General features: G+C 50.1%; 2 protein-coding genes across 5 annotated transcripts in view; both read left to right on the top strand.

The window, feature by feature from the left end:
- The window catches only part of LOC119975687 (zinc-binding protein A33-like), a 19,368-nt gene extending 5,718 nt beyond the window's left edge, over positions 1–13,650 (top strand). For all 4 annotated transcript variants that reach the window (XM_038815472.1, XM_038815469.1, XM_038815470.1 and 1 more), the window contains exons 2-7: positions 1–349; positions 2,392–2,487; positions 6,521–6,754; positions 10,940–10,962; positions 12,036–12,151; positions 12,984–13,650. The exon at positions 1–349 is cut by the window's left edge and continues 113 nt beyond it. In XM_038815472.1, coding sequence (XP_038671400.1) covers positions 1–349; positions 2,392–2,487; positions 6,521–6,754; positions 10,940–10,962; positions 12,036–12,151; positions 12,984–13,534 — 1,369 coding nt within the window. In that variant the 3' untranslated portion in view covers positions 13,535–13,650. The remainder of the gene's footprint in view (positions 350–2,391; positions 2,488–6,520; positions 6,755–10,939; positions 10,963–12,035; positions 12,152–12,983) is intronic.
- A 21,178-nt stretch (positions 13,651–34,828) lies between these two features.
- LOC119976512 (zinc-binding protein A33-like) lies at positions 34,829–53,870 on the top strand. Its single transcript, XM_038817057.1, has 7 exons — positions 34,829–35,280; positions 36,210–36,305; positions 36,432–36,665; positions 37,721–37,743; positions 37,841–37,956; positions 48,545–48,883; positions 53,113–53,870. The coding sequence occupies exons 1-7, from the start codon at positions 34,870–34,872 to the stop codon at positions 53,643–53,645; spliced, it is 1,752 nt and encodes a 583-aa protein (XP_038672985.1). The 5' UTR covers positions 34,829–34,869; the 3' UTR covers positions 53,646–53,870.
- The last annotated feature ends 16,958 nt before the right edge of the window (positions 53,871–70,828 follow it).

Genomic DNA, 70,828 nt, shown 5'->3' with positions numbered 1-70,828 from the left:
CTTCCAGGAGCCGGTGACACTGGAATGTGAACACAATTTCTGTCGGCTCTGTATCTCCAGGAGCTGGGAACAGGGCAACGCTTTCTACTCCTGCCCCGAGTGCAGGGAGGGGTTCCGGGAAAAGAAGATGAAGCCAAACCGCATGCTGGCCAACATCGTGGAGGGGGTGAGGGAGCTGAAGCTGCAGCCTCACCAGGACAACCCTGCCTTCTACTGCCAGCAGCACGAGGAGCGGCGGAAGCTCTTCTGCCAGGACTGCCAGGGGGCCATCTGTGTGGTGTGCTCCTGTGCCAAAGAACACCAGGGTCACATTTTCATCCCTATCGAGGAGGCTGCTGTCGTCTATAAGGTGAGAGGCTGTGGATATGTAGGGATGCTGGGTGAACGGGGTTCAGAGAGGATTGTAGGATATGCAGACTGCAGGAACATACAAGGGGCAGGAAGTATACTCTGAGTACACTCCCTGGGATCCGTTAAGCCCACACCTCTCCCGTATCGGCCGCACCCCCCTGCCCGTGTCCCATATCTGCGCCACACCCCTCCCCGCGTCCTGTATCGGCCGCACCTCCCCTGCCCGTGTCCTGTATCGCCCACACCCTTCTGCCCATGTCCTGTATCGCCCGCACCCCCGCTGCCCACATCCCATATCGGCCGCACCCCCCTGCCCACATCCTGTACCGCGCACCCCCACCCGCGCCCCGTATCGGCCGCACCCCCCTGCCCGCATCCCCCTGCCCGCATCCCGTATCGGCCGCACCCCCCCTCCCGTATCGGTCGCGCCCGCGTCCTGTATCGGCCGCATCCACCCTGCCCGCGTCCTGTATCGGCCGCATCCCCCTGCCAGCGTACCGTATCGGCCGCATCCCCCTGCCCGCGTCCCGTATCGGCCGCACCCTCCTGTCCGCGTCCCGTATCGGCCGCACCCTCCTGTCCGCGTCCCGTATCGGGTTGGGTTTCTTTGTTTTATAAATTTAGAGTAGCCAATTCATTTTTTCCCCAATTAAGGGGCAATAAGGCGTGACCAATCTTCCCACCCTGCACATCTTCGGGTGTGGGACTGAGACCCACACAGACATGGGGAGAATGTGAAAACTCCACCCGGACACTGACTCGGGGCCGGGATCGAACCTGGGTCCTCGGCGCCATGAGGCAGCAGTGCTAACCAGTGCGCCATCGTGCCGCCTGTACTCTAGTTTGTTTGAGAAAACAGCTGGGAGGTTAGGTAAAACGCAGCCAATAGATGTAATATTGAACATCCAAAAAATATTCGCGAAGTTGCCAAGTGAAAAGATGAATATTCGAGGATAAAGGCGTATGGGATTGCGGGTAATATATTAACCTGGACGGAGGATTGAGTGATAGGCAGGAAGCAGAGAGCGGAGCTACATGGAGCATTTTCAGTCTTGCGTAGCGGGTCAACACTCAAATATTTGCAACCGATATTAATGACTTGAATGAATGTGGCAATACAGCTAGGTGGGAATGTTAGCTGTGAGGAGGACACAGAGACGGCAAAGAAATATAGAAATGGGTTAAGTGAGTGGATAACAAGGTAGCGGATGGAGTACCCGTGTGGGGAAACTGAGGTTATTCACTTTGGTCATAATAATAGAAAAGCAGACTATTTTATAATAGGTTTGGAACATCTAAATGTTGATCTTCAGAGAAACTTGGCTGTTGTGCAAAGAGCACAGAAGGCTTACGTTTGGATATATCAAGGTGTTCGGAAGGCTAGTGGCGTGTTGGTCTATATCGCAAGGAGATTGGAGTAAAAGAATTAGGAAGTCTTGCTGCAATTGTATACGTTGTTGGTGAGACCACACTTGAAGTACTGTATACAGTTTAATCTTCATTTTAAAGAATGTAATTCTTGGTGGTATGACGAAGGTTGTCAGAATGTGAGAGGCTGAGTAAAGTGGGCATACACATTGTGGCATTTAAAAGAGGTGATCAGTTAGAAACATTCAAGCCTGACGGGACAGACACTGAGAAGGTGTTTCCCTTGGCTGAGGAAGCTCGAACATGTGGCCCAATCTCCAATTAAAATGATGATTTAGGGCTGAGATGATGAGAAATAACTTAACTCAAAGGGTTATAAATCTTTGGAATTGTCTACCTTACAGCACTGTGAGAGCTCCATCCTGAATTAAATCTGAAGCTGAAATAGACAGTAGTTTGGTTTCTTGGACTCAACAGATATGGGAAGCAGGCAAGAAAATGGAGTTGAAGCTAAAGATCAGGATAAGAAGCCAGGATCAGATTGAATGCTGGAGCGAGCTATAGAGCTGGAGCAAGCTATAGAGGATGGTCGCCCACTCCTATTTCTTTTGTTAATTGGTTTGATAGTCTACGCAAGCCTAACCTTTACAAATCTCACTATTTCTCCTGCAGGGAAAATTGGAACAAGCCATCAATTTTCTTGAGTCCCAGAAGGAGCAGGTCTGCCAAAGCCAAAGTCAAGAAGAGGCAAAGATTTGTCAAATAAAGGTGAGAGTCATGCCCTTGCTTGTGGTTGGGTCTCTTCCTTCAGCTTTCTAGGTGGAGGATGCTTTGAGCCGCTTCTGAGCAAACACGAATGTGCCAGTACTGTAATGTCTTTAAGTATTGTACTGAATGGGAAAAGTCCCAACAGCTATTTTGTAGTTTGACTAGCTTAAAAATGCATATGGAAGCATGGTGGCACAGTGGCTAGCACTGCTGACTCACGGCGCCGAGGTCCTGGGTTCGATCCCGGTCACTGTCCGTGTGGAGTTTGCACATTCTCCCCATGTCTGCGTGGGTCTCACCCCCACACACCAATAAGATGTGCAGGGCAAGTGAATTGGCCACACTAAATTGTCCCTTAATTGGAAAAAAAGAATTGGATACTCTAGATTTATAAAAATAGATATGGAATCCTTGGCGTTATAAGTAGTGGGCCGCAGCTTTAGACCACGCCTGAGAATTACTGAAATGCTGAAAAGCAAGGAACAAAGGAGGCCAAAAGTGATCTGGGGACCTCTGCACAGAAGATTAAAATATAGTGGCCGAGTACGACAGGAAAAGAAATAGAGTGCAGTTTTAGCCTTTATATCTGGAGAGCTGGGATATAAGAGGGAGGACATTGTACTCCAGCTTTGCAAAGCCCTGGTTAGACATCTGGAGTACAGTGCCCAATTATGGACAGCATGTCCTCAAAATGATCGATTAACTTAGTAACATTCTGGTGAATCTTTCAGAGACTCCATAGGTCAAATTATGGGGAGCGATTGCATAAATTCGGCTCCCTGGGATGTAAATGGTTGAGATCTGATTATTGAAGTATTTTGGAGTTTGAAGAAATTGTTTCCACTTGTGGGGGTGGTCAGGGCAAATGGATATAAACTTAAAATCAGAGACAGACCATCAAGCATAAAACAGCAACAATATATGTTTATATTGTGTCTTTTATGAAAGAGTGCTTCACAATTGCATTTTTAAGCAAGATTTGACACTGAGCCACATGAGATAATAGAGAAGGTGACCTAAAGCTTGCTCAAACATAAATGTTTTTTAAATAATAGAGCACCCAATTATTTTTTTTCCAATTAAGGGGCAATTTAGGGTGGCCAATCCACCTACCCTGCACATCTTTGTGTTGTGGGGGTGAGACCCACGCAGACACGGGGAGAATGTGCCAACTGCACACGGACAGTGACCCAAGGTGAGATTCAAACTGGAGTCCTCAACGCCATGAGGCACCAGTGGCAACCACCGTGCTGCCCAAACGCAACGGTTTTAAGGAGAGTCTTAGAAGGAAGAGAGGCAGGGAATTGGAAAGGTGGGAATTCCAGAGCTAGAATTTGAGGAGCCCAGATAGCTTGAGATGTGGGGCTGGAGGAGATGATAGAGACGGTGAGGGGCGAGGTCATTGAAGGATTTGAAACCGTGACGATGAATTTAGAATTGAGACATTGCTTAACCTGAAGCCTGTGTGGGTCAGTGAACACAGGGTAGATGGGTGAGTGGGACTTGGTACAGGTAAGCCTGCTGCCAATACCATCTGTATCGATAAGAACATCTGAAAGCGTGGGAACACCATCACCTGTAAATTCCCCTCCATGCCGCTCACCATCCTGACTTGTAATTGTATCCTTGTTCCTTCACTGTTGATGGGTCAAAATCCTGGAACCTCCTCTCTAACAGCATTGTGGATGTACCTACACCACAGGAATGCAGCGGTTCATGAAGGCAGCTCACCACCGTGTCCTTAAGGGCAATTAGGGATGGATAATAAATGCTGGGCCGAACCAGGGACAACCCATAAACAAATATATTTGAGAAAAGGGGAAAGAAAAGAGTTTCGGATTACCTCTATTTTGCACAGGGTACAATAATAATTGTCACAAATAGGCTTGCATTAACACTGCATTGAAGTTATTGTGAAAGGCCCCGAGTTGCCACATTCCGTCGCCTGTTCGGGTACGCTGAGGGAGAATTCACAATATCCAAATGACCTAACAGCAAGTTCTTTCAGGACTTGTGGGAGGAAACCGGAGCACCGGAAGAAATCCGTGCAAACACAGAGAGAATGTGCAGACTCCACACACACAGTAAACCAAGCTGGGAATCGAACCTCGGACCCTGGCGCTGTGAAGCAACAGTGCTAAGCACTGTGCTACCGTGCGGTAGAATGTGGGACGCCAGCAAGGAGCATGTTTGGATAGTCTCGAGGTAACAAAGGCAGGGACAAGGGTTTCAGCACGAGATGAGGTGAGGCAGGGATGGTTTTACTCGGGTGGAAATGGCTGGTCTTAGTGCTACTGTGTATTGGTAGATGGCAACTCATCTTGGGATCAGATACGATGCCAAGGCTGCAAGGCACGGGCAAATGCCAGGGAGATAGTCAGTAGCCAGGGAATGGAGTTTGAGAGGGGAGGCTAAACTCAAATGGGTTTGATCTTCCCAATATTTAACTGGGGAAACTTTCTGCTCATCGAGTCTGGTAACTTGGGGACAGTGGAAGGGTCAAGAAAAGTGATGGTGAGGTAGAGCTGGGTGTTCACCGTGTCTGTAAAAACTGGCACTGTGTTTTCAGATCATGCCAAAGGGCAGCATGTAGATGAGATTTAGAATGGGGTGTGGGGGCACCAGACATAATGGTTCAAGAGCAGGAAGGGAAGCCATTCCAAGTGGTATCCTTACCCTATGGTTAGACAAGAATGGAATCAGGTGAGTACCATCTCACCCAGCTGTACAGTATGAAAGAGTCAACTGTGTCAAAGGCTGCAGACAAGTTGAAAAGGACAAGGAAGGATTGTTTTCCTTGTTAGGGTCACAGAGGATGCCATTTGTGACTTTGAGAGATGTTTCAGTACTGTGACAGGAGCGGAAACCTGATTGGGAGACTTCAAACTTGGAGTTCTGGGAACGACGGGCACTATTTTGGGACACTGACATACTGAAATTGGGTGAGGAAAAGGCAGCTGAAGATGAGATGGTAGCTTACCCAAATGAATAGGTTATTTTTTTTAGAGTGAGGGTGGGGGGGTGCTTGCAGCAGATTTGGAGTTTGGGACAGTCCCTGTGGAGAGTTGGTCGAACAAAGCAGCAGCTGCCGAAATGTTGTGGGGAGATTTGGAAAATGCAGTCGGAAGTAAATTGGGCCGTTTCCTCTTCCCTGTTGCGAAGATTGAGGAAGCAGGAATGGAGCAGGGTAGAGGGATGCGAGTGGAGAGTGATGCGAAGAAGTGATCCGAAATGACCTTGTTTATGCGATTGACACAATGGGCGATTGAAGAGGTTAACATGGAGGGTGCACGGAGGGTGAATTGCTGTTTGTAGTGAGGCAATGCCGAGAGTCTCGGTGGGTCCTTCGGGGATGTTTTTTAAAATTGCATGGATTTCATAAAAATGTCATGTCTGACCAGGAAGAACATGGGTAGCACAGTGGTAGGTAGGATGCTTTTTCAGTATGTCAATGCAGGCACGATGGGCTGAATGGCCTCCTGTTCTGTAGGAATTCTATGTTTCTGTGGATGTGTGCGTCAATGGCCTGGCCAGCATTTGTTGTCCTTCCCTGATTGCCGCTGAGAAGCTGGTGAGGCATCTTTAACCGCTGTAGTCCATCTGATGCTTGTACCCTCAGTGTTTTTAGAAAGTGGAATGTCAGGTTTTAGATGTGGAGATTGTGAAGGAATGACTATTCAATTCCAGGTCAGCATGGCGTGTGTGGGGGAGGAATTTGCAGGTGGTGATGTCCCAACGTGTCTGCTGTGCTTGTCTTGTCTATCTAGGTGGTAGATGTAAAGGTTTGTAGGATACTGTTGAACAAAGCTTAGCAGTTGCCACAGTGCATCTTGTGCACTACACATTGGTGACTCTGGGGGTCCAATATTGACTGCCTTGGGTTACCTCTGCAGACTATCATAGGATAGTCAGCACTCTTAGAACCGTAATTCAGGTCGTGTCGTGCAGTGGTGGGGAGTTTCAGGGTGGGAGAGAAGGGAAGGTAGGACTAAACACAACTGCAATGTGACTGTGCCGAGTCATTTTCACCCAGGAACAAGGCACAATGCTGAAGGAACGGGTTGAGGCCGATATGGTCACCATCTATCAATTTCTAGATGCGAAAAAGCAGGAACTGGAGTGGCAGATTGACGAGGAGGTGTGCCGGACCATTGAGCCTTTGCAGGAAAACCTGGCAAAGATACACCAAGAAACCTCCACGATCGAGCAGGCCATCCTGGATGTGCGGCTGCAGCTGAGCCTTACGGAGCCTCTGGAGCTGCTTCAGGTAAGAGGCTGGCCGGCCATGCAGCCTGTGGGAAAACGTGGAGTAAGCTGCACCCTTCCACTCCTGCTCCACACTCCTCCTCTTTCACCTTTGTTGCTCTTTGCTCAGTGTCTTGTAGGCTTTGAAGAAAAGTTTACTGGGTGAGAAAAGAAGTTACTAGTTTGCATTTATGTAGCAGCTTTCCTTACACGGCTTCCAAAGTATTTTACAGTGGGGCATGAACCCACGGCCTTATGATTCAGAGATGAGAATGCTACTCACTAATCCAAGACTGACATAAGAACCAGGAGCAGGAGAGCACTAGAGAGCCTGCTCGGCCTGCTGCACTATTCAATATATTCACTTCACCTTTGTGCCTCTTTGACAAATCTCTGAGAAGCAAAAAGAAAATCGGGATACCTTAGTCCTAAATATATTCACTGTGCATCACAACTCTCTGCAATAAAGTATTTTAACAGTTCACAACTCTTTGAAGAAATTCCTTCTCATCTGAGTCCTAAATTGCCCAGTCAGTGTCGACCTTCCCAAGCCACTTCATAATAATGTTTCAATAGAATAACCTCTCATTTTTCTAATTGTATGAGAACGTGGACCCAATTTACTCAGTCTCCCATCTCATTACAGGCCAGCCCTCTCAACTCAGCATAGGTCAACCTCGTCATCCCTGGGACCAATCTAGTGAACCTTCGCTGTACTGTCTCCAATGCAATTATATTCTTAAATATGGAGATCAAAACTACACATCGTATTTCAAGTGTTGACTCACCAAAGCACTGGATACTGGAGCAATACCCTCTTATTCCTTTACTGCACGCCCTTTGCAATAAAGCCCAAAATGCCATTTGCTCTTCTAAGTGAGTTGGTAAGACTGCCTTAAAAATAAATTCCACAAAAATGATTTCACAACTTTCCCAGTGACTGATGTCGGGTAACTGGCCTGTAGATTCCCTGTTTTCTCTCTCCATCCTTGAATAACGGTGTTACTTTTGCTAACTTGCAATCTGCTGAGACTGTTTCAGGATCTAGGGAAATTCTGGAAAATAATAGCTAGCTCATTCACCTTGTCTCTGTCGCTATCTCTTTAAAACCATGGGATGTAGGCTTTCCGGTCCTGAGGGTCTGCAGTATTCCAGTTCCTCAAATTCTTCCAGTACCTTTTCTCTACTGATATTGATGACTTTAAGTTCTTCACTCAGTTTAAAACTTGGCTTACCCGCAAATATCTGGTATGTAACTTGTGTTTTCACTTTGAAGGCAGGCGCAAACTGTTTGTTCAATGTTTCTGCCATTTCCTCCTGAAAACTTGCATTGTCTCTTGAAGGGGCGAATATTTACTTCAGCTACTCTCTTCCTTTTTTATCTGCTTGTTAAAGCTCTTCGTCTGATTTTATATCTAGTTTGCACTTGTGACAGTTTTCCTTTGTCAAATGTTTTGGTGACCTTTTGCTGGTTTCTAAAACACTCCTAATCCTCAGACATGCTAATGTTCTTTGCAACATTATAAGTCTCTTAATTTAATACCATCTTTAACCTGCTATGGGTGGATATTTCTCTTTTGAGGTATTTTTTCAATAGAGTGCATTTTTGTTGCGCATTGAAACTGTTTTTTAAATATTTCCCACTCTTTATTTATTGCCACATCTTTAAGTCTATTTTCCCTATTAACCATGGCCAGCACTTCCCTCGTATTTATGGCATTGGCTTTGTTTGAGATTCTTGTTTGTGCTTGGAGTATGTCAATTTCAAACAATGTGGATTTAAAAAAATTTATGATCACTATTTCCCAGTGGATATTTTGCAATGGCTGGAATTTTATGGCGCTCCACTGAGAGGCTAAATGCACATAAAATTCTGTCCCTTTCTCCAACTTTGTTCGTTTTTACTCCCCGACTTGAATGGTGTCCTGCACCAGAGTGGCATGAATTGTGTGCGCATCCATCCTCCAGTCTCCTGTTCTCGTCCATGTAAGCTGCTAGAACATCGAACCCTGCTGGATAGTGGTATGTTTGAAGATACTCAGTTGCCACCTTTTGTTCCCTACATCTGCCTGGTTCAGCCACAACCTTCTGTCCCTCACCACAGACCAAATCAAATAAAGTGTCGAGGTAGCAGGCCCTCTCTGAGCATCAGTGTCTGAAGCTCGGACTGAAGTTCAAGTCGGAGCTAAAGTTCCTTAAGCAGCAGATACTGCAGATATGGTCATTGTGGGTCACACTAGTGTCTGCCAGCTGCCACCTGCTACAGCTGCAATATATCACTTGCCCTGTGTTTGTTTTATTTGGCGAATTAGATATCAATTTTAGGACTATCATTTAACTTATCAGTAGTGATTGTTGACAGGATTTGTTCAGTGTTTGAGGTCTGGAGGCTTGTGTGATTGAACAATAAGCATTTATTGGTAGCGTGTAACTTTATACATCCCCAAGGTAAAGTACTGACTCTGGTACCATCTCCATTCTGGCTTCTGTTAGATTATTACTGTACTCCATCCTGTGTCTCTGCATCACTGAGCGATTCTGTCCTCCAGTCCAACATTATCTCTTATACTACAGTTATAATTGACTAAGCTAGAAATTTAACACGCTAATGTCCCCGGTAATGCCCCATTTATAGAGATGAATTCTAAAAACTCACCAATCAATCACCCGCCTACTCACCTCCAACTTCCGGTTTAAATATAAAGGTCACCTTTAAGCACTCTGTACCTTGAAGCAATCTGTCCTCAGCCATCTGTGCAGTCCCATTCTCAATGGTGAATATATTCCTACAAGGCACGCGGGATGTGCCACTGTGCCTGTGGTGAGTACCGGCCAGCTGCATTATGAGTCTCTCTTCCTTTCTTTCTTTCCCCTGCCTCAGTAACCTGCCTCAGCCTTGACGCTCCAGCACAATGCCGAGGGAGTGTTGCAGTGAAGAAGTGCTGCAGTGTCAGAGGTACCCTTTTTCGGATGACATATTAAACTAAAAATACCTCTGCTGTCTCAGGTGGCCGTAAAGATTCTGCAACATTATTTTAAAAAAGAGCAGGGGACTTATTGCCCGTGTCCTGTCGATATTTATCACTCAAATCGATATCCCCCAAAAACTGATTAACTGGTCATTATGACCATGTGTGAGAGATTGCTGTGCACACCTTGGCGGCTGCGTTTCTTATGTTACGACAGTGGCTAAACATAAAAGTACTTTGTTAGACTGGCAATTGTTATCAAAGCTGCTGTATAAACATGTAACTTTATAACTTTTACGCACACATTGTGAGGTCTGTGTGCGCTAGGGGGTTCTGTGCGGGCTGGTGAACTCGTGCGTGTCAGTGTGCGTGTGCGGGTCTGTGGGTGTGGGGGAAAAGGGTCTGCCTGTGTGTGGGGGGGGGTCTCTCTCGCTCTCTCTCTTCTTCTCTCCCCCCCCCCCCCCCCCCCCCCCCCCCCGGCCCTTCTCTCTGCCCCCTTCTCTCTGTCTGAAAAATTAAATAAAAATCGCTTATTGTCACAAGTAGGCTTCAATGAAGTTACTATGAAAAGCCCCTAGTCGCCACATTCCAGCACCTGTTCGGGGAGGCTGGTATGGGAATTGAACCCGCGCTGCTGGCCTCCTTGATCTGCTTTAAAAGCCAGCTATTTAGCCCAGGGTGCTAAACCAGCCCCAGTCTGCCCCCCATCTCCCTGTCTGCCCCCCCTTCTCTCTGTCTGCCCGCCCTTCTCTCTGTCTGCCTGCCCTTCTATCTGTCTGCCCTCCCTTCTCTCTGTCTGCACTCCCTTCTCTCTGTCTCCCCCCCCTTCTCTCTGTCTGCCCCCCCTTCTCTCTGTCTGCCCCCCTCTCTGTCTGCCCCCCTCTCTGTCTGCCCCCCTCTCTGTCTGCCCCCCTCTCTGTCTGCCCCCCTCTCTGTCTGCCCCCCCCTTCTCTCTGTCTGCCCCCCCCTTCTCTCTGTCTGCCCCCCCCTTCTCTCTGTCTGCCCTCCCTTCTCTCTGTCTCCCCCCCTCTCTCTGTCTGACTCTCTGTCTCTTTCTCGCTGGTGTATTGGGTCAATAACACCTCATTCTGAGTTGTAAATATCTATTGGGTACGATTTATTGAGTTTCCACTGCATATCCCCTGTTGCTGTCCACTGATATAAAATCGGCAGGCAATGTGTTTGATTCCTGATCATATTGTGAAATTATAACCTGATTCTTTTTCATTTTTCTTCAGGATATCAAACTGCTCCTGGAAAGGTGCGTGTCTCAAATTCTTTCTAAATGTATCCTCCTGACTTCCACTGCTAGCCCCACAGGGTATATTTACAAGTCTGAGCCACACAGACCGTGACGTCCCCAGGTTCAATCCTGAATTTGTGCTGGGTCAAGGTGCCCCAGTGCTGAGGTTGACCTCAGGACCTTGGGTTTGGAAAAGGATTCACAAGGCTGGTCATTGGCCCTGGGTGGGAAGCACGCTCGGTGCCAATGATGGCTCCACTGATACTCTGGCTTCTCTGTCGGAAGGTCACCGGCTCAAATCCATCTCCAGGGACTTGAGTACAAAATCCAAATGCAATACTAAGGGCGCGCTGCACTGTGGAGATGCCGTCCTTCGGATGAACTGCTAAACTGAGGCATGGTCTTTTCGGGTGTGTGTCAAAGATCCCATAGCAGTATTCTGAAGGGGAACTTTAGTACATGTCCCTGAATTGACAGTAAAAGCAGATCGAAAGCAAAATATTGTGGATGCTGCAAATTGGAAACAAAAAAAAGTGCTGGGAAAACTGAAGGAAGAGAAACAAAGTTAACAGTTTGAGTTGAATATGACTTATCTGAAGACTCATATTGGACTCAAACCATCAACTCTGTTTATCTACAGATGCTGCCAGATCACCTCCTTTTTCCAGCAGTTCCTGCTTTCATACCATTATGTCATTATCACTTTGCTGATTGTGGGACGTTGTTGTACAAAATAGGTTGCTGTGTCTCCTGATGTTCTGGAGTGACGCTACTTCAAAACTAACTGTTCTTAATTGGCCGTAGAGCGTCTTTGAACATGACTCGTGACCATAAAAGCATTTTTTAGATGGGAACAGTCTCGGTCTTGGACTGATGCTCTTGGCCAAATACTTTGCCAATGTTTCACTGTCACAACCTTGCTTGGAAAGGATGGCTAATTGGACATGGCGCTCGATGGCTGCCCGTCTCTGGGGAATCGTATCTTAGAAAGAGTCCCTAGCTTCTGGAGAGGGAAAATTGTGGAAGGGATGGGGGGGGCAGCAGTGGGGTTTTAATAAAGAGCTAAGTTGTCATTCTTTCCTCCATTGCAGGTGTAAACAGGAGCGTGTCAAACCAGCGGATGTTCCCACTGCTCTGCACACTGACTCTATCATTACACCTTTTCGCTTCATTAAAATCTGGGATGAGCTTAAAGCCTTGGTACCAGGTACGTAATCCTTCGGAGTGGAGGGGCTGAGTTCTCACTGAATTTGTTACACAGTGGTTATTGCAGGTAGTGGCTCAGTCAATGGCAATGCCGCCTCTGAGTCAGAAGGTAGTAGGTCCAAGTCCCACTCCCGAGACTTCACTGTAAAGTCTGGCATGGCACTGATCTGCATTACTGAGGGACTGTTGCATTATTTGTGGTACTGTCCTCTGGATGAAGCTCTATATGGAAGTCTCTCTCCTGCCCTCTTCGGAAGATATAAAGGATCACATAGCATTACTTGGAAGAGGATGGGGGTTTTTGGGGGGGGCGTGGAATTCTCCATGTGCTATCCAATGCTATCAGCTCATGAAACTGTCAAAATAAACAAACATGCATGTTTTACTTGAGCTCCTAAGAGGATTAAGGGTTTTTCATAAAGTAGTCAATGAAACGCAACCATTCACACTACCTTGATCATATTTAAGTGGTCATAATAAGTCTGTTAAAGTAAAAGAAAAACATCCAAACAAACCTCGGAAAAACATAATCCAATTAAGTGGTCATGAAATTGACAATCAGACAAAGCTCCGAGTCCCCAGGGCAGCTGTATCAATAACCTATCCTGAACCCAGTGCATTAGTGGTTTTGGAACTCAGCTCAACATTCATAATGAGATTGCATTAGACAACTGTGTTCCTCCCTGACCTCCATTTGCAACTTTTCCCTGCAAAATCAGGCCCAGTGCCTCCTGTAATTGAGGACGTATGTCCGGATGCTACATCCGCTCAGTGTTAGCTGTGTATCGATGGGCAGTCAGTGTCTCTGTTAACTGAGGATTTATGTCTTCCAGCCAGAGAATTTCTGACACTGGATCCCAAGACGGCACATCCGCGACTCATCCTGTCCGAGGACCTCATCAGTGTGATTGATGGCGAAAAGCGTCGGGATTGCTCCCTCATGACCCATCGTTTCAACCACTGGCTCTGCGTCCTGGCCAGTAGCGGCTTCCTGTCAGGCCAACACTACTGGGACGTGGAGTTGGGAAACAATTCCTCTTGTGTGCTCGGGGTGGCCAGTGGATCCGCCGACCGGCTGATAACCAAACAGCTGACGCCGCAGGACGGTTACTGGGTGATCGAGATGCTCAATGGGAGCCTGGTTAACCTCAGTGTGCCAGGTGCCAGGACCCTCCCTCTCCGTCGCAAGCCTCGCACCATCCGCATCTACCTGAACTATGAGGAGGGACAGCTGTCCTTCTATGATGCCCATGATCTGTGCCCCATCTACACCATTCGGGATAAGTTCACGACGAAGCTGTATCCCCTCTTCAACCCTCATAACAAGAAAGAAGGGAATTCAGAGCCACTTTGTCTACTTAATTCAGAGGGCTGTTTAGATTAATTTGCTGCAGGCTGTGGGGTGAAGGTTAGAAATTGTGATGCTCCTTCTTAAAGGGGCGGTCTGTTAAATTCTATATAACACTGCCCTACGACAAATAAATGAATCCCTATCCAGTATTTTTCATCTGTGTTGTGTTACCAGGCATTGAGTATTAAAGGTGCTGGTTAGAATGAGTTGGATCCTGAATTGTCACTGGTTCCCATGAGGAGCTCACATTAGTCAAAGCTACGTTGTCCACCTGTTAACTTCCGAGCATTAAACTTAAAGCTTGTGGGCCAGGAGGAGGGGGGTACTGATTTCTCAATTTGTATCAGGAGCGCAGAGGGGTTGGAAATCCCAGCCACGAGGGTTTTGCAAAATTGGTCCCTTTGACTGGGGGTCTTGTCGATCCACAAATCAAAACACAATATCTGAAATGGTCTGTGAATTTGCAGCCCAGTGTTAGTGCTCCCCATGCTCGTGAGGTCTTTTGTGAGATTGTGGGGGGTGGTGGGCTAGATTAGTTTTCGGAGGTCACATGTTACTGGTTTGGTGGGGAGGGGAGGGGGGGGGTTGGGGTGAGGGGGGTCGGTGGCTGGAGCTTTGGAAGTAAACTGATTTTTCACCCACTGGTTGCTTTTCTGAGGTTTGCAGTAAGAGGCATTGGCAAAGTAGAGTCATGGGAGTTTTCCCCTGTATGTGATTATGTTGGGCATGATTTGACCTGGGGCCGGCTTAGCTCAGTTGGCTGGACAGTTGAACAAGGACGGCTGAACAAGGCCAACAGCATGGGTTCAATTCCCGTACCAGCTGTGGTTATTCCTGTCTTCTCAGCCTTGCCATGAGGTGTGGCAATCCTCAGCTTAAATCTCCAGCAGTCAGCTCTCTGCTCTCCCCCTGATGGGGGAAAGCAGCCCATGATCATCTGGGACTGTAGTGTCTTTACCTTAACATGACCCGAGTATGTAATGTGGGCAGAGGGTTCCGTGCACTAAAGATTGTGTCTGCAAACAGGTGGGGGAGAGGAGAAAGAAAATGGTATTTTGGGCATCTTTGTGGATGCCCATTACCGACTCTAGGGTCAGAAACTCAACAAAATTAGCACACACAGGTTTTAATAGTTGATTAATACTGGTTGGTTTTAAACACTCTGGGATTTAGTGAGGAGTATGGGGCGAGTGTCAATTCTAAGTAAGAAATTTGAAATTATTGTTGAATTAATGTCGAAATGTGTCTCCAGTTAGCTGCTTGTGTGTTTAATCCCTCTAGTAGTGCTGGTTCTCAAATAGTAATGCTGTTTACACAACGTGCAGCAGAAGGTGAAACGTTTACTGATGTTTGTTGTGCTTTTGAGGATTTTGCAGTATTTTGAGCGATCGTGTCAGAGAAAAGGGACTTGCATTTTGAAGTGTTTCTTGTCAAGTTTCAAGGCATCCCAAAATACGTTACACTCAGACTGCGGTCCACAAATACTTCATCTCGGATGGGGCTCTGTCCTTACACTCCCATTAACCCTGGCACTCTCTTGTTCCTTGTGGGAATGTTGGTCTCTTTTCTCTCTCTCCTACCCCCCTCGTGTTATTCCTCCCACTAGGTAACTTTCTCAAAAAAGGAAAAAGGTTTATTTATATAACTAGATCATAAGAGATACCTCAGGAAGTTGCAGGATGGCTTTCCCATTTATTTGTATTCCTATCTACCCCCAAAGCGTCTCAGGAGATTTTGACCTCCACTTGGGGGGGATGCGATGACAATCTGGTTACAAGTAGGAGCCCACCAGTGGGTGTGGTGCCAACTTGTCATGTGACTAATTTAAAGTGCAGAAGGAGGCCATTTGGCCCATCGTGTCTGCACCGGCCCTTAGGAAAGAGCACCGCACTTAAGCCCACACATCCGCCCTATCCCCGTAATCCAGCAACCCCACCTAACTTTTTTGGACACTTAAAGGGCAATTTATCATTGTCAATCAACCTAACCTGCACATCTTTGGGCTGTGGGAGGAAACTGGAGCACCCGGAGGAAACCCACGCACACACGGGGAGAATGTGCAGACTCCACACAGACAGTGACCCAAGCCGAAAATCGAACCTGAGACCCTGGAGCTGTGAAGCAATTGTGCTAACCACTATGCTACCCTGCTGCCCACAGCATTCTGTAGCACAAGCCACATCACTGTGTTAGCTTCATATGCAGATGGACCTCTTATGTGGTATAAGTGACACACTCCATGGACTTGATCTTTAAGTGGCAGACATCCAGAAACTATTCAATATTACCCCCCCCCCCCTTAACGGTAGCACAGTGGTTAGCACTGTTGCTTCATAGTGACAGGGTCCCAGGTTCGATTCCTGGCTTTGGCCACTGTCTGTGCAGAATCTGCACGTTCTCCCCGTGTCTGCGTGGGTTTCCTCCGGGTGCTCCGGTTTCCTCCCACAGGACCCGAACAACGTGCTGTTGGATGAATTGGACATTCTGAATTCTCCTTTTGTGTACACGGACAGGCACCGGAATGTGGCGACGAGGGGCTTTTCACAGTAACTTCATTGCAGTGTTAATGTCAGCCACTTGCGACATTAATAAAAGTGATTATTATTTAAAGCGGCTGCAATGAGGGGAGGAGTAATCAATGGGAAGACTTGGATCCTGAATTGTTCCATTCAGCTTGAAAGCTGCTCAGCTGGCTGAGCATGCCTCCTTCCGAGCACCATAAAAAGCGGGAGCTTCAAACGTTGCATAGCGGTTTTCATGTCTTTTCTTGCAGCATTTGATTGTTACTGAAAAAGAAACAGACTATCGAAGCTTTTTATTTTGCACTCCTCAGGACTGACACAACAGTACCAAATGTCTGGAAATCAACAATCTCTACTGCATGAGAAGGTTGTTGGCAAGTGGACTCTGAGATATTGCCATGGGAAATGCACCAGGGAATAGTTAACTGGCAAACCTTTGTTAAGTTTAAACCAGAAATGTCACCTCTGGTCAAGACATTGGCATGTGGATTTAGTATTCTTGCATTCTTGTTCTGATGAGTGCAAAGTGAAAAGCTTTGACAGCTTTGTCTTTTTTCCGGCGTTATCCAACTTCTGTACTACTATAACGTATTGATTGTAGCATTGGATACAACAGGCCATCTTATTGTCCAAAGATGGCATGACCAGACACTGGAGTAGGAAAAGACTGGGCAGGCATTCACATGTCCCTTTAAAGCGACTTTAGTTGTGATTAGGGAATAAAGTTTTATGATGTTGTGCAAGCATACTGCGAAGAGGATGCTCTTGTGAAATGCTTTGGGATACTTTACTCCCTTCGAAGTACTCTGTAAATGCAGAAATGTGTTTGACAGCCACTCCAGATTGATGCTGGGTGATGGGCCAAACTGAGGCAACTTGTTGAAGATTTTGTTGTGAGGAAGAAGTTAAAACATTTCATGTACAATGTACAATCCAGTGTCGTATTGTAATAAATTGATCCTGAATGTTTGCTCATTGCACTTTTGAAGGGTTTTGTTATAATAAATTTAAGTTTTTCAATTGACCACAAGATGTAAAAGCAGACATAGACCATTCAGCCCATCAAGTCTGCTCCGCCATTCAATGAGATCATGACTGATCTGACATGATAATCCTCAACTCCACTTTTTTACCTTAACACTTGATTCCCTTACTGATTTTAAAAATTTGTCTATCTCAGCCATGAACATACTTATTTTTTTAAATATAAATTTAGAATACCCAATTCATTTTTTTCTAGTTAAGGAGCAATTTTGCCATCCACCTAGCCTGCACATCTTTTGGGTTGCGGGGGCGAAACCCACGCAAACACGGGGAGAATGTACAAACTCCACACGGACAGTGACCCAGAGCCGGGATCGAACCCGGGTCCTCAGCGCCGTAGGCAGCAATGCTAACCACTGTGCCACCGTGCTTCCCTAGCCTTGAACATACTTATGACCGAGCCGCTACAGCCCTCTGCAGTAAAGAATTCCACAGGTTCAACACCCTCTGAGAGAGGAAATTCCTCCTCATCTCTATCTAAAATGGGCCACCCCTTGCTTTGAGATTATGCCCTCTGGTCCTAATGAATGCACTGTAAGCTTACCCATTCATATTTGCATAATGAATACAACTCCAAGCCTTTCCCTTTTCTCTGACTTTTTCTTTTCAGCCTTTTCTGGAAACTGCTGTGCTCTCTCTTTATCCAATCTGGTTTATCGCCCTTTCCAGTCAGTTTTCCAGCATCCTTTCCCCAACAAGTTTCTCTCCTGTCGGAGTCACAAGCTGAAGCCGGCTCTGTCTGCCTCAGTACCTCACTTAGTATATTCACCATGGGCACCACAGCATCAAATCGCTAGCCTTTCCCACAGCAAGAAGCGGCAACTATGTCAATCCTTGTTCCTGGCAACTGTTTTGTGCCCAGGGGGCAGTGGTTGAGGGTTAGTTTTTCTTTCCTGATTCCTGTTCTCTTTCACTGCCCCACGTCCAATTCCTGTCAGCAAATGGTCAGTCAACCACTCCTCTACCAGCGCCTCGTTCACAAACCCAAGTCCAAAATTGGAGAGCCGCTCAACATACTGGCACTATCAGAAACATAACCCATGGAAAAGTTACAACAAAGAAAGGGGCCATTCAGCCCATCGCGTCTGTCCCAACCAACAATAGAGAGAACAAATAGCCGCTCATTTAATTCTACTTTCCAGCACTTGGTCTGTAAAGTTATAAATTGCAGCACTTTAGATTCAGGTCCAGATAGCTTCTTAAATGAGTTCAGCGTTTCGGCCACAACCACCAATTTAGCCGATGAATTCCAGATGCCCACCACCCTTGGGGGTGAAAAGGCTTTTCCTCACGTCCCCTCTAATTCTCCTACTAATCACCTTAAATCTCTGCCCCCGGTAATTAATCCCTCAGCTGGGGGAAACCCTAGCTGCCTACCCTGACTAGACCCTTCATAATTTCGTAGACCTCACTTGGACCTTCCCTTGGCCTCCTCTTTTCTAAGTGTCACAAAGCAGCTGATGTTATCCCAACTTGGAGCATAGGTCTGCGAGGGTGCATAGTTTTGGTGTGAAGAGACGAGTGAAATCCCAGTGAGAATACATATCCCAGTCGTCGTGTGACAATTATTAAAGACTTTATTAAATAAAGACAAATATACATAAACGGGGCGACTGTACTCCTGCAATTAAGATGTATGAATTGCTAAACACAGTTTACATAGAACATGCCCCTTTATTACGCAATACGATACTTGAACTCTCTAAGGCTTTGCCTATTCTCCAAACAACATCCGAATTGCATAACCAACTATAGTTTACACACAATACAGGGATGATGCTCAAATCTGGGAATCATTTTTTTCCTGGCCCGGTGAAGAGATTTTAGCAGTGCTGCTTTGAAAGTTCTGTGCGCTGCCTTAGCTCGAAGACTTCCAAGCTTGTTTGCTGTAAATGTGGCCTTCAGGCTTGATGGCTGGAAACTGGCCTGTCTGCTTTAAGACTTCTGGATGATAACTGTCTCCTGGTTTTTCAAGGACTGGCAATTAATCCTTTGTTCAGCTTCCTTGATAATACATTAACAGATGTATATCTCATGGACCTTCTCAATCATCTGGAAGCTGTTTCTCCCCTATAAGCTATTCACACTTTTTTTAAATTAAGGGGCAATTTAGCGTGGCCAATCCATCTACCCTGCACACCTTTGTGTTGTGGGGGTGAAAACCACACGGACATGGGGAGAATGTGCAAACTCCACATGGACAGTGACCCGGGATCGAACCTGGGACCTTAGTGCCGTGAGGCAGCAGTGCTAACCACTGAGCTACAGTGCTGCCCTATAAGCTATTCACACTTGATTCACACTTGTGCTGGCATTTTAAAATGGGAGTGATGCACAATCAATGGACACGAAACGTAGATGAGATCCAAACGATAGGCTTTAATGCACAAGATGTGTGCCCGGCAGCAGACGTACAGAAGAAAGGCCGACTGCTGGGAAGCACGGGTTCTTATATCCCACCTTGTAGACGGAGCTACCTACCTCTCAGCCAATCGGCTGAGAGGCACATGACTTACCCAGGCCAATGGGCAGCGAGTCCTCTGCACCAATAGCAGCTCACTTCCAAGGTACCGTAATACCCCTAGTCATACTACCACAGGGAGAAACGCATACCAATCAACACCCTTTGAATTCTGCCTGGCGCTGTCTCCCAGGAGATTCATGACATAACGAAAACGACCCGTGCCATTTCTCATCATTGCTGCAATTTTCAACCCTGACAACATTGTTGTAAATCTCCTCTGCACTCTCCCCAGAGAAATTATGCCATTTCTGTTAGAGAAGTGGCAGTGTGGTGACCAGAACTGTGCACCAAATTCCAGCGGTGGCCTAACCAGCACTTTAGGCAGTTCCGACATTACATCCCTGCTTTCTTATTCAATTCCATGCGTAATAAAGGAAAGTAAAAAATGTTTTCTTGACCATTTTATTCAGCTGTCTCTCCACCTTCAAGGACCTGTGGACATACACTTCAAGGTCTCGCTTCCCCTACCCCGCTCAATATTTTCCCACTTATTGAGTGCATTACATCACACTTCTCCGGGTTGAATTCCATTTTCTAGTCACTAAATCAAACCGTTGATATCATTTTGGAGACAACAACTTTCCTCTTCAGTATCAACTATACGGTCAATTTTTGTGGCATTTGCAAATTTCAAAACATTGCCTCCCACATTTAAGTCCAAATCATAAATATATACAACAAACGACATGGGCCCCGACACTGAGCCCTGTGAGATGCCTCTGGAAACTGTTTTTCATTCACTAAAACATCCATCAACCATTACTCTTTGTTTCCTGTAACTGAGCCAATTTTGGACTCAACTCTCCACCTTCCCCTGGATCTCATAGGATTTGACTAGTCTGCCATGCGTGACTTTGCGAAAAGGCCTTACTGATTTATCATCCCTCCCTGTTACTTCCTCAAATTATTTGATTACGTTAGTAAGACACTACCTTCCCCTAATAAAACCATGCTGACTATCCCTAATGAATCGCTACCTTTCTAAGTGACCCATATCCTGGGTGGATTCTCTGTCGGCGGGATGCTCCGTTTTGCCGGCAGCCCAGGGGGGTTTCCCGATGCCGTGGGGCAGCCCCACAATGGGAAATCCCATTGACCGACCAGCGTAACAGAGCATGCCGCCGGCGGTGTGAAAGAGAGATGTGGCGCGGCGGGGCAGAGAATCCAGCCCCCGTGTCTCCTATTTGACATGGGTGATGATCCGAAGAATCTTTTTTTAATGGAGTAAATAAGGACCAACTGTTTTCACTGGCTGCAAGTCCGATATGATCCACCCATTGTTCATATTCATGGCAGACCATGTATCGAGGTGTTGATAGGACTTTGTCAACATCAAATGTTTTGAGATACTGTTGTCACTGTACCGGCTTTAATCAAGACGACCAAAGGAAAGAACTTCCTTTTATGGGCTATAGGGGGGAGACTTTCCTCTTCAAAACATAAATATTCTTGGTGGGGGTGTGTGAATGTCTTCAGATATTCATGCTCACGCTTGCAAGTCAGAGCAGTTAATAGCTCAGAATATGTTGGAAAGTAATGTCTTTTTTCAACTAGTATTTTGTTCCCTCGGGCGGAGAATGACAAAGATTTAGCACTTCGGGTGAAGAAATTCTTGCTCCTCTCAGTTCCAAATGGCCTTCCCTTTATTCTGAGACTAGTGTATTTTCGCAGTAACTTCATCGCAGTGTTAGTGTGAGTCTATTTGTGACAATAAAGATTATTAATATTATTGTTGTGCCTGATGTCAAGTGAAAATTCAGTTCAGTGTTTAAACTTTGCAGTTCATTGTAGTGCCAACGGCAGCCAGAAGAGGGTGGTGTCAAGCTGTACAAAGATCAGTAAAGTTTTAGTGTGGTAAGATCAGTAAAGTTTTACAGTGAGGGTAATTGAATCAGGGTGCACAGATGTAACTTTTTTTTTAAAGGGCAGCATGGCAGCACAGTGGTTAGCACAGTTGCTTCACAGCTCCAAGGTTATAGGTTCGATTCCCGGCTTAGGGCACTGTCTGTGGTCCCTGTGTCTGCGTGGGTTTCCTCCGGGTGCTCCGGTTTCCTCCCACAGTCCAAAGATGTGCGGCTTAGGTAGATTGGCCATGATAAATTGCCCTTTGCATCCAAAAAGGTTAAGTCGGGTTACGGGGGTAGGGTGGAGGTGTGAGCTTGAGTGGGGTGCTCTTTCCAAGGGCCGGTGCAGACTCGATGGGCCGAAAGGCCTCCTTCTGCACGGTAAAATCTATGAAAGTATCACCACCTGGATAAAAGCAAAATACTGTGGATTCTAGAAATCTGAAATGAAAACAGAAAATGCTGTATAAACAGCAGCATCTGGTGAGAGAAATAGTTGTTTCGAGTCCGTATGAAGGAAATAAGACAGAAACCAGAAGCAACAGGGGTGTCTCATTGCCCCCACCTATTTCTCAATCTTCATCACCACCATCCTTCCCTTTGTCAAGAACAAGCTTCAATCTAACTAACCAGTCTGCTCTAATGCATGTGGTGGGTGTGATGCTTCCTGATCTGCCCCTGTCTCTCTGAGTGTCGCCTATGGATAGAGAAAGAGCATGTATGCCCTGTCCTTGATATGGGTAGCCCCCTTGTGGTAGTGTCACCTCTGGGTGTCCTGATTGCCCATTGGTCGTGTCCTATCTCACTGACCTATTGGTTGAATGTCTGTGTCTTGATGTCTCTGGTGCTCCCTCTAGTGTTTACTTAGTTGTAGTGTATCTACATTAACCCCTTGTGTATTTACAGTGATGCACATCACCACATCCCCCCTTTTTTCATGTTACATATTTTCTGCACAGTGTTAAAGAAAATTGAACAAAATAGGTAGATAAGTGATGACATGTACAAATCGTGATGACAGTGATGATTATACAATACCAAATAATATGTATGAGTCCAAAGTTCATGAATTAATATGGTCGAGTGGCTTTCTTGTTTTGTTGTTGAAGCGGTGATGACGATGTTGTCATTGCTTTGTGAATGCCGTCAGTGTCCCTGTGCTCAAGGAACCAAGAAGTGGTCAAATCACTTTGTTGTCTGATGTGGACACTTTTTTTCTATGCTTGTGGTAGCGATGTAGTATGTAATCTGTGTCGTCCAACCTGGACTGTTTCTTGTGATTGCGATATTGATGCAGTATGTCATCTGCCTCGAAAACTGGGTTGCGTGTTCATAGTGGAGCAAACTCATCTGCCTTGAAAGCTGGTTTGCTTGTTTGTCGTGGAGCAAACTTGAATTGGTGAGATTTGCTGTCATACCATGGTATGGCTGTACTCTTGCCAGTGTTAGGAGCTGTGCTGTTACATTGTCCTGCATTTGCAGAGTTGTCCCATGTCGTACCAGTCGTTGTTCCAATGTTGTTGTTTTTGTTGTGCTTGTTGTTGATGTTGGTGCCTTTGGTACGCTTCTTGGTGTCTTTGTTGTTGCTTTTGTAGGTTTTGTTGTTGTGATTCTGCGCTCAATGACCACACCGAGTGGAGAATTAGAGTCCTTCACAAAGTTACTTGTGTCAGTGTCCTTTGTGGCATCTGCTGTTGCATTGAGCGTGCCGTCTCTGATTCCTCGGCGTTCCCCGTCTGGAGTCATGTCCGGTTCACTGGAATCATCTTTGGCTTGTCGATGCTCCCCGTCTGGAGTCCTTTCTGGTTCACCTGAATCATCTTTGGTTTCTTGACACTCCCAGTCCGGAGTAATTTCAGGTTCACTTGAATCAACTGAGGTGTAACTTGAATCATCTGAGGTGTCTTGATGCTCCCCGTCCGGAGTCAAAACGTTCAGGAATGCATTTTCTTGTGGAGAGGCTCGAGTGGATGAGGTTTGAATTAACGTGGTGTCACTGGAGTCATTAGTAGTCTCACGTTGATTGTCGAGTACCTCTGTACATACTAGTGGAGAACAGTCAGTCTCGCTGTCATGTTGCACATCTTGTCTGGGAATTGGGGTGCCTTCGTCACTTGTCGCACATACAGTGTGTAGACGTTCAGTGTCTTCTTGCTGGTTAAATGAGCTGGGTAGACTGTCAGAGTCTTCTTTTGGTGGCTCAAATAATCTGCGTTCCCTGTGTGGAATTATGCAGTGGTCTCGCTGTGGAGTCGATCTGTGCACACTCAATGGAGTCGTGCAGTGGTCTCGTTTTTGTGAGGGCCACGAAGAATCCAGCACGAGTTGAAGGATAGAAATAAATAACATTTATGTACAATAACATCCAACAACAGCAGCAACTCCTTGCTGCTCACTCCTTGCTGCTCCCTCTCCTCTAGCCGGTTCCAAACTGGCCAGCTTTATTTATGCAGGGAGTCTGCTAATGATTTCTCCGCCCCACCCCCCCCTCATTGGGGAAGCTCATACTCCCAAAGGATTGTGGGATTGCCATTAGTCCCCAGCCAGTGGTAAGCAGGCAGGTTATAACATCGCTGTGGAGTCGTTCTGTGTGTGGCACCGAACCCTTTTGAGACACTAAGGACAATTCATGGCCAATCCACCTAACCTGCACATCTTTGGACTGTGCAAGGAAACGGGAGCAGCCAGCAGAGCCCACGCAGACATGGGGGAGAACGCAGACTCCGCAAGGACTGTGACCCAAGCCGGGAATCGAACCTGGGACTCTGTAGCTGTGAAGCAACTATGCTAACCACTGTGCTACCGTGCTGCCCTAACGATTGCTACCGTCCAAAGACCAATCCCACCTGGAAACGTGCCAAGTTCAAGTTGCGGCTCTAGAATCGGGCTCATCAGCTATGCAAGAACCCACAGACCCCATGGCCGGTAACACAGAGTTTCTTAGGCGGTCAATCATACTCATTAGTGGGTGATCACCGAAGAATGTATGATGCCTCTCCAGGCCTCACCACCTGGTTATCTGGTACTGGTGGGAATGCCACAAACAGAATATGCTGTAACACTTGGCTGACCAGACAACTCTGACAGGATTCTTCAGAACTAAAAGAGAATTGGATCAGAAAAAATGAGGAAAATGAGCATGACCCTGGGCTTCCCCTTCCCAGCTGCTGTCAGACACCGGATTATTAAGAAGGCGTAGGGTGTGTTAGCTTTTATTAGTAGAGGGATTGGGTTTCGGAGCCATGAGGTCATGTTGCCGCTGTACAAAACTCTGGTGCGGCCGTATTTGGAGTATTGCGTGCAGTTCTGGTCACCGCATTATAGGAAGGATGTGGAAGCATTGGAAAGGGTGTAGAGGAGATTTACCAGGATGTTGCCTGGTATGGAGGGAAGATCTTATGAGGAAAGGCTGAGGGACTTGAGGCTGTTTTCGTTAGAGAGAAGAAGGTTAAGAGGCGATCAGAGGATTAGATAGGGTGGATAGTGAGAGCTTTTTTCCTCAGATGGTGATGGCTAGCACAAGGGGACATAGCTTTAAATTGAGGGGTGGTAGATATAGGACAGATGTCAGAGGTAGGTTCTTTACTCAGGAGTAGTAGGGGCGTGGAATGCCCTGCCTGCAATAGTAGTGGACTCGCCAACATTAAGGGCATTTAAATGGTCATTGGATAAACATATGGATAATAAGGGAATAGTGTAAATGGGCTTTAAATTGGTTTCACAGGTCGGCGCGACATCAAGGGCCAAAGGGCCTGTACTGCGCTGTTATGTTAGAAGACTACAGCGCAGTACGGGCCCTTCGGCCCTCGATGTTCTATTGTTCTATTGAGTCTGTACAATTTTCACAAAAGCCCAGGTGAGTGAGTGAAGTTTTGCAGAATGATGTGCTTCAGGGGAGCTGAATTCAAATACAGCACTGAAAGAGGCCCTTCAGCCCATCGTGTCTGGCACCGGCCATCAAACACCTATCCACTGTAATCCCATTTTCCAGCACTTGGGCCTTGGCCTTGTATACTGTAGCGTTGCAAGAGCTCATCTAAATGCTTCTTAAATGTTGTGAGGGTTCCTGCCTCTACCGCCCTTTCAGCCAGTGAGTTCTAGATTTCCAACACCGTCGGGTGAACTCAAACCCCCTCTATACCCCTGCACCTTACTTTAAATCTATGCCCCCAGGTTATTGCCCTCTTGACAAAGGGGAACGGTTTCTTCCTAGCTACCCTGTCTGTATGTCCCATTTTGAACACCTCAATCAGGTTACACCCTCGGCTTTCTCAGCTCTAAGGAGAATAACCGCAGCCTAACCAGCCTCTCTTCATCACTGAAATGCTCCAGCCCAGGAAACATCCTGGTGAATCTCCTCTGCACCCTCTCTATAGTGTGGGTCTGTATTTGAGTACAGAGAGGAAACTAATCAGCTATTTTTGCTGAACGTTGCTGATGTAGATGCTGAAGACATTACATTTATTTCTGGGAGTGAGTTTGATGAAATGTGAGTGGAGAGCTAGTTACTGGATTATCCTAAGCAGTGCCTTCAGTATCGATTCAGCCCTGGCCCGGGATTTGGATCAAATAACAACTTATATTTATCCAGCCCAGCTTGGGTCAGAGTTTAAAGCATAGTTTAAAATATATGTGCGTTGAAGTGTCTTAAAAGGGCAGAGATAATGTGGGGGGTGTGGGCTGGTTTACGGAATGAATTTGGGAGCTTAGTGTTCAGGTAATGGGAGGGGGGGAGGTGCTAAAAATTGGGGATGAACAATGATGCAAAGTGGAAAAACCACCGATATTGGTGAGGCCTATGGGGCCTCCTGAATACAGGAATAGGGGAGGGTCATGCCATTTATAAACAATGGCAGCTTTAAAAGGGAAGAGCTGTGGGACTCAGAGCGGGTTTAAGTCGGCACAACCGTAACCATTTCACCTGGTTCCTCGATATTGTGTCTAATTCTGGCACTGTACATTAACGAGAAGATGAAAGGTGCAGAGAGGATTGACCAGAAATGGTTCCCAGGTTGGGAGGGGGGGGGGGGGGGGGGGGGGGGGGGGCGCGGTGTTAGTTCCTTGGATGGATTGGAGAATCTTGGATTGCTCTCCACAGAAAAGAGGAGAGTTTTCGAGAGGAGAGTTATGATAGCTAGTGTTGAAGATCACCAGGGGTCTGGAGTGGAGAGAGAGCAGAGAGGATGTGTCCCCCACTGAAGGGATGGTCAAGGACACCAATAGTTTGGCAAAACTATTATCGGCAACACGAGGAAAAGCTGTCGGTGCTTGAGATCTGGAATACCGTGCCTGAGAGGATGATGGAGGTAAATTCCATTTGGGTTTTAAAAGGGAATTGGTTGAGAATATTAACAAGGACTGCAGGGTTACAACAAATGGGCAGGGTGAGAGGGACTAGTAGATTTTTTCTTGCAATGGCTGGACTAGATAGGATGGGCTGAACGGTCTCCTCTCGGCTGTAACCATTCCAATATTTGATTATTCCTCTTGTGCTAATGCAAGTCGCTGACTGAGATGACGGATGAAAAACCTACTCTGTAACTCAGTTTCGAGCTGTTACTGAAGTGCAGTATAGCAGGCCAAAGGATCCTTGGCCTGAATGGTCCTTTAGTCAAACAGTCCTTTCCCCGAACAGTCCCTCATCCAAATGCTGTCTGACCCACCGAGCTCCTGTGGTAAGTGTCGGTATTTGCCTCTCCGTGCAGGTTTGATATTTCTGCTAATTATTGTTCTGTCGAGGTTTTACACACTCCATTTCCCGATGACACTAAGAGTGAATAATGAAATTAATACCAGGAAACCTGTGCATTCAAGGTCAGCTCGATATGTATATTTTGTTTTGCTTTGCTCTCTTTAGATAGGTAAACGGGAGAGATTTTCAAATCCTGCTCTTACTATTGAATCGCACTTTTCTCGCATTTCCTGAATGTCGCCATTCATTTAATCTCATTTTGCAAAGGAGGTTAGGGGAGTTACTGTTCAAGCGGGTGGTGGGGACAGGCTTTAAGTGCCTTGGTATTCAGGTGATGGGGAGCTGGCCCAATTGCAGATTGAACTTGGCCTGAGAGGTGGGACGTGTTGCCGCTGTCGCTGGCAGGGTGGGTGCAGACAGTGAAAATGACAGTGCCGCCTACGTTTCAGAACCTCCCTATCCTTGTCCCTCAGTGTTTTTCCAGGAACGTCAATGGGTTAACCTCGGAGTTTGTGTGGGCCCCGTTTCTGTGCTGTTTTTTTTAGAACGGGGGGCGAGTGGGGTGGGGGGCGGGCGGGGAGCTGGCATTGCCAAATTTGATAAATTATTATTGGGTGGCAAATTTTGCGATCGTGAGGAAATGGGTTGTGGAGGACAGGTCGGCCTGGCGGCGGATGGAGGTGGCATCATGTAGGGTTTGGGGGATTTACTGTTGGTGTCTTTGCCATTCTCACCAACCAGGTACTCCGCAAGCCCAATGGTGGTGTTGGCTTTAAGGGTATGGGGACAGTACATGCAGCACTTGGGCTAGAGGGTATGAGGGTAGGTTGGAGGGTATGAGGGCAGGTTGGAGGGTATGAGGGCAGGTTGGAGGGTATGTCGTTGTGGGCGCCGATCTGTAACGACCATGGATTCATGCCGGCGAGACTGGATGCGAGGTTCCAGGGGTGGCAGCAAGTGAGGATTGAGTAGTTCAGTGACTTGTTTATGGGGGTAGATTTGCAGGGTTGGAGGAGTTGTATGAGTTGCCCAAGAGGAATGGTTTTAGCTCCCTGTAGATTTGTCAGGAGAGAGATGCTGTCCTTCCTGGGGTTGCCATCTCCGGCATTGCAAGACAAGCTCTTGTCGGAGGAGCAAATAGGGGAGGGAAAGATGTTGGATATGTATGAGGAATTGATGGAGAGGGAGGGCGCCCTGGTGGAGGATGTTGAGTGCAAATGGGAGGAGGAGCTGGGTGGGGAGGAGGAGGGGGCTGGGACATGAGCTGGGGCCTTGCGGAGGGTGAATGTATCCTCGCTGTGTGCGTGGTTACGCCTCATCCAGTTTAAAGTGGTGCATAGGACCCACATGAATGTGGCGAGAATGAGCAAATTCTTTGGGGGGATGGAATACAAGTGTGGGGGGGGGAGCCCGGGAATCACATCCGCATGTCCAAGGCATTGGGGTTCTGTCATGGATTCTCAGATGTTATGTCCGAGGTCCTGAATTTGGAGCAGTCCTGAGTCCGAAGGTGGCCATATTTGGTGTGTCGGAAGACCCAGGAGTCCTGGGCGAGAGAGAGAGCGGCTGATGTCTCGACCTTTGCTCCCTGATAGCCCGGAGACGGATTTTGTTGTATCGGCGGGACTCGGAGCTGCTGAAGGCGGTGGTATGGGTGAGCGACCTGGCAGAATTCCTGAGGCTGGAGAAGACCAAGTTCCCTCTACGGGGGTCAGGAGAAGGGTTCACCCGGAGGTCAAAACCGTCCATTGATTTCTTCAAGGATTGAGAGGTCAGCGGCGTGGTGCATGGGGGGGGGGGGGGTTAAAATGGTCTGGACGTGGCATGGGGTTGGTGTCGGAGACTGGAGGGTTATTGGGTTGGTGAGCTTCTGATATTCTGTATATTTTTGTTAAAAAGCCTTGAATAAAAATATTATTTAAATCCAATTTCTGCATTTGAAATACTTTGATGTGTTTTCAACCGAGACGACCTGGGAAAATATATTATAACCAAAGCAAAATATTGTTAATGCTGGAAAACTGAAATAAAAACAAATCAAGGAGAGGCAATATAAAATAAGTGGTAAAATTCTTAAAAGTGTGCAGGAGAAGGGAGACTGGTTGTATGTGTGCGCAGATCACTGAAGGTGGCAGGACAGGTTGGAGAGAGCAGTAATAAAGCATGGGCTTTATTAATAAAGGCCTAGAGTACAAAAGCAAGGAGGTTATACATAGAATAAAGAAAAGTACAGCACAGGAACAGGCCCTTCGTCCCTCCAAGCCTGCGCCGATCATGATGCCCTAACTATTAAAAAAAACCTCCTGCCCTAGCTCGGTCTGTATCCCTCTATTTCCTCCCCATTCATGTGCCCATCCAGATGCCTCTTAAATGTTGCTAATGTGCCTGCTTCCACCACATTCTCTGTCAGCACGTTCCAAGCATCCTAAGGTTATTTATACATTCCACTAGTTATACCTCAGCTGGAATATTGTCCACAGTTCTGGGGTCACCATAGTATGGTAGAATTCAAGATTCAGTTTGGGGGCGAGAAAGTGGAGTCCCACACTAGTATTGTGGAATTAAGCAAAGGAAATTAGATAAGCTTGAGGACAGATTTGGCGTGTATAGACTGGGCAGGAAGGCTGAACTGTAGGACAGCTGATCAACAGTGGAAGTTGTTTAAGGAGATACTCAATTCCTCCCAACTAAAATACATCCCAGTGAAGAAGAAAGATGGGAAGAGGGGTGAAAAACATCCATGGCTAAACAAATGAAAGAAAATGAAAATCGCTTATTGTCACGAGTAGGCTTCAATGAAGTTATTGTGAAAAGCCCCTAGTCGCCACATTCCGGCGCCTGTTCCGGGGATCGAACCGTGCTGCTGGCCTGCCTTGATCTGCTTTAAAAGCCAGCGATTTTGCCAAGTGAGCTTGTTGTATCTTACGATTTGAATCCAGTTTTATTTAATTTACGGTTGCCGGTTGTTGGTGAGACATTGCTGAAACTCAGTAGAAATTCAAGTTAAAAACTTGTCAGGTGCAAATAAGAATTGTTTTATTGAAGTTCATTGGTTACAACTTGAAAATGATTTAAAAGGTAGTTTGTAGATAATTTGATTTTCTTCAAAGAATCACAGGAATTATCTTCTGAGACAATAGCCTGAACACAACTTTAAAAGTCAAAGGCTGAAGTCAAAGTATGAAAATGAAATAGGAATACAGAACTCTTTTCTAATTCTCTTCCTTTACTTTCCCTCTCTCTCTCTTTCTGTCTTGTTCTCTTTGTCTCTTTCCTGTCTCTTTCTCTCTGTCTCTTTCTGGCTCTCTGTCTTTCTTCTTGTCTTTCTTCTTCTCTGTCTTCTTGTCTAAAATGGTGGCCAAATCATCCATGGATATACTCTTTCATATCTGTCTTAAGCGATCCGATCACACCCCAATATAATCCTAATTGGTTTAAGCTATATTCAAAACACATTTGATTTGATAACAAGCCATCCATCCTCCCAATGCAACGCCACTTCCAATTGTTGCTTATCTGCAACAATTGAGACGTTAGTCATCTCATCATGCTATTATTCCGAAAATATAAATGAAACTGTATTTTGACACAGTCTAAGATGTTTCAGCTTGCATACGTTATGGAATGTGGTTCAGGCTGTTATCACAAGTGGCCAGAAATCAGAACAATGGAACCTTTAATTATACCACCTTAAAACCCATGGGATTTCGCTGCTGCCCTTGAAAGAATGTGATGTTTTTATCAGTGGTTCTGTTTTTCCCAAACACATGTCTGAGTTTGGAAGTTGTATATTTCTTTCATTTTAAAACTGGGATTTAATATTTCTGTCTTAAACAGTCTTCTTACCTATATTAAGTGTATTTAAAATACCTGACTTCTACAGAGCTAAACCAGCCCCTGGACATTAAAGGACCAGTCAAGGACATTACAAAGACAAAAACTGAGGTATATCATTTTGCAAAGGCCAATGGCAGGCTTGAAGATTGGGAAACTTTCAAACATAAATAAAAGGGATTCTAAAAAAGTAATTTTAAAAAAGCTAAAGTAAATTACAAAAAAAACTAGCACAGAATATCAAAAAGGACAGCAAAAGCTTCTACAGGTACATAAAAGGGAAAAGAGTCGCTCAGGTGAACGTTGGCCCCTTGAAAGATAAAACTGGTGAGTTAATGGCAGTGATGCTAAATCAATACTTTGCCTCAGTTTTCACAGTGGAGTACACTCGTACCATTCCTATCGGAAGCAGCAATTCAGAGGTAATGGGAAGAGACCTGATAGCCTACATCTTAGGGTGTTAAAGGAAGTGGCAGCAGAGATAGTGGATCCATTGGTTATGAAATTCCAAAATTCTGTGGACATGGGAAAGATTGCAGTGGATTGGAAACGTAACGCCCTCATCCAAAAAGGGAAGAGGCAGGATGTGGGAAATTCCGGACCAGTTAGTTTCACATCTGTTATTGGAAAATTGTTGGAATCAATTATCAAGGATGTAACATTTGGAAAGCCAAAGCGTTATCCATCAGAGCCAGCATGGTTTTATGAAGGGCAAATCATGTTTGACTAACCTGCTAGGAGTTCTTCGAAGATGTAACAAGCAAAGTCGATAATGGGGATCCTGTAGATGTCGTATATATGGACTTCCGGAAGGTGATTGATAAGGTGCCGCACAGAAGGTTGATTCACAAGGTGAGATCACATGGGATTAGGGGTAACTTATTAACTTGGATGGAAGACTGGCTGACAGACAGGAGACAGGGTCGGGATAAATGGGTCTTTTTCTGGGTGGCAAGATGTAACTAGTGGGGTGCCACAGGGTTCGGTCCTTGGGACCCAGTTATTTACAATCTATATTAACGACTTGGATACAGGGATAGAAGGTTCTATAGCCAAATTTGCAGATGACACAAAAATAGGTGGGACAGTAAGTTGCAATAAGGAAATAAGAACCTTACAAATAGAGATAGGTTAGGAGAGTGGGGCAAAATGTAGCAGATGGAGTTTAACATGGATAAGTGCGAAGTCATGCATTTTGGGTGAAAAAATGGAAGGGCAACTTATCTAAATGAATGAATTGAAAATCGCTTATTGTCACAAGTAGGCTTCAAATGAAGTTACTGTGAAAAGCCTCTTGTCGCCACATTCCGGCGCCTGTTCGGGGAGGCTGGTACGGGAATTGAACCGTGCTGCTGGCCTGCCTTCGTCTGCTTTCAAAGCCAGCGATTTAGCCCTGTGCTAAACCAGCCTCTTATGGGGAGAGACTTTGGGGTGCTCCGCTGCAGAGGGATCTGGGTGTCCTCATAGAACATAGAACAGTACAGCACAGAACAGGCCCTTCGGCCCTCGATGTTGTGCCGAGCAATGATCACCCTACACAAACCCACGTATCCACCCTATACCCGTAAGCCAACATGCATGAGTCACAGAAAACTAGCAGGCAGGGGCAGCAGATAATCAAGGAATGTTGGCATTTATAGCAAAAGGAATTGAGTATAAAGGTAAGGAAGTGTTGTTGCAACTATACAAGGCATTGGTGAGGCCACACCTGGAGTATTGTGCACAGTTTTGGTCCCCTTATTTGAGGAACAATGTAGTGGCATTGGAGGCAGTTCAGAGGAGGTTCACAAGATTGATTCCAGAGATATGGGGTTTGTTGTATGAGGAGAGATTGAACAGTTTAGGCCTAGTCTTTCTAGAGTTTAGAAGAATGAGGGGAGATCTAATTGAGATATACAAGATGCTAAAAGGTCTGGATAAAGTAGACGTGGAGCAGATGCTTCCTCTTGTGGGGCATTCTAGAACGAGAGGTCATAATCTTCGAATAAGAGGCAGCAAGTTTAAAACAGATTGAAGGAGAAACTACTTCTCCCAAAGGGTTGTGAATCTGTGGAATTCGCTACCCCAGAGTGCGGTAGATGCTGGGACAGTGAGTAAATTAAAGGAGGAGTTCGACAGATGTTTAATTGGTAATGGATTGAAAGGTAATGGGGAGGACGGTGGAGTTGAGGCCAGGATGGGATCAGCCATGATCACATTGAGGGTGTTAGGCTTGAGAGGCTGAATTGCCGACACCTGCTCCTCGTTCATGTGTTCCAGGGAGGAGATACTCTAGTTAATTTTGCAATCCAGCTATTGGTCTGTAGCATTGCAGGTAGCAGATGAGGAACATATCAGCCATGATAGAATGGCGGAGCAGATCGATGGGCCAAATGGCCTAACTCTGCTCCTACATTTTATGAAGTTATAAACACATGATAGGAACAAGGTAAACGCTTTGGAGAGAGAGCAGAAGAGGTTGGGACTGTTCTCATTGGAGAGAAGAAGGTTATTGAGGGAGCTGGCCAAAGTAGACCGAGCAAAACTGTTCCTCCCTGGTAACATGATGGAGAATGAGAGGCCCAAGCTCAATTGGCTGGACAGTTGGTTTGTGATGCAGAGGGAGGCCAACAGTGTGGATTTAATTCCCGTAATGGCTGAGGTTATACATTAAGGTGCCTCTTGCCCCTTGCCTGAGGTGTGGTGACCCTCAGGTTAAATCAGCACCAGTCAGCTCTCCCCCTCAAAGGGGAAAGTGGCCTGTGGTCATCTGGGACTCTGGTAACTTTACATCTAAATTGATTTGCAAAATACACCAATGTGCTTTGAGAGAAAAAAACATTCACACAGCCAGTGGTTGGGTCTGGAATGCTGGAAGTGTGATGGAGGCAGGTTCAATCGAGGCAATCAATAGGGTATTTGATCATTAATTGAATATAAATGATGTGCAGGGGTAAGGAGAAAAGGCAGGAATGGTGCTGAGCCAGGATTCGCGTGTGGAGAGCCTGTACCAGGCAAGATGGGCCGAAAGGTCTCCTTCAGCACAGTAACAATTCGGTGATTCTGTGAAACATTCAGCAATGCTGGGTTAAAACGGCAGGAACATAAACTCTCTCTCTCTCTCTCTCCACAGAGGGCAGACCTGCTGAATGTATGTTCAGCATTTGCTGACAAACCATGAACTGGCTTTTAGAACTGCGATCACTCTCCAGATGAATAAATAGCCGGTTGTGAGCTCCATGTTTGCGGATAGGTTAAAGGGTTTTTAAAGTAAAGCGGGAGGCAGACGTTGAAGGGGATTGTAACACACGCACATTTTAATTCTCAAATGGACCCATGGCTGTTTCCCGGCTGTGCCAAAGTTACTTGCTCACTTATCCAGATATAGAGATGACATCCACGTTGTTTGACGAACAGGGACATTTAACATCAGCAAAAAGAGTGTCCATTCGTTGAATGGGCGGATTGAGCGTGACAACATGCCAGAGGATTCATTCTCCCCTGAACTGGGAAAGGAAGGAATATCTGCAGACGGATAGTTTGTGAATGAGATGAATAGATGGAGCTGCAAGGGAATGCGGCAGGGACTCTGTCAAAGTGACCAAACACCCACCTCCTGGATTTAATATGTTTCAGCCTGCGGACCCTGCCAAGTTACACTCGCCTTCTCCATTCCTGGAGAGGTGGCTCCTTCCCATCTCATTGAAGGGTTCAATAAAACCCTTACAGATCATTAACAATCTGTTCATTATATTGTCTGGTGGTGTGTCTCCCTGTGCAAATGTACATGGGAGCTGGAGCAATGTGTAGCTAGAATTCCCCGGGCATGATGAATATAGGCGGGGAATAGTTGAAGTGAAGGTATTCGAAACACCTAGCAGCTAAATAAACATTGGAATTTCCGGGTGTGGGATGAGGAAGTGCTGGGTATGGACATGGCCTCCAGACAAGAGGACTGGACCGAGGAGACCATCTGTTCCATTTGCCTGAGCTTCTTCACCGATCCGGTCATACTGGATTGTGGACACAACTTCTGCCGCCCCTGCATCACCCAGTATTGGGAAAGGAAGGAGATAAACTCCTGCCCGGAATGCCGAGAGGATTTTCCCGTCGGGAACCTGAGGGTTAATCGGGTCTTGGCGAATCTGGCCCAGAGAGCTCGGAAATTGAAGCTGAATCCGGGAGAGGAGGCAAGCACACATCAGTGTCAGGAACACCAGGAAGAGCTGAAACTGTTTTGTGAAACCGACAAGAAACTGATCTGTGTGATTTGCAGGGATTCGCGGGAACACAGGGAGCACCGCTTCCTGCCCGTGAAAGAGGCTGTTGAAATCTACAAGGTAAACGGGAGCAGATTTGACTTGGTGTCATTTTTATAGTCTGACAGTTTAGAATGGAATCAGTACAGTGCAGATGGAGGCCATTCGGCCCAGCGAGTCTGTACTAACCCTCTGAAAGAACAACCTGGGCGGGATTCTCCCGCAATCGGCGGGATGGCCCGATGCTGGCGCCAAGAATGGCGCGAACCACTCCGGCGCCAGGCCACCCGGAAGTTGAGAAATCCTCCGCAATTCCGGGGGCTAGGCCGGTGCCGGAGGGGTTGGTGCTGCCCCGAAGGGCCGCCATGGTCCCGCGCATGTGCAGAACCGCTGCTGTGTTCTTGCGCATGCGCAGGTGGTTTACTCTCCGCGCCGGCCATGGCGGAGCCTTACAGAGGCCGGCGCGGAGGGAAAGAGTGCCCCCACAGCACAGGCCCGCCCGCAGATCGATGGGCCCAGATTGCGGGCCAGGCCACGTGGGGGGCTCCCCACTGGACCAGATCCTCCCGTGACCCCCCCCCCCTCCCCCCAAAGACTCTGGTAGACAGCCTACCAGCCAGGTTCCGCCGTGATCGACCATGTCCATTTCACGCTGGCAGGACTGGCCAAAAACGGGTGGCCGCTCGGCCCATCGGGGTCCGGAGAATTGCCAGGGGTGGGGGGACGCTGCCAAGGGCCCCCGACCGGCGCAGCGTAAACCCTGCACTGCCCGAAAACCGGCGCCGGAGAATTCGGCAGCCGACGGCGGGACGGGATTCACACCGCCCCCCCGGCGATTCTCCGACCCAGCGGGGGGTCAGAGAATCCCGCCCCCTACCTCATCCCACACTCCCCCGCCCTATCCCGGTAATCCCATTACCCCACCTAACCTATACATTTTTGGACACTGAGGGACAATTTCTTAGTATCACCAAACCAACTAATTTTCTGAATTTCTCTCCCAATCCCAGAACCAGATAAAGGTTTCCTTAGATTCCCTCACAGAGAAGAAGTGGGAGGTTCTGGAACTGGAGAGTCAGCAGAAAGAGAACATTTCCAAGATTCGGGTAAAGTCTCCTGAACCTGATTTTTGAGATTGGATTCGGGTGTTTTTTTATTGTGGGGAGGATCCGGGCGGGATTTTCTGAGGAAAATATCTAACTCCTTTTTTTCTTTGATGTTTACTTTTGTAGGAACAGTCAATCGGCCTACAGAGCCACATCACATTAGTGTTCGCTGAAATGCACCAAATTCTCACTGAGAAGGAACAGTGTTTCCTTCGAGATCTCGGGGAGGAAGAGGAGAAGATTCTTGAACAAATGGAGGAAAATCTTTGTGAAATTCGAGAGAACTTAAATTCTATTCAGGAGCACCTCTTAAAGCTGGAAAAGCAGTTGAAACAAAAAGACGGGATACTGTTTCTGACGGTGAGGGATTATATTTCAATGAAAGTCTGCATGTTCCAATATGATCAGGTCTATCTACGTGTTTATGTTCAGCACTGTTGCTTCACAGTGCCAGGGACCCAGGTTCGATTCCCGCCTTGGGTCACTGTCTGTGCCGAGTCTGCACATTCTCCCTTTGTCTGCCTGGGTTTCCTCCGGGTGCTCCGGTTTCCTCCCATAAGTCCGGAAAGACGTGCTTGTTATGTGAATTGGACATTGGGAATTCTCCCTCCGTGGACCCGAACAGGCGCTGGAATGTGGCGATGAGGGGTTTTTCACAGCAACTTCATTGCAGTGTTACTGTAAGCCTACTTGTGACACAAATAAAGATTATTATTATTAATATATCCCTTCCTCCTGTCCTTAAATAACTTTCCCTTAAACACCTTTAACCTAAATTTGGGCTGGTTTAGCACACTGGGCTAAATCGCTGGCTTTGAAAGCAGACGAAGGCAGGCCAGCAGCATGGTTCAATTCCCGTACCAGCCTCCCCGAACAGGAGCCGGAATGTGGTGACTAGGGGCTTTTCACAGTAACTTCATTGAAGCCTACTTGTGACAATAAGCGATTTTCATTTTTTCAATTGCTCCAAAATGCATGTTTCACATACTCAATACTCTAGATAAAGAGGTTTGATCTAAATTTCATGTTGGATTGATTAGTTAATGGTCGCATATTTGAGATAATTCAGGCAATGCACACTTTTACCACCCATAATTGCAGTTTCCTCCACATGTAGAAAAGTGTTCTATCTATGACCCCTTTAAAATGTTAAGACCTCCACCAGGTGGCCTCCCAGTCTTCCCTTTCCGAGAAGAATCCCCCACCTATTCAGCCCTTGCTGTTGGCTGCATCTGCTCAGTTCTAGTGTGATCTTGGCCATCCTTTCCTATACCATCTGCATCTGCATCCTTGTTGTAATATCATCCTTCTATCTGTGGATCTGCAGCATGGGGAATTGGGAATTCTAACAATGCGGAGGTGATTTCTAGACAGTCAGCCTCTGCCAACTCAAGTTTCTCTTTTACTCATTTCAGGAAGAATCATCTTGGGAAATGAGGTAGACATTGCTATTTACTGAAATACTGCACAATTTGCAAAAATAGTTCAGGGAAGTGTTCATTGAAAATCTATAAGTAACTGTTTAATATTTGCAGGATTAGCGATGACAATTCTCAGCTGTCATTGGTAGATGATGTGCTGTCTACAGAAAAATTCAGCCGCCCCTTGCATTATACAATGTGGAGTGACATGCTGGATGCTGTTAACCTTGGTAAAGCTCAGATAAGTTCTATTCTTCTGAATTATATCTTGTAACTTAATTTATTGTACAAATAAATATCAGAGACAATGATAGGTTCAATGTACAATCCCTTGGCCGCAGAGTACTTCTGTATTGTCACATGTACTTCTGTACATGTGACAATAAAACAAATCAAATCTTTAACTGAAAAATAATGGCAAAATAACCTGTTTAAAATGTCCTTCAGTGGAAATCAAGTCCTATTTTGGCACCAAGTTCAACTTGGTTTAGAACACTGGGCTAAATCACTGGCTTTTAAAGCAGACCAAGGCAGGCCAGCAGCACGGTTTAATTCCTGCACCAGCCTCCCTGAACAGGTGCAGGAATGTGGTGACTAGGGGCTTTTCACAGTAACTTCATTTGAAGCCTACTCGTGACAACAAGCGATTTTCATTTCATTTTCATTTCATTTCATATCACCTTTAAATAGTCAGCTCCCATGCATCAGCAATGCTGGAACCCTCTGATTAAATCACTTCCCCAAAACACACTGGTGTGTAATTAACTGAGTGTTAAAGTAAGCCTACTTGTAACACTAATAAAGAGTAATTTTATTATTATTAGATGTCACATCGAAGGTTATTGCTGAAAACAGAAGCTCATGGTGGAGAGGGCATTGGCATGGATAGATTAGCTGGCAGGAATCAGAGAGTCTGCATAAATTAGTCGTTATCTGATTGGCAGGATGCAAAGGGTGGAGTTCGCAGGCGCCTGTGCTGGGGCCTCAATTTTTTACAATTTATATCAATGAGGGGTGTGGAGGCATCGTAGCTAAATTTGCAGATGACACAAAGGTAGGTAGAACAGTCTGTTGTGAAAAGGACAGAAGGAGGATGCAGGTAAATAGTGATTGGTTGAGTGAGTTGGGCAAAACTCTGGCAGATGGAGTATATTATGGGAAAATGTGAGGTTGTTCACTTTGGCAGGAAGAATAAAAAAGAAGATACTCAGTTAAATGGAGAGGAACTGCAAAATTCCGAGGCACAGAGGGATCTCGGTGTTCTAGTGCACAAGTCACAAAATGTTAGTACCCAGACACAGCAAGCAATTAAGGAGGCTAATGGAATGCTATCCTTTATTACAAGATGAATTGACCATGAAAGTAAAGAGGCTTAGCTTCAGATATACAGGACATTGGTGAGACCACATCTCGAATATTGTGTGCAGTTTTGGTCTCCTTATTTAAGGAAGGATGTAAATGGGTTGGAGGTGGTTCAAAGGAGGTTTACTAGATTAATACCTGGAATGAGCGGGTCTCGATCCCAGCCCCGGGTCACTGACCGTGTGGAGTTTGCACATCCTCCCCGTGTCTCCATGGGTCTCAGCCCCACAACCCAAAAAGATGTGCAGGGTCCACGCTAAATTGCCCCGGAATTGGAAAAAAAAGGAATGAGCAGGTCACCTTATGAGGATAGGTTCGACAGTTTGGGATAGTTTCCACTGGAATTTAGAAGGGTGAGGGGTGACTGCGGTGCACTGGTTTAAAATGAGGGGTTGCCCTTATAGGACAGGGATGTGGAGTAATAGTTTCTCTCTGAGGGTTACGCAAATCTGGAACTCGGCCCTCCACCCCACACCCACTCCCAATCTGGTTACCGGCCGTCCTTGGCCAGTCTGGCCGACCCGTGACTCTAGTCCCACAGCAATGTGGCTGACTCTTCACTGCCACTCAGTTCAAGGGCAATTAGGGATGGGCAACAAATGCTGGTCGTCTTAGCGATACTGGCATTCCATGAAATCATTTAAAACTGTGCATTTACACACTACCCACAAACATGTGCGCAGATGCTCAAACATGCACAGTCATCTTCCTCAATTAGTCATTTGATAAAGTGTGTGAAATCTCAGTCACATCCATTGGTTTAATCTCCGTTCGTGTGGCATTAAACAAGGAGGAGGATTTAGATTCATGTTGAAACTCCACCTGCAGCTTTTGTTTACTTTCTTCACGGTAGCATGGTGGTTAGCATCAATGCTTCACAGCTCCAGGGTCCCAGGTTCGATTCCCGACCTGGTCACTGTCTGTGTGGAGTCTGCACGTCCTCCCCGTGTGTGCGTGGGTTTCCTCCGGGTGCTCCGGTTTCCTCCCACAGTCCAAAGATGTGCGGGTTAGGTGGATTGGCCATGATATATTGCCAGTAGTGTAAGGTTAATGGGGGGATTGTTGGGTTACGGGTATACGGGTTACGTGGGTTTAAGTAGGGTGATCATTGCTCGGCACAACATCGAGGGCCGAAGGGCCTGTTCTGTGCTGTACTGTTCTATGTTCTATGTTCTATGTTCTATGTTCTTTAATATCGAAATCGCTGATGTGGAGGGCTCATGCTTGATATTTGCAGAACCTATATTCCTCACTCTTTGAAAGTCTCTTTCCCTCTGGGTGATCCTTTTTCAAGACGAGAAACCGGGTAATTGCATCTGAAATGGTCAAGGAGGTGACAATATCTCGCCGATCCTCAGACAGTCTCCCAGCTCCCGCCCGATCCTCAGACAGTCTGCCAGCTCCCGCCGGATCCTCAGACAGTCTCCCCGCTCCCTTCCCCGATCCTCAGAGAGTCTCCCAGCTCCCGCCCGATCCTCAGACAGTCTCCCAGCTCCCTTCCCCGATCCTCAGACAGTCTCCCATATCTCCCCCCCCCCCAATCCTCAGTCTCCCAGCTCCTCCCCAATCCTCAGACAGTCTCCCAGATCCCAGCCAATCCTCAGACAATCTCCCAGCTCCCCCCCCAAACCTCAGACAGTCTCCCAGCTCCCGCCCAATCCTCAGACAATCTCCCAGCTCCTCCCCAATCCTCAGACTGTCTCCCAGCTCCTCCCCAATCCTCAGACAGTCTCCCAGCTCCTCCCCGATCCTCAGACAGTCTCCCAGCTCCTCCCCAATCCTCAGACAGTCCCCCAGCTCCCGCCCGATCCGAACAGTCTCCCAGCTCCTCCCCAATCACAGACAGTCTCCCAGCTCCTCCCCAATCCTCAGACAATCTCCCAGCTCCTCCCCAATCCTCAGACAGTCTCCCAGATCCCGCCCAATCCTCAGACAATCTCCCAGCTCCCTCCCCAATCACAGACAGTCTCCCAGCTCCTCCCAATCCTCAGACAATCTCCCAGTTCCTCCCCAATCCTCAAACAGTCTCCCAGCTCCCCCCAATCCTCAGACCGTCTCCCAGCTCCTCCCCAATCTTCAGACAGTCTCCCAGCTCCCGCCCGATCCGCACAGTCTCCCAGCTCCCTCCCCAATCCTCAGAGAGTCTCCCAGCTCCCCCCCTCCCAATCCTCAGACAGTTTCCCAGCTCCCCCCAATACTCAGACAGTCTCCCAGCTCCCCCCAATCCTCAGACAGTCTCCCAGATCCCGCCCAATCCTCAGACAATCTCCCAGCTCCTCCCCAATCCTCAGACAATCTCACAGCTCCTCCCCAATCCTCAGACAGTCTCCCAGCTCCCGCCCGATCCTCAGACAATCTGCCAGCTCCTCCCCAATCCTCAAACAGTCTCCCAGCTCCCCCCAATCCTCAGACCGTCTCCCAGCTCCTCCCCAATCTTCAGACAGTCTCCCAGCTCCCTCCCCAATCCTCAGAGAGTCTCCCAGCTCCCCCCTCCCAATCCTCAGACAGTTTCCCAGCTCCCCCCAATCCTCAGACAGTCTCCCAGCTCCCCCCAATCCTCAGACAGTCTCCCAGATCCCGCCCAATCCTCAGCCAATCTCCCAGCTCCTCCCCAATCCTCAGACAATCTCTCAGCTCCTCCCCAATCCTCAGACAGTCTCCCAGCTCCTCCCCAATCCTCAGACAATCTCCCAGCTCCTCCCCAATCTTCAGACAGTCTCCCAGATCCCGCCCAATCCTCAGACAATCTCCCAGCTCCCTCCTAATCCTCAGACAGTCTCCCAGATCCCGCCCAATCCTCAGACAATCTCCCAGCTCCTCCCCAATCCTCAGACAGTCTCCCAGCTCCTCCCCAATCCTCAGACAGTCTCCCAGCTCCTCCCCAATCCTCAGACAGTCTCCCAGCTCCTCCCCAATCCTCAGACAGCCTCCCAGCTCCCGCCCGATTCGCACAGTCTCCCAGCTCCTCCCCAATATTCAGACAGTCTCCCAGCTCCCGCCCGATCCTCAGACAGTCTCCCAGCTCCCGCCCGATCCTCAGACAGTCTCCCCGCTCCCTTCCCCGATCCTCAGACAGTCTCCCAGCTCTCTTCCCCGATCCTCACACAGTCTCCCAGCTCCCTTCCACGATCCTCAGACAGTCTCCCAGATCTCCCCTCCCCCACAATCCTCAGTCTCCCAGCTCCTCCCCAATCCTCAGACAGTCTCCCAGATCCCAGCCAATCCTCAGACAATCTCCCAGCTCCCCCCCCATCCTCAGACAGTCTCCCAGCTCCCGCCCAATCCTCAGACAATCTCCCAGCTCCTCCCCAATCCTCAGACTGTCTCCCAGCTCCTCCCCAATCCTCAGACAGTCTCCCAGCTCCCCCCAATCCTCAGACAGTCTCCCAGCTCCCACCCCAATCCTCAGCCTCCCAGCTCCTCCCCAATCCTCAGACATTTTCCCAGCTCCTCCCCAATCCTCAGACCGTCTCCCAGCTCCTCCCCAATCCTCAGACAGTCTCCCAGCTCCCGCCCGATCCGCACAGTCTCCCAGCTCCTCCCCAATCACAGACAGTCTCCCAGCTCCTCCCCAATCTTCAGACAGTCTCCCAGCTCCCTCCCCAATCCTCAGAGAGTCTCCCAGCTCCCCCCTCCCAATCCTCAGACAGTTTCCCAGCTCCCCCCAATCCTCAGACAGTCTCCCAGCTCCCCCCAATCCTCAGACAGTCTCCCAGATCCCGCCCAATCCTCAGCCAATCTCCCAGCTCCTCCCCAATCCTCAGACAATCTCTCAGCTCCTCCCCAATCCTCAGACAGTCTCCCAGCTCCTCCCCAATCCTCAGACAATCTCCCAGCTCCTCCCCAATCTTCAGACAGTCTCCCAGATCCCGCCCAATCCTCAGACAATCTCCCAGCTCCCTCCTAATCCTCAGACAGTCTCCCAGATCCCGCCCAATCCTCAGACAATCTCCCAGCTCCTCCCCAATCCTCAGACAGTCTCCCAGCTCCTCCCCAATCCTCAGACAGTCTCCCAGCTCCTCCCCAATCCTCAGACAGTCTCCCAGCTCCTCCCCAATCCTCAGACAGCCTCCCAGCTCCCGCCCGATTCGCACAGTCTCCCAGCTCCTCCCCAATATTCAGACAGTCTCCCAGCTCCCGCCCGATCCTCAGACAGTCTCCCAGCTCCCGCCCGATCCTCAGACAGTCTCCCCGCTCCCTTCCCCGATCCTCAAACAGTCTCCCAGCTCCCTTCCCCGATCCTCAGACAGTCTCCCCGCTCCCTTCCCCGATCCTCAGACAGTCTCCCAGCTCCCTTCCCCGATCCTCACACAGTCTCCCAGCTCCCTTCCACGATCCTCAGACAGTCTCCCAGATCTCCCCTCCCCCACAATCCTCAGTCTCCCAGCTCCTCCCCAATCCTCAGACAGTCTCCCAGATCCCAGCCAATCGTCAGACAATCTCCCAGCTCCCCCCCCCATCCTCAGACAGTCTCCCAGCTCCCGCCCAATCCTCAGACAATCTCCCAGCTCCTCCCCAATCCTCAGACTGTCTCCCAGCTCCTCCCCAATCCTCAGACAGTCTCCCAGCTCCCCCCAATCCTCAGACAGTCTCCCAGCTCCCACCCCAATCCTCAGCCTCCCAGCTCCTCCCCAATCCTCAGACATTTTCCCAGCTCCTCCCCAATCCTCAGACAGTCTCCCAGCTCCTCCCCAATCTTCAGACAGTCTCCCAGCTCCCGCCCGATCCGCACAGTCTCCCAGCTCCCTCCCCAATCCTCAGACAGACTCCCAGATCCCGCCCAATCCTCAGACAATCTCCCAGCTCCTCCCCAATCCTCAGGCAATCTCCCAGCTCCTCCCCAATCCTCAGACAGTCTCCCAGCTCCTCCCCAATCCTCAGACAATCTCCCAGCTCCTCCCCAATCCTCAGACTGTCTCCCAGCTCCTCCCCAATCCTCAGACAGTCTACCAGCTCCTCCCCGATCCTCAGACAGTCTCCCAGCTCCTCCCCAATCCTCAGACAGTCTCCCAGCTCCCGCCCGATCCGAACAGTCTCCCAGCTCCTCCCCAATCACAGACAGTCTCCCAGCTCCTTCCCAATCCTCAGACAATCTTCCAGCTCCTCCCCAATCCTCAGACAGTCTCCCAGATCCCGCCCAATCCTCAGACAATCTCCCAGCTCCCTCCCCAATCACAGACAGTCTCCCAGCTCCTCCCAATCCTCAGACAATCTCCCAGCTCCTCCCCAATCCTCAAACAGTCTCCCAGCTCCCCCCAATCCTCAGACCGTCTCCCAGCTCCTCCCCAATCTTCAGACAGTCTCCCAGCTCCCGCCCGATCCGCACAGTCTCCCAGCTCCCTCCCCAATCCTCAGAGAGTCTCCCAGCTCCCCCCTCCCAATCCTCAGACAGTTTCCCAGCTCCCCCCAATCCTCAGACAGTCTCCCAGCTCCTCCCCAATCCTCAGACAGTCTCCCAGCTCCTCCCCAATCCTCAGACAGCCTCCCAGCTCCCGCCCGATCCGCAGTCTCCCAGCTCCTCCCCAATCTTCAGACAGTCTCCCAGCTCCCGCCCGATCCTCAGACAGTCTCCCAGCTCCCGCCCGATCCTCAGACAGTCTCCCCGCTCCCTTCCCCGATCCTCAGACAGTCTCCCAGATCTCCCTCCCCAATCCTCAGTCTCCCAGCTCCTCCCCAATCCTAAAACAGTCTCCCAGATCCCAGCCAATCCTCAGACAATCTCCCAGCTCCCCCCCCCCCCATCCTCAGACAGTCACCCAGCTCCTCCCCAATCCTCAGACTGTCTCCCAGCTCCTCCCCAATCCTCAGACTGTCTCCCAGCTCCTCCCCAATCCTCAGACCCTCCCAGCTCCTCCCCCATCCTCAGACAATCTCCCAGCTCCTCCCCAATCCTCAGACAGACTCCCAGCTCCTGCCCAATCCTCAGACAGTCTTTCAGCCCCTCCCCAATCCTCAGACAGTCTCCCAGCCCCTCCCCAATCCTCAGACAGTCTCCCAGCTCGCGCCCAATCCTCAGACAGTCTCCCAGCTCCTCCCAAATCCTCATACAGTCTCCCAGATCCCCGCCAATTCTCAGACAGTTTCCCAGCTCCCGCCCGATCCGCACGGTCTCCCAGCTCATCCCCAATCCTCAGACAGTCTCCCAGATCCTGCCCAATCCTCAGACAATCTCCCAGCTCCTCCCCAATCCTCAGACAATCTCCCAGCTCCTCCCCAATCCTCAGACAATCCCCCAGCTCCTCCCCAATCTTCAGACAATCTCCCAGCTCCTCCCCAATCTTCAGACAGTCTCCCAGCTCCCGCCCGATCCTCAGACAGTCTCCCAGCTCCCGCCCGATCCTCAGACCGTCTCCCCGGTCCCTTCCCCGATCCTCAGACAGTCTCCCAGATCTCCCCCCCCCAATCCTCAGTCTCCCAGCTCCTCCCCAATCCTCAGACAGACTCCCAGCTCCTGCCCAATCCTCAGACAGTCTCCCAGCCCCTCCCCAATCCTCAGACAGACTCCCAGCTCCCGCCCAATCCTCAGACAGTCTCCCAACCCCTCCCCAATCCTCAGACAGTCTCCCAGCTCGCGCCCAATCCTCAGACAGTCTCCCAGCTCCTCCCCAATCCTCATACAGTCTCCCAGATCCCCGCCAATTCTCAGACAGTTTCCCAGCTCCCGCCCGATCCGCACCGTCTCCCAGCTCATCCCCAATCCTCAGAGTGTCTTCCAGCTCCTCCCCAATCCTCAGACAGTCTCCCAGCTCCCCCCCCCCCATCCTCAGACAGTCTCCCAGCTCCTCCCCAATCCTCAGACAGTCCCCCAGCTCCCGCCCGATCCGAACAGTCTCCCAGCTCCTCCCCAATCACAGACAGTCTACCAGCTCCTCCCCAATCCTCAGACAATCTCCCAGCTCCTCCCCAATCCTCAGACAGTCTCCCAGATCCCGCCCAATCCTCAGACAATCTCCCAGCTCCCTCCCCAATCACAGACAGTCTCCCAGCTCCTCCCAATCCTCAGACAATCTCCCAGCTCCTCCCCAATCCTCAAACAGTCTCCCAGCTCCCCCCAATCCTCAGACCGTCTCCCAGCTCCTCCCCAATCTTCAGACAGTCTCCCAGCTCCCTCCCCAATCCTCAGAGAGTCTCCCAGCTCCCCCCCCTCCCAATCCTCAGACAGTTTCCCAGCTCCCCCCAATCCTCAGACAGTCTCCCAGCTCCCCCCAATCCTCAGACAGTCTCCCAGATCCTGCCCAATCCTCAGACAATCTCCCAGCTCCTCCCCAATCCTCAGACATTCTCCCAGCTCCTCCCCAATCCTCAGACAATCTCCCAGCTCCTCCCCAATCCTCAGACATTCTCCCAGCTCCTCCCCAATCCTCAGACAATCTCCCAGCTCCTCCCCAATCTTCAGACAGTCTCCCAGCTCCCGCCCGATCCTCAGACAGTCTCCCAGCTCCCGCCCGATCCTCAGACAGTCTCCCCGCTCCCTTCCCTGATCCTCAGACAGTCTCCCAGATCTCCCCCCCCCCAATCCTCAGTCTCCCAGCTCCTTCCCAATCCTTAGACAGTCTTCCAGATCCCAGCCAATCCTCAGACCATCTCCCAGCTCCCCCCCCCATCCTCAGACAGTCTCCCAGCTCCCGCCCAATCCTCAGACAATCTCCCAGCTCCTCCCCAATCCTTAGACTGTCTCCCAGCTCCTCCCCAATCCTCAGACAATCTCCCAGCTCCTCCCCAATCCTCAGACAGACTCCCAGCTCCTGCCCAATCCTCAGACAGTCTCCCAGCCGCTCCCCAATCCTCAGACAGACTCCCAGCTCCCGCCCAATCCTCAGACAGTCTCCCAGCCCCTCCCCAATCCTCAGACAGTCTCCCAGCCCCTCCCCAATCCTCAGACAGTCTCCCAGCTCGCGCCCAATCCTCAGACAGTCTCCCAGCTCCTCCCCAATCCTCATACAGTCTCCCAGATCCCCGCCAATTCTCAGACAGTTTCCCAGCTCCTGCCCGATCCGCACGGTCTCCCAGCTCATCCCCAATCCTCAGAGTGTCTTCCAGCTCCTCCCCAATCCTCAGACAGTCTCCCAGCTCCCCCCCCCCCCCCCCCCATCCTCAGACCGTCTCCCAGCTCCTCCCCAATCCTCAGACAGTCTCTCAGCTCCCACCCCAATGGGTCTCTGCTCCCCCAATCTTCACAGTCTGCAGGCTAATCCCCAGCGTCTCTGCTCCCCCCAGTCCTCAGACAGCCTTTCCCCAATCACCAGTGAGTCTTTGCTCCCCCGATCCTCAGTGTCATCCCAATCCGCAACAAATCTCTGCATTCCCGAATCCTCAGACAGTCTCTCCCTTCCAGTCCTCAGACAGTGGGCCCACCAATCCCCAGACAGTCTCACCTTCCAATCCCCAGACAGTCTCCCGCTTCCAATCCCCAGACAGTCTCTCCCTTCCAATCCTCAGACAGTCTCCCCTTCCAATCCGCAGACAGTTGGCCCACCAGTCCCTAGACAATCTCCCCCTTCCAATCCTCAGACAGTCTCCCCTTCCAATCCCCAGACAGTCTCCCCCTTCCAATCCCCAGACAGTCTCTCACTTCCAATCCCCAGAGAGTCTCCCCCTTCCAATCCCCAGACAGTCTCCCCCTTCCAATCCCCAGACAGTCTCTCCCTTCCAATCCCCAGACAGTCTCCCCCTTCCAATCCCCAGACAGTCTCTCCCCTTCCAATCCCCAGACAGTCTCCCCTTCCAATCCCCAGAGAGTCTCCCCCTTCCAATCCCCAGACAGTCTCCCCCTTCCAATCCCCAGACAGTCTCTCCCTTCCAATCCCCAGACAGTCTCCCCTTCCAATCCCCAGACAGTCTCCCCTTCCAATCCCCAGACAGTCTCCCCCTTCCAATCCCCAGACAGTCTCTCACTTCCAATCCCCAGACAGTCTCTCCTTCCAATCCCCAGACAGTCTCCCCTTCCAATCCCCAGACAGTCTCTCCCTTCCAATCCCCAGACAGTCTCTCCTTCCAATCCCCAGACAGTCTCTCCTTCCAATCCCCAAACAGTCTCTCCCCTTCCAATCCCCAGACAGTCTCTCCCTTCCAATCCCCAGTCTCCCCCGTCCAATCCCCAGACAGTCTCTCCCTTCCAATCCCCAGTCTCCCCCGTCCAATCCCCAGACAGTCTCTCCCCTTCCAATCCCCAGACAGTCTCTCCCTTCCAATCCCCAGTCTCCCCCGTCCAATCCCCAGACAGTCTCTCCCTTCCAATCCCCAGTCTCCCCTGTCCAATCCCCAGACAGTCTCTCCCCTTCCAATCCCCAGTCTCCCCCGTCCAATCCCCAGACAGTCTCTCCCCTTCCAATCCCCAGTCTCCCCCGTCCAATCCCCAGACAGCCTCCCCTTCCAATCCCCAGACAGTCTTCCCCCCTCCCCTACCCTCCCACCAATCCCCAGCAACTTTCTCTAACCCTCTGTTTTTACTCCCAGACTCTGTGACCCTGGATGTGGAGACAGCAAATGCCGGGCTCGAGGTATCTGAGGATCTGAAGAGTTTGAGATTGACCCAGACATGGAGGAGTCTCCCTGAAAGTTGGAAGAGGTTTACACACTGTTCCTGTGTCCTGGGATCAGAGGGATTCACATCGGGAAGACATTACTGGGAGGTGGATGTCTTGGGAAATCAGAATTGGATTTTGGGAGTAGCTGCAAAGTCTGTAAAGAGGCAGGAAGGGGTCAAACTGAGACCAGAGAATGGATTCTGGACCATTCAGCAGTTTGAGAATCAGCTTATTATCAATGCCTCTCCTGAATACCCTCTCTGTGCCGGTCAGATCCCCGGGAAGGTGGGAGTGTATCTCAGTTATGAGTCTGGGACAGTTTCATTTTACAGCAAAGGCACCAAATCCCATCTCCACACCTTCTCCGGGAATCAATTCACGGGGAAACTTTTCCCTTTCTTCTGGACGAGGCATATAAACAAATGGCTGAGTATCTGCTCGGGTTTAGACACAGACCTGTAAACAGGGCAGGGCCTCAGGCCTGCTGCATTATCCCTGACCTCCTAACGACCTGACCCCCCATGATCAGGGTCAGGGGGCAGAGGTCAGATATTAGAAACCATATTGACACCCGATTGTCACTAAATGAACCATTTCATTTCTAAATTATCAATCTTACAATCTTAATCATAAAACCAGTACATGTATAATCATCAGAAGACTAAAATAAAAATAGTTTAAATATCTTGTGTCGTGTTAAGCAGACTGAGATAACACGGGCTGCAACTGGTTGCAGCTTTAACTGAAAGATACTCCAGACCTTGAAGTTAGTTCAATCTGATTTATTGAACCTGTCACACAGTTAGCACAGTTCTCTGTGAGTTCGACTCTCTGCTAACCTAAGTGTGATTACTCTGTCTGACTGAACCAGACCAGCTCTTAGCCACGTGCTGGAGGTGTGATACTGTACATACACCCTGACTCACTCTGTAGATGTCTCCAGTGGAAAGAGGTGGAGTGTGAGTGCCTCCTGCCTTTTATACTGGGAAACCACCCCCAAGTGTTCTGCCTGCTGATTGGTTATGTCCTGTTCTCTGTGTTCATTAGCTGCCTGTCTGTATCTCATTATGTGCATGTCTGCATATCATGACATCTTGTGGCCCTCTCCTTCCTTCATTTACCGCCTACCTCAGTCAGTCAAACCACACAGCCCCAGCTTCCATCTCTCCACCTCTTTCTCCGTCTGTACCTTGATCTCTTCTGTGTTTCCATTTCTCACTCTGCACCCAGAACATGAAAGCCTAACATGGGGGAACGTCTCAATATCACAGCGCGGAGAGATGGTCACTGAAATATTTGAATGTTGATATCAAAAATCCTTTCCTGCCTCAGTTTTGTTGCAATTTCTTGAACTGAAAAAGGAATAAAAGTGAATTTTGAATTGCCACCTGCCAGGGTCTCGCTCCCAACTCCAACCAACCAGATTGATAAAGGCGAGCTGCTCCCTCTAGACCCAGTTCGCAGGCAAACACTGGAACCAATCTAACAGTCTGACAGGATCCACCTCCCAGAGGCACTGCTCCAGGTCGCTGCTGTTTTGCTGTCCAATCCAACACGCCGCCCCTTCTCAGAGACACTGCCTCTCTCCAACTCTGTTCCTCATCACGGAGTATCACACGCGGCTTCACTTTGAAACAGAGGAGAGCTCTCCCGCGGTCTGAACACCCATCTTGTGGGTTGGGGGGGAGGGTGGGGGGGGGCAGGACAGTCTCCCAGCTCCTCCCCAATCTTCAGACATACTCGCAGCTCCTCCCCAAGCCTCAGACAGTCTCCCAGCTCCTCCCCAATCCTCAGACAGTCTCCCAGCTCCTCCCCAATCCTCACACAGTCTCCCAGATCCCCCCCCCCCCAATCCTCAGACCGTCTCTCAGCTCCCCCCCTCCCAATTCTCAGACAGTTTCCCAGATCCCTCCCCGATCCTCAAACAGTCTCCGAGCTCCCCCCCAATCCTCAAACAGTCTCCCAGCTCCCCCCCATCCTCAGACAGTTTCCCAGCTCCCAATTAATCCTCAGACCGTCTCCCAGCTCCCCCCAATCCTCAGACAGTCTCCCAGCTCCCCCCAATCCTCAGACAGTCTCCGAGCTCCTCCCCAATCCTCAGACAATCTCCCAGCTCCTCCCCAATCCTCAGACAATCTCCCAGCTCCTCCCCAATCCTCAGACAGACTCCCAGCTCCTGCCCAATCCTCAGACAGTCTCCCAGCCCCTCCCCAATCCTCAGACAGTCTCCCAGCTCGCGCCCAATCCTCAGACAGTCTCCCAGCTCATCCCCAATCCTCAGAGTGTCTTCCAGCTCCTCCCCAATCCTCAGACAGTCTCCCAGCTCCCCCCAATCCTCAGACCGTCTCCCAGCTCCTCCCCAATCCTCAGACAGTCTCTCAGCTCCCACCCAATCCTCAGACAGTCTTCCACCCCCACCCCAATGGGTCTCTGCTCCCCCAATCTTCACAGTCTGCAGCCTAATCCCCAGCGTCTCTGCTCCCCCCAGTCCTCAGACAGCCTTTCCCCAATCACCAGTGAGTCTTTGCTCCCCCGATCCTCAGTGTCATCCCAATCCGCAACAAATCTCTGCATTCCCGAATCCTCAGACAGTCTCTCCCTTCCAGTCCTCAGACAGTGGGCCCACCAATCCCCAGACAGTCTCCCGCTTCCAATCCCCAGACAGTCTCTCCCTTCCAGTCCTCAGACAGTGGGCCCACCAATCCCCAGACAGTCTCCCGCTTCCAATTCCCAGACAGTCTCTCCCTTCCAATCCTCAGACAGTCTCCCCTTCCAATCCGCAGACAGTGGGCCCACCAGTCCCTAGACAATCTCCCCCTTCCAATCCTCAGACAGTCTCCCCTTCCAATCCCCAGACAGTCTCTCCCTTCCAATCCTCAGACAGTCTCCCCCTTCCAATCCTCAGACAGTCTCCCCCTTCCAATCCCCAGACAGTCTCCCCCTTCCAATCCCCAGACAGTCTCCCCTTCCAATCCCCAGAGAGTCTCCCCCTTCAAATCCTCAGACAGTCTCCCCTTCCAATCCTCAGACAGTCTCCCCTTCCAATCCCCAGACAGTCTCTCCCCCTTCCAATCCCCAGACAGTCTCTCCCTTCCAATCCCCTGACAGTCTCTCACTTCCAATCCCCAGACAGTCTCTGCCCCTTCCAATCCCCAGACAGTCTCCCCCTTCCAATCCCCAGACAGTCTCTCACTTCCAATCCCCAGACAGTCTGTCCCTTCCAATCCCCAGACAGTCTCTCCCTTCCAATCCTCAGACAGTCTCCCCTTCCAATCCCCAGACAGTCTCTCCCTTCCAATCCCCAGACAGTCTCCCCCTTCCAATCCCCAGACAGTCTCCCCCTTCCAATCCCCAGACAGTCTCTCACTTCCAATCCCCAGACAGTCTCCCCCTTCCAATCCCCAGACAGTCTCTCCCTTCCAATCCCCAGACAGTCTCCCCCTTCCAATCCCCAGACAGTCTCTCACTTCCAATCCCCAGACAGTCTCCCCCTTCCAATCCCCAGACAGTCTCTCCTTCCAATCCCCAGACAGTCTCCCCTTCCAATCCCCAGACAGTCTTTCCCCCTTCCAATCCCCAGACAGTCACTCCCTTCCAATCCCCAGACAGTCTCTCCTTCCAATCCCCAGACAGTCTCTCCTTCCAATCCCCAGACAGTCTCTCCTTCCAATCCCCAGACAGTCTCCCCTTCCAATCCCCAGACAGTCTTTCCCCCTTCCAATCCCCAGACAGTCTCCCCTTCCAATCCCCAGACAGTCACTCCCTTCCAATCCCCAAACAGTCTCTCCTTCCAATCCCCAGACAGTCTCTCCTTCCAATCCCCAGACAGTCTCTCCCCTTCCAATCCCCAGACAGTCTCTCCCTTCCAATCCCCAGTCTCCCCCGTCCAATCCCCAGACAGTCTCTCCCTTCCAATCCCCAGACAGTCTCTCACTTCCAATCCCCAGACAGTCTCTGCCCCTTCCAATCCCCAGACAGTCTCCCCCTTCCAATCCCCAGACAGTCTCTCACTTCCAATCCCCAGACAGTCTCTCCCCTTCCAATCCCCAGACAGTCTCTCCCTTCCAATCCCCAGTCTCCCCCGTCCAATCCCCAGACAGTCTCTCCCTTCCAATCCCCAGACAGTCTCCCCTTCCAATCCCCAGACAGTCTCTGCCCCTTCCAATCCCCAGACAGTCTCCCCCTTCCAATCCCCAGACAGTCTCTCACTTACAATCCCCAGACAGTCTCCCCCTTCCAATCCCCAGACAGTCTCTCCCTTCCAATCCTCAGACAGTCTCCCCTTCCAATCCCCAGACAGTCTCTCCCTTCCAATCCCCAGACAGTCTCCCCTTCCAATCCCCAGACAGTCTCCCCCTTCCAATCCCCAGACAGTCTCCCCCTTCCAATCCCCAGACAGTCTCTCACTTCCAATCCCCAGACAGTCTCCCCCTTCCAATCCCCCCACCCTCCCACCAATCCCCAGCGACTTTCTCTAACCCTCTGTTTTATTCCCAGACTCTGTGACCCTGGATGTGGAGACAGCAAATGCCGGGCTCGAGGTATCTGAGGATCTGAAGAGTTTGAGATTGACCCAGACATGGAGGAGTCTCCCTGAAAGTTGGAAGAGGTTTACACACTGTTCCTGTGTCCTGGGATCAGAGGGATTCACATCGGGAAGACATTACTGGGAGGTGGATGTCTTGGGAAATCAGAATTGGATTTTGGGAGTAGCTGCAAAGTCTGTAAAGAGGCAGGAAGGGGTCAAACTGAGACCAGAGAATGGATTCTGGACCATTCAGCAGTTTGGGAATCAGCTTATTATCAATGCCTCTCCTGAATACCCTCTCTGTGCCGGTCAGATCCCCGGGAAGGTGGGAGTGTATCTCAGTTATGAGTCTGGGACAGTTTCATTTTACAGCAAAGACACCAAATCCCATCTCCACACCTTCTCCGGGAATCAATTCACGGAGAAACTTTTCCCTTTCTTCTGGACGAGGCATATAAACAAATGGCTGAGTATCTGCTCGGGTTTAGACACAGACCTGTAAACAGGGCAGGGCCTCAGGCCTGCTGCATTATCCCTGACCTCCTAACGACCTGACCCCCCATGATCAGGGTCAGGGGGCAGAGGTCAGATATTAGAAACCATATTGACACCCGATTGTCACTAAATGAACCATTTCATTTCTAAATTATCAATCTTACAATCTTAATCATAAAACCAGTACATGTATAATCATCAGAAGACTAAAATAAAAATAGTTTAAATATCTTGTGTCGTGTTAAGCAGACTGAGATAACACGGGCTGCAACTGGTTGCAGCTTTAACTGAAAGATACTCCAGACCTTGAAGTTAGTTCAATCTGATTTATTGAACCTGTCACACAGTTAGCACAGTTCTCTGTGAGTTCGACTCTCTGCTAACCTAAGTGTGATTACTCTGTCTGACTGAACCAGACCAGCTCTTAGCCACGTGCTGGAGGTGTGATACTGTACATACACCCTGACTCACTCTGTAGATGTCTCCAGTGGAAAGAGGCGGAGTGTGAGTGCCTCGTGCCTTTTATACTGGGAAACCACCCCCAAGTGTTCTGCCTGCTGATTGGTTATGTCCTGTTCTCTGTGTTCATTGGCTGCCTGTCTGTATCTCATTATGTGCATGTCTGCATATCATGACATCTTGTGGCCCTCTCCTTCCTTCATTTACCACCTACGTCAGTCAGTCAAACCACACAGCCCCAGCTTCCATCTCTCCACCTCTTTCTCCGTCTGTACCTTGATCTCTTCTGTGTTTCCATTTCTCACTCTACACCCAGAACATGAAAACCTGACATGGGGGAACGTCTCAATATCACAGCGCGGAGAGATGGTCACTGAAATATTTGAATGTTGATATCAAAACTCCTTTCGTGCCTCAGTTTTGTTGCAATTTCTTGAACTGAAAAAGGAATAAAAGTGAATTTTGAATTGCCACCTGCCAGGGTCTCGCTCCCAACTCCAACCAACCAGATTGATAAAGGCGAGCTGCTCCCTCTAGACCCAGTTCGCAGGCAAACACTGGAACCAATCTAACAGTCTGACAGGATCCACCTCCCAGAGGCACTGCTCCAGGTCGCTGCTGTTTTGCTGTCCAATCCAACACGCCGCCCCTTCTCAGAGACACTGCCTCTCTCCAACTCTGTTCCTCATCACGGAGTATCACACGCGGCTTCACTTTGAAACAGAGAGCTCTCCCGCGGTCTGAACACCCATCTTGTGGGTTGGGGGGGGAGGGCGGGGGGGGGGGGGGGGCAGGATTTCCCGGCTATCTGGAATCCTGATAATTCCCCCTCAGCCTCCAGTGCAAACGTTATGATTTTGTACCAGTGCACCGAGACCAACTCTGTGGTGGAATTAGGTTCCTGTACCTATGGTGCGCACGGCACATCTTTAATCTGTCCCCGTGGTGAGGTGTTTCCTGGAAGAGGTTGCCAGCCAATCACCAGAGGCTTGTGGCTTGAGAGGCACCACTTTGCATCGAGCATGGCTGACCCAGGAATACTTCCCACTCTTACCGCCCGTCATTGGCGTGTTGGAAGGATTGTGAGGTTGAGGTTGACACCTCCTGGGGTGGGACTCGAACCAAGAGCTTCTGGCTGAGAGCCAGGGCTATTACCCACTGCAGCACAATACCAGCCCTACGGTAGGACGGGAGCCCACATCTGCAGCGAGTATCAATGAGTGATTGATGGCTACTGGCAAAGTGACAACTTGAAATCTGGCAAAGCAAAATAATGTGAACAACGCTAATCTGAAATAAAAGCAGAAAATGCTGCCAATATTCAACAGTTCAGACAGCACTAGCGCAAATAAATCCTCCGCCTCCCCAGCCACAGGTTTCTCCTCGAAGCACTATCGCTGGCAGTGGGATTCCCCGCTCCAGTGGCTGGCCAATGGGATTTCCCATTATAGCCACCCCATGCCGCAAAGAAACTCACGAGCGGGGGTGCACTGCTGGCAGAACGGAGAATCCCGTCGGCGGAGAATTCACCCCTGCAGAGTAAAGTTTTATTGTGCCAGCTGAGCCTAACATCTGGAAAACTGGTCCCATTTAACTTGGGGGGTGAATAGAGCCTGATGTGAATAGAGCAAGAAACTGCAGAAACTGCAGAGTGTGGTGAACCCAGTCCAACACAAGCTCGCCACCCTCCCATTGATTCTGTATACATCTCCCGCTGCCTCAGGAAGGCAGACAGCATTATCAGGGACCCCTCCTACCCAGGCTTTGACCTCTTCCAGACCCTTCCATCAGGCAGAAGGTGCAGAAGTCTGAAAACCCGCACATCCAGACAAAGGAACAGCTTCTTCCCCACAGCTACAAGACTCCTCGACGACTCCTCCTCGGATTGATCTGTTCCCTGTAAGAACACTATTCACGACTCCCTATGCTGCTCTTGCTCATGTATTTGCTTTGTTTGGCCCCTTGTTCCGCACTGTAACCAATCACTATTTGTTGATTTCCATTTGTCAATGTTCCCTGTTGATTATTCTTTTGTCTACTATGTACGTACTGTGTACGTTTCCTTGGCCGCAGAAAAATACTTTTCACTGTACTTCAGTACATGTGACAATAAATCAAATCAAAATCAAATGTGGGAATCATGTCTGCTGGCATCAGTCTTATGAATGAGCCACTTGGGGCAGCACGGTGGCACAGTGGTTAGCATTGCTGCCTACGGCGCTGAGGACCCGGGTTCGAATCCCGGCCCTGGGTCACTGTCCGTGTAGAGTTTGCACGTTCTCCCCGTGTCTGCGTGGGTTTCACCCCCACAACCCAAAAGATGTGCAGGATAGGTGGATTGGCCACGCTAAATTGCCCCTTAATTGGAAAAAATAATTGGGTACTCTAAATTTTTAAACAAAGAAAAAAAAATGAATGAGCCACTTGATGGCAATTATCCCAGTCCAGCAGAATTCAGTGAAGACGTAGGGATGTAGTGCGTGTTGTACGTTTACCCACCCGGGGGTCGCAATCCTGGGTTTAAAAATGACTGAATGAAACCGAGTCCCATCCTGTCCCTCGAGTGCCACAGAGTCTGGGTTCTGCTGATCGAAAACTAGCACCAAGTACTATGTCGCAACTTTTTGTATTTCCGCATTCTCTGTACTGCGTGACGTGCCTGTCCATTAAGCATCCATGGATCAAAATAATAACGGCAAAAGGGGAAATAAGGGAATCATCAGGAAGGACCCTTACAAGATGGGGACCTCAATGGGGTGTTATCCAGGAGAGAGCTGATGGACACTGAGGTGGTGTATACACAGGCTGGTCACTGTCCAGCTCCAGCTTGGTAAAAGGCATCCTGCTTGGCAGCATTCACTCCTGTTCCCTGTACTGCTGCAGAGCTAGTGGCTCTGCGAATGCTGCTGCAATCACTCCTGTCTCAGACTTTGTTGTGAACAGGGAGGCAGTGGCAAATTGGCGTTATCAATGGGCTAGTAATCCAGAGAGCAGGGGTCAAGCTCCGGGATCCTGGGTGAAATTTGAATCCATTAAAATCCAGAATTAAATGTCACGGGTGGCATGGTGGCACAGTGGTTAGCACTGCTGCCTCACAGCACCAGGGACCCAGGTTCAATTCTGGCCTTGTTTGGAATTAGCACTTTCTCCACGTGTCTGTGTGGGTTTCCTCCGGATGCTGGTTTCCACCCACAATCCAAAGATGTGCAGGTTAGGTGGGTTGGTCATATTAAATTGACCCTTCGTGTCCAGGGATGAGCAGTTTAGGTTATGGGTACAGGGCAGAGTGGATTGTTGCAGGCTCGATGGGCCAAATGGCCTCTTTCTGCCCTGTAGAGATTCGATGGGCCATGAAACCATTGTCGCTGAAACCCATCTTTTCACTGGTGTCACTTCTCAAGAAAATCGACTACCCTTACCTGGTCTACATGTAACTCCAGATCCACAGCTTGAGTCATAAATGCTTCAATGGCCGAGCAAACCCCTCAGTCCTCGGGGAATGGGCAATAAATACTGGGCCCAGCCAACATCCCGTGGACTCACCACAAAACCTCCAAAAACACTTCAGAGGGACAGCAGCATTTTGAAAGGAGGCAGGAATTTCTTGAAAAAAAAATCACCTTTCACTTATTTAAAAATAAATTTAGAGCACCCAATTATTTTCCTTCCAGTGAAGGGCAATTCACCTAACCTGCACATCTTTTGGGTTGTGGGGGTGAGACCCACACAAACACGGGGAGAATGTGCAAACTCCAGATGTACAGTGACCCGGGGCCAGGATTGAACCTGGGACCTCAGTGCTGACCACTGCGTCACCATGCTGTCCTCAGTATTTGTATTTACAAGGATTTGATATACATTCTGGCTCTCAGTATCCAGTGAGAAATCCCTGTGTAAGTCTTTCCCCATGGCAACAATGGATTTGTGATAATACTGGAATTTTTATTAGATTAATTACGAAGACCATTGCCTAAAAGGGACGTTTGCTCTGAATTAATTAAGCAAACTTTTTGGTCAATATATGTACAGTTAACTGTGTAAATGTAATATTCTGTCTTTAAAATTTCTTTTAAATAAATTTAGTTCGTGATGCAGCAGTGCTAACCACAGCGCCATTGTGCCCCCCCCCCCCCCCCCCCCCCCCCCGCAAAAAAAAAAATCACCTTTCCTGCTGAAGTGATGTGGTCCGGGCCTTCCCGTAACTTCTCCCACGATACCTGCTGAATCATAGAATTTACAGTGCTGAAGGAGGCCATTGGGCCTGCACCCACCCTCACAAGTGCACCCTACTCAAGCCCACGTATCTACCCTATCCCCGTAACCCAGTACCCCACACTTAACCTTTTGGACACTAAGGGCTAATACCAAAAACAGAGGGCTGGATTCTCCGTGAGGGAGTGTTCCTGCCGGAACTGAATCATGTATAATTCGTGTTCTCGTTGGAGACGCTGTTAAAACAATATTCAGCAAATGCAAATTGGCCTGCATTCTGCCCCCGTGAATTACAAGCAATTCCCGTCCCCGCTGACATAATTCGGCAGGGCCGGAATTCGCATTGAAGAGCCTGACAAGCTGGAGCTGCTCACTCCACTCACCACACACACTCATTCCAGCCAGGAAGATAGCACCACGGAGACATTCCCCCCCCCCCCCCCCCCCAACTCCCCCCCCCCCCCCCCCCCAAATCCACTTCTGATTTCGGGAGTCCACAGTTGACCGACTGCTGGATGCCATTGAGGAAATGTGGGAAAACCTCTTTCCCTGGGTGGGTGCAGACTGAAGCCAGCCCTTCTAAACAGCACCTGTGAGGAGATGGCAGTGGAGACTAGCGCTGCCAACATCACTAGGAGGACCGGCACGCAATGCAGGAAGAAGATGAATGAGCTCCTCGGGGCAGCTCAGGTGAGTCAGCATTTCTGAGCCCCTGACTCAGGTGATTTTGGGTTTTTTTTTCCAATGAGGGGCAATTTAACGTGGCCAATCCACCTACCCTGCACATCTTTGGGATGTGGGGGTGAGATCCACTCAGACACGGGGAGAATGTTCAAACACCACACGGACAGTGACCCGGGACCAGGATCGAACTCGGGTCCTCAGCGCCATGAGACAGCAGTGCTAACCACTGCACCACCGTGCTGTCCCTCTCTGCCATCACTCCTGCCACTCATTCCTCACGTCACCCCAACCCTGAGAGGCCAACTACACCCCACCCTAACCCTAACCCCAATACCAGACCCTCCTTGGCTAGAAGCCTTGCCACCAGCTATAGACTCCCCCCTCCACCCTCAAAGCATCTCTCTATGTCCTTTCTGTGTCCCCTAGGATACTGTGGGCCATAATAGGCGTGATTACCAAAAGACCCAAGGGGCATCTTCGACCTTCGGATCCACACCTCAGGAGGAGAGGGCCGAGCAACTTATGTGCGAGGCCGAGGAGGAGGCAGTGACTGAGATGGAGGTTGGCATGCCCCAAATGCGTCGTCACCTTCGCATTTCCTTCTCGGCCTGTTGGCCGGCTTGCTGCCTCCTAAACATTGCGCAGCTGACGGGCGACATGCTGGAGGAGGAGGAATGGCAGGCCTCATTGGATGAGCGGCAGGCCTAACTATTGTGCATGTGCTACACTTGTGCCAACGTAAGTATCATCTATCTTTCGTGGCCTCCGTTCCTTCTCGGTGTTTCCCCAAATGGCACATCATTAGTGGAGGAGGCCTGGGTGGCATGGTGGCGCAGTGGTTAGCACTGCTGCCTCACGACGCTGAGGACCCGGGTATGATCCCGACCCCAGGTCACTGTCCGTGTGGAGTTCGCACATTCTCCCCTTGTCTGCGTGGGTCTCACCCCCACCACCCAAAAGATGTGCAGGCTAGGTGGATTGACCATGCTAAATTTCCCCTTAATTGGGAAAAAAAAAGAATTGGGTATTCTAAATTTATAAAAATAAAAAAGAAGTGGAGGCGGCCTGCTGCTTGTCTCACCCTCTGCCCTGCACGACCCCTCGTGGTTAGATGGGCCCGGCTGACCTTCGGATGTCACGGGTAATGTCGTGTCAGCCTGTTCTGCCCACTGCACATGAGGTGTGCCAGTGTCAGGTGGAGGGGGGGATTTGTGGGCGGGAGGGGAGCCTGACATCTTGAATTTAGCAGATTAAAAACGGCCAGGGTGGGAACCGGCGATGTCCTGCCCGCCACTTTGTGTTGATTTACTGAGTAAACTACAGAGTTTAAATCCTTCTCGGCACGCCTGCTAGTGTAACATCTTTAAACTCTTGCCACTCCCTGCCCACACCACAGAGCTCAACTCAGCTGCAGGTCACATCCACCGTGCAGTTTATATTAACTAACAGGAGAAGTAGAAAACCCAGAATCTTGGGATCTTTGATGCAGCAAAGGTTGCGAGGCAACCTGATTATAGTGTATAAGATTGTGAGGGGCACAGATAAGGTGGATGGGAAGGCGTTTTTCTCCCATTAGTTGAGGGATCAATAACCAGGTAGCATCGATTTATGGTCAGACGTTCAACCACGCAATTGAAATCCTTCTTGGAACTCCTGTGATTGGAACATCATTAAACTCTTGCCACTCCCCACCCGAAAAACAGAACGGTCTCCAGCTCAGCATCAGATGACATCCACTCAATGGGCTCTCCCTCTGCTCAGTCCGGGTTCTGGACCGAGTTTCAATTCAGGGTTTTCTCCTCCCTGTGTCCCGTTAGTTGTTATGAGATTCCGTGGCCGCGTATCCACCCAGATGACGATCTTTATTCTCTTCTTTCTTCACCTTTCGCAGCTTCAGCCCGGCTCGTTTTCAGGTAAACAAAACTTTCTAAAAGTCGCTTTTAAACCGAGAGTGCCAGAGGCTGAGAAAAAAGACAAACAATATTCGCTGAATTGTCGAGTAAAGCCCCTTAAAAGGGACCAAACGATCGGCATTGTTGTCATTTAGTGAAGTGTTTCCATAGTTTGAACAGTCTATCGCTCAGTAACAGGAGTTTGGGATGTTTATTGTGTCGAAGATATATGGGGCGGGGGGGGGGGGAGGGGTGGTGGCGTTAAGTAGGGTCAGTTAAACAGTTAGTTAATGAGTTAAAATTCGTCCGGTACACTTTTTTTATGTTCGTTCGTAAGACGTGGGCGTGGCAGGCTGTGCCAGATTGCCCTTGAGGGGTACAGTTTTTACAGTCAACATTGCTGGCTGCAATGTAGGCCACACAAGTAGGACACATTTCCTTCTAATTCGACAATGGTTTCATGGTCACCTTTAGGAGCCGGATTCTCTCAGCCCAGGGCCGGGCCGGAGAATCCCTCCGATGGAGAATCGGCGTCTTTGGCGCGGCGCCGGTCGTGGGTCGCTCTACGCGGCCGGCTCGCTGATTCTCGGCCCGGAATGAGCCGAATGGCCGCAAATAAAACGCTGGGTCGGCGCCGTCCACACCTGCTTGTAGCCGGCGGGAACTCTGCCTACAACGGGTGGCGGCCTGTGGGGAGGGTGGGGAAGCTCCAACCCCGGCAGGGGGGGCCCTCCGATGCGGCCGGGCTCTCGCTCCCCCGGCATCTTTTCCTACGCGCCAGCCCTTGTACTCCTGTGCCATGTTGCGTGGGGCCAGCGTGTTGAAGGAGGCCACAGCGCATGCCCGTGTTGGCGCCGGCACCACTGCGCATGCGCGGGTCTCGCGGCATCCAGTTCGCGCCGGAATCAGCAGCGCGAGCGGCTTGAACCGCTCCAGCGCTCCTGCGGCTGGTTCACGGCGTAATAAAATGCGACGGCGTTTACGATGTCATGGACACTCTGCCGCAGGATGGGAGAATCCCGCCCCAGGCTTTTACTTACAGATTTTTAACGAATTGAAATTTCACCATCTGCCATGGCGGGATCGGAACCCAGGTCCCCAGCGCATGATTCTGGATCTCTGAATAGCGACAGTACCACTATGCCACCGCCTACCCATGTGGGATAATGCTGCCAGTCATTCGCCTACAAGCCTAACCAGACCAGATCCATTGCGAAGATAAGCGTTCCTAGCACCCAGCAATTCTTGTGGTGTGGGGTCAGCTTCCTCATGGTTTTGCATCTCGGAGGAGTTCTGAACTATTTAATGGATTTGGCAACATTTTGAACAGTAAACTATGCCAACTTATGGCACTTTGCCCATTGACCCAGCAAATGGGCATGGAGGGCCATCGGGGTAGATGAGGGAATAGGTTGGCATGGGTGGGGGGACATCAGACTCCTAACATCAGCAGACTACAGGGCAGCGCGGTAGCACAAGTGGATATCACTGTGGCTTCACAGCGCCAATGTCCCAGATTCGATTCCCCGCTGGGTTACTGTCTGTGTGGAGTCTGCACGTTCTCCCCGTGTCTGCGTGGGTTTCCTCCGGGTGCACGGGTTTCCTCCCACAGTCCAAAGACGTGCAGGTTAGGTGGATTGCCCATGATAAATTGCCCTTGGTGTCCAAAAAGGTTAGGAGGGGTTATTGAGTTACGGGGAGAGGGTGGAAGTGAGGGCTTACGTGGGTCGGTGCAGACTCGATGGGCCGAATGGCCTCCTCCTGTACTATAGGGATTCTCCGATAAAGCAGAATATTGTGTGCTGGAAACCTGAAAGAGAAAATTCTGGAAAAAAAGGCAGGTCTGGCAAAAACTGTGGAGACAGATATTTCCATGATATAAACCAGGGATGTCCAACACCTCAAAGTTAAATTCTCACCGGACCTTTTACACTTCTGTCACACTCTGCCGGATATAGAGAACTGCCTCCAGCGCAGCAGCCCCCCTCCCCTTTCTCTCCCGCGCCCCCTCCCCTTTCTCTCCCTGCCCCACACCCCTTTCTCTCCCGCGCCCCACTCCCCTTTCTCTCCCGCGCCCCCCTCCCCTTTCTCTCCCGCGCCCCCCTCCCCTTTCTCTCCCGCGCCCCACTCCCCTTTCTCTCCCGCGCCCCCCTCCCCTTTCTCTCCCGTGCCCCACACCCCTTTCTCTCTCGCGCCCCTTTCTCTCCCGCGCCCCACTCCCCTTTCTCTCCCTGCCCCACACCCCTTTCTCTCCCCGCGCCCCACACCCCTTTCTCTCCCGCGCGCCACACCCCTTTCTCTCCCGCGCCCCACACCCCTTTCTCTCCCGCGCCACACACCCCCTTCTCTCCCGCGCCCCACCCCACCCCCTTCTCTCCCGCGCCCCACCCCACCCCCTTCTCTCCCGCGCCCCACCCCACCCCCTTCTCTCCTGCGCCCCACCCCACCCCCTTCTCTCCCGCGCCCCACCCCACCCCCAATCTCTCTGTCCCCCTGCCCAGTCCGGATTCTGGACTGAGTTTCAATTCCGGGTTTTCTCCTCCCTGTGTCCCGTCAGTTATTATGAGATTGCCTGACTTTGCACCTGGTGTTTTATCCTCGTGTTGTCAGTGGTGAGTTTAAACAGCTGGATTAGCTGGACAACGTTTACTGCAACAAAGTTTACCAGACCTCGCCACCCCCCCCCCCCCCCCCCAAATGAGATTCTGTGGCTGCGTCTCCACCCAGATGACGATCTTTATTCTCTTCTTTCTTCACCTTTCGCAGCTTCAGCCCGGCTCGTTTTCAGGTAAACAAAACTCTCTAAAAGTCGCTTTTAAACCGAGAGTGCCAGAGGCTGAGAAAAAAGACAAATAATATTCGCTGAATTGTCGCGTAAAGCCCCTTAAAAGGGACCAAAAGTTCGGCATTGTTGTCATTTAGTGAAGTGTTTCCATAGTTTGAACGGTCTATCGCTCAGTAACAGGAGTCTGGGATGTTTATTGTGTCGAAGATATATGGGGGGGGGGGGGGGGTTTGTAAGGGGCGTTAAGTAGGGTCAGTTAAGTAGTTAGTTAATGATTTAAAATTTGCGCGGTACACTTTTCATGTTCGTTCGTAAAACGTTGGCGTACGACACATTTCCTTCTAATTCGACAATGGTTTCATGGTCACCTTTAGGAGCCGGATTCTCCCAGCCCAGCCCAGGGCCGGGCCGGAGAATCCCTGCGATGGAGAATCCCTGCGATGGAGAATTGGCGTCTTTGGCGCAGCGCCGGTCGTGGGTCGCTCTACGCGGCCGGCTCGCTGATTCTCGGCCCGGAATTAGCCGAATGGCTGCAAATAAAATGCTGAGTCCTGCCGGCGCCGTCCACACCTGCTCGCAGCCGGCGGGAACTCTGCCTACAACGGTCGGGTGGCAGCCTGTGGGAGCTCCGATGCGGCCAGCCTCTCGCTCCCCAGGCATCTTTTCCTACGCGCCAGCCCCTGTACTCCTGTGCCATGTTGCGTTGGGGCCGGCGTGTTGAAGGAGGCCACAGCGCATGCCTGTGTTGGCGCCGGCACCACTGCGCATGCGCGGGTCCCGTGGCATCCAGTTCGCGCCGGGATCAGCAGCTCGAGCGGCGTGAACTGCTCCTGCCTGCGGCTGGTTCACGGCATAATAAAACGCAACGGCGTTTACGATGGCATGGACACTCTGCCGCAGGATGGGAGAATCCCACCCCAGGTTTTTACTTACAGATTTTTAATGAATTGAAATTTCACCATCTGCCATGGCGGGATTTGAACCCAGGTTCCCAGTGCATGATTCTGGATCTCTGAATAGCGACAGTACCATTATGCCACCGCCTACCCATGTGGGATAAGGCTGTCAGTCATTCGCCTACAAGCCTAACCAGACCAGATCCATTGCGAAGGTAAGCGTTCCTAGCACCCAACAATTCTTGTGGTGTGGGGTCAGCTTCCTCATGGTTTTGGATCTCGGAGGAGTTCTGAACGATATCATGGATTTGGCAACATTTTGAACAGTAAACCATGCCAAGTAATGGCACTTTGCTCATTGACCCAGCAAATGGGCATGGAGGGCCATTGGGGTAGATGAGGGAATAGGTTGGCATGGCTGGGGGGACATCAGCAGACTCCTGACATCAGCAGACTACAGGGCAGCACGGTAGCACAAGTGGATATCACTGTGGCTTCACAGCGCCAGGGTCCCAGATTTGATTCCCCGCTGGGTTACTGCCTGTGTGGAGTCTGCACGTTCTCCCTGTGTCTGCGTGGGTTTCCTCCGGGTGCACAGGTTTCCTCCCACAGTCCAAAGACGTGCAGGTTAGGTGGATTGCCCATGATAAATTGCCCTTTGTGTCCAAAAAGGTTAGGAGGGGTTATTGGGTTACGGGGAGAGGATGGAAGTGAGGGCTTAAGTGGGTCGGTGCAGACTCGATGGGCCGAATGGCCTCCTTCTGTACTATAGGGATTCTCCGATAAAGCAGAATATTGTGTGCTGGAAATCTGAAAGAGAAAGTTCTGGAAAAAAGGCAGGTCTGGCAAAAACTGTGGAGACAGATATTTCCATGATATAAACCAGGGATGTCCAACACCTCAAAGTTAAATTCTCACCGGATCTTTTACATTTCTGTCACACTCTGCCGGATATAGAGAACTGCCTCCAGGGCAGCAGCCCCCCTCCCCTTTCTCTCCCGCGCCCCACTCCCCTTTCTCTCCCGCGCCCCACTCCCCTTTCTCTCCTGCGCCCCAGACCCCTTTCTCTCCCGCGCCACACACCCCTTTCTCTCCCGCGCCCCCTCCCCTTTCTCTCCCGCGCCCCACACCCCTTTCTCTCCCGCGCACCACCCCTTTCTCTCCCACACCCCTTTCTCTACCGCGCCCCACACCCCTTTCTCTCCCGCGCCCCACACCCCTTTCTCTCCCGCGCCCCACACCCCTTTCTCTCCCGCGCCCCACACCCCTTTCTCTCCCGCGCCCCACACCCCTTTCTCTCCCGCGCCCCACTCCCCTTTCTCTCCCGCGCCCCACACCCCTTTCTCTCCCGCGCCCCACTCCCCTTTCTCTCCCACGCCCCACACCCCTTTCTCTCCCGCGCCCCACTCCCCTTTCTCTCCCGCGCCCCACACCCCTTTCTCTCCCGTGCCCCACCCCACCCCCTTCTCACCCGCGCCCCACCCCACCCCTTCTCCCCCACGCCCCACCCCACCCCCTTCTCTCCCGCGCCCCACCCCACCCCCTTCTCTCCCGCGCACCACCCCACCCCCTTCTCTCCCGCCCCCACCCCACCCCCAATCTCTCTGTCCCCCTGCTCAGTCCGGATCCTGGAATTACTTTCAATTCCGGGTTTTCTCCTCTCTGTGTCCCGTCAGTTATTATGACATTGCCTGACTTTGTACCTGGTGTTTTCTCCTCGTGTTATCAGTGGCGAGTTTAAACAGCTGGATTAGCTGGACAACGTTTACTGCAACAAAGTTTACCAGACCTCGCCACCCCCCCCCCCCCCCCATAGAGATTCCGTGGCTGCGTCTCCACCCAGATGACGATCTTTATTCTCTTCTTTCTTCACCTTTCGCAGCTTCTGCCCGGCTTGTTTTCAGGTAAACAAAACTCTCTAAAAGTCGCTTTTAAACCGAGAGTGCCAGAGGCTGAGAAAAAAGACAAATAATATTCGCTGAATTGTCGCGTAAAGCCCCTTAAAAGAGACCAAAAGATCGGCATTGTTGACATTTAGTGAAGTGTTTCCATAGTTTGAACGGTCTATCGCTCGGTAACAGGAGTCTGGGATGTTTATTGTGTCGAAGATATATGGGGGTGGCGTTAAGTAGGGTCATTTAAGTAGTTAGTTAATGAGTTAAAATTCGCGCGGTACACTTTTTATGTTTGTTCGTAAGACGTGGGCGTACGACACATTTCCTTCTAATTCGACAACGGTTTCATGGTCACCTTTAGGAGCCGGATTCTCCCAGCCCAGCCCAGGGGCGGGCCGGAGAATCCCAGCGATGGAGAATCCCTCCGATGGAGAATCGGCGTCTTTGGCGCGGCGCCGGTCGTGGGTCGCTCTACGCGGCCGGCTCGCTGATTCTCGGCCCGGAATTAGCCGAATGGCCGCAAATAAAACGCTGGGCCGGCGCCGTCCACACCTGCTCGTAGCCGGCGGGAACTCTGCCTACAACGGTCGGGTGGCGGCCTGTGGGAGCTCCGGTGCAGTCAGCCTCTCGCTCCCCCGGCATCTTTTCCTACGCGCCAGCCCCTGTACTCCTGTGCCATGTTGCGTCGGGGCCGGCGTGTTGAAGGAGGCCACAGCGCATGCCCGTGTTGGCGCTGGCACCACTGCGCATGCGCGGGTCCCGCGGCATCCAGTTCGCGCCGGGATCAGCTCGAGCGACGTGAACCGTTCCTGCCCGCGGCTGGTTCACGCCGTAGTAAAACGCGACGGCGTTTACGATGGCATGGACACTCTGCCGCAGGATGGGAGAATCCCACCCCAGGCTTTTACTTACAGATTTTTAACAAATTGAAATTTCACCATCTGCCATGGCGGGAATTGAACCCAGGTCCCAGCGCATGATTCTGGATCTCTGAATAGCGACAGTTACTGTCGAGCGACAGTACCACTATGCCACCGCCTACCCATGTGGGATAAGGCTGTCAGTCATTCGCCTACAAGCCTAACCAGACCAGATCCATTGTGAAGGTAAGCGTTCCTAGCACCCAACAATTCTTGTGGTGTGGGGTCAGCTTCCTCATGGTTTTGGATCTCGGAGGAGTTCTGAACTATATAATGGATTTGGCAACATTTTGAACAGTAAACTATGCCAACTCATGGCACTTTGCCCATTGACCCAGCAAATGGGCATGGAGGGCCATTGGGGTAGATGAGGGAATAGGTTGGCATGGCTGGGGGGACATCAGCAGACTCCTAACATCAGCAGACTACAGGGCAGCACGGTAGCACAAGTGGATATAACTGTGGCTTCACAGCGCCAGGGTCCCAGATTCGATTCCCCGCTGGGTTACTGTCTGTGTGGAGTCTGCACGTTCTCCCCGTGTCGGCGTGGGTTTCCTCCGGGTGCACGGGTTTCCTACCACAGTCCAAAGACGTGCAGGTTAGGTGGATTGCCCATGATAAATTGCCCTTGGTGTCCAAAAAGGTTAGGAGGGGTTATTGGGTTACGGGGAGAGGGTGGAAGTGAGGGCTTAAGTGGGTCGGTGCAGACTCGATGGACCGAATGGCCTCCTCCTGTACTATAGGGATTCTCCGATAAAGCAGAATATTGTGTGCTGGAAATCTGAAAGAGAAAGTTCTAGAAAAAAGGCAGGTCTGGCAAAAACTGTGGAGACAGATATTTCCATGATATAAACCAGGGATGTCCAACACCTCAAAGTTAAATTCTCACCGGATCTTTTACATTTCTGTCACACTCTGCCGGATATAGAGAACTGCCTCCAGCGCAGCAGCCCCCCTCCCCTTTCACTCCCGCGCCCCACTCCCCTTTCTCTCCCGCGCCCCACTCCCCTTTCTATCCCGCGCGCCACCCCTTTCTCTCCCGCGCCCCACCCCACCCTCAATCTCTCTGTCCGACAGCTGAGTCCGGATTCTGGACTGAGTTTCAATTCCGGGTTTTCTCCTCTTTGTGTCCTGTCAGTTATTATGAGATTGCCTGACTTTGCACCTGGTGTTTTATCCTCGTGTTATCAGTGGTGAGTTTAAACAGCTGGATTAGCTGGACAACGTTTACTGCAACAAAGTTTACCAGACCTCGCCACCCCCCACCCCCCCAAAACAAGTGATATTCTGTGGCTGCGTCTCCACCCAGATGACGATCTTTATTCTCTTCTTTCTTCACCTTTCGCAGCTTCTGCCCGGCTTGTTTTCAGGTAAAACAAAACTCTCTAAAAGTCGCTTTTAAACCGAGAGTGCCAGAGGCTGAGAAAAAAGACAAACAATATTCGCTGAATTGTCGAGTAAAGCCCCTTAAAAGGGAACAAAAGATCGGCATTGTTGTCATTTAGTGAAGTGTTTCCATAGTTTGAACGGTCTATCGCTCAGTAACAGGAGTTTGGGATGTTTATTTTGTCGAAGATATATGGGGGCGGGGGGGGGGGGGGGTGGCGTTAAGTAGGGTCAGTTAAACAGTTAGTTAAAGAGTTAAAATTCGCCCGGCACACTTTTTTTATGTTCGTTCGTAAGACGTGGGCGTGGCAGGCTGTGCCAGATTGCCCTTGAGGGGGACAGTTTTTACAGTCAGCATTGCTGGCTGCAATGTAGGCCACACAAGGAGGACACATTTCCTTCTAATTCGACAATGGTTTCATGGTCACCTTTAGGAGCCGGATTCTCCCAGCCCAGGGCCGGGCCGGGCCGGAGAATCCCTGCGATGGAGAATCGGCGTCTTTGGCGCGGCGCCGGTCGTGGGTGGCTCTACGCGGCCGGCTCGCTGATTCTCGGCCCGGAATTAGCCGAATGGCTGCAAATAAAACGCTGGGTCCTGCCGGCGCCGTCCACACCTGCTTGTAGCTGGCGGGAACTCTGCCTACAACGGTCGGGTGGCGGCCTGTGGGGAGGGTGGGGAAGCTCCAACCCCGGCAGGGGGGGCCCTCCGATGCGGCCGGGCTCTCGCACCCCCGGCATCTTTTCCTACGCGCCAGCCCCTGTACTCCTGTGCCATGTTGCGTTGGGGCCGACGTGTTGAAGGAGGCCACAGCGCATGCCCGTGTTGGCGCCGGCACCACTGCGCATGTGCGGGTCCCGCGGCATCCAGTTCGCGCCGGAATCAACAGCGCGAGCGGCGTGAACCGCTCCAGCGCTCCTGCGGCTGGTTCACGGGGTAATAAAACGCGACGGCGTTTACGATGGCATGGACACTCTGCCGCAGGATGGGAGAATCCCGCCCCAGGCTTTTACTTGCAGATTTTTAATGAATTGAAATTTCACCATCTGCCATGGCGGGATCTGAACCCAGGTCCCCAGCGCATGATTCTGGATCTCTGAATAGCGACAGTACCACTATGCCACCGCCTACCCATGTGGGATAAGGCTGTCAGTCATTCGCCTACAAGCCTAACCAGACCAGATCCATTGTGAAGGTAAGCGTTCCTAGCACCCAACAATTCTTGTGGTGTGGGGTCAGCTTCCTCATGGTTTTGGATCTCGGAGGAGTTCTGAACTATATAATGGATTTGGCAACATTTTGAACAGTAAACTATGCCAACTTATGGCACTTTGCCCATTGACCCAGCAAATGGGCATGGAGGGCCATTGGGGTAGATGAGGGAATAGGTTGGCATGGCTGGGGGGACATCAGCAGACTCCTAACATCAGCAGACTACAGGGCAGCACGGTAGCACAAGTGGATATAACTGTGGCTTCACAGCGCCAGGGTCCCAGGTTCGATTCCCGGCTTGGGTCACTGTCTGTGCGGAGTCTGCACGTTCTCCCTCTGTCTGCGTGGGTTTCCTCCGGGTGCTCCGGTTTCCTCCCACAGTCCAAAGACGTGCAGGTTAGGTGGATTGCCATGATAAATTGCCCTTGGTGTCCAAAAAGGTTAGGAGGGGTTATTAGGTTACGGGGAGAGGGTGGAAGTGAGGGCTTAAGTGGGTCGGTGCAGACTCGATGGGCCAAATGGCCTCCTTCTGTACTATAGGGATTCTCCGATAAAGCAGTATATTGTGAGTGCTGGAAATCTGAAAGAGAAAGTTCTGGAAAAAAGGCAGGTCTGGCAAAAACTGTGGAGACAGATATTTCCATGATATAAACCAGGAATGGCCAACACCTCAAAGTTAAATTCTCACCGGATCTTCTAAATTTCTGTCACACTCTGCTGGATATAGAGAACTGCCTCCAGCGCAGCAGCCCCCGTCCCCTTTCTCTCCCGCGCCCCACTCCCCTTTCTCTCCCGCGCCCCACTCCCCTTTCTCTCCCGCGCCCCACTCCCCTTTCTCTCCCGCTCCCCAC

Source organism: Scyliorhinus canicula, chromosome 13, assembly GCF_902713615.1.
Source record: "Scyliorhinus canicula chromosome 13, sScyCan1.1, whole genome shotgun sequence".
NCBI classification, from domain to species: Eukaryota; Metazoa; Chordata; class Chondrichthyes; order Carcharhiniformes; family Scyliorhinidae; genus Scyliorhinus; species Scyliorhinus canicula.
Note: the sequence above shows the minus strand (reverse complement) of the source record. Positions and strands in the feature narration are given on the sequence as shown.

Bases quoted from the DNA above. Each gene is read 5' to 3' on its own strand.
- LOC119976512 (XM_038817057.1), top strand. From the start codon at position 34,870: ATGGACATGGCCTCCAGACAAGAGGACTGGACCGAGGAGACCATCTGT. The intron at 36,306-36,431 runs GTAAAGTCTCCT...TTACTTTTGTAG, and splicing joins AGAACATTTCCAAGATTCGG to GAACAGTCAATCGGCCTACA. The intron at 48,884-53,112 runs GTCAGATCCCCG...TTTTATTCCCAG, and splicing joins TGAATACCCTCTCTGTGCCG to ACTCTGTGACCCTGGATGTG.